Genomic DNA, 72,089 nt, shown 5'->3' with positions numbered 1-72,089 from the left:
GGTGGGACCGATTTTGGTAATGAGCTAACCAGAGGGTTTGCATTGTAATCTCGGTAGTACCGATTGCTCAAACTCGGTGAGACCGATTTTGGTAATGGACATACACAGAGAGATTACAATCCCATCTCGGTGAGACCGAGATCCCTATCGGTGAAACCGATTTGCTAGGGTTTGTGGCAATGGCTATGACATTTGAAACTCGATGGCGCCGAATAAATAGAATCGGTGGGGCCGAGTTTGACTTTTGGTTTAGGTCATATGTGGATGTGGGAAGGTAGTTGAGGGTTTTGGAGCATATCACTAAGCACTTTGAGCAAGCAAGCCATTAAGCAACACCTCATCCCCTCTTGATAGTATTGGCTTTTCCTATAGTCTCAATGTGATCTTGGATCACTAAAATAGAAAATGTAGAGTCTTGATCTTGAAGCTTGAGCCAATCCTTTGTCCTTAGCATCTTGAAGGGGTTCCACATCCTCTAGTCCATGCCACTCCATAGTTGAACTTATCTGAAACATACTAGGTAAAAGTGTTAGTCCAACAAGAGATATGTTGACATTAATTACCAAAACCACCCGGGGAGCACTTGTGCTTTCAATCTCCCCCTTTTTGGTAATTGATGACAACATACATCAAAGCTTTAGATAAAGATATAGAGAATAGCAAGTAAAGCTTTGGAAAGACATGTAACATGCATAGGCTCCCCCTACATGTATGCAATCATGTGAATATTGAATATAGGAGGATGTGAATGCGTAAACATGACAGAGTAAGCAATGTGTTACATGTATCTTGGCTATATGCATTAGAGCAAATGATGTGAATGTGAGAAATGTACCTTCATGCTCATGAGTCCTTCTTGCAAACAGTATGTACATCAGCAAGAATTTCTCATTCACATGACTGTGATGCATATACTTACCTTGTGGTCTTGAGTTGGCTTAGGATGGGATGAACCTGCGCAAACAAGGTTAAATAACACAGATACACCTACTGACTAGAGCAAGCAAGAGAAACCACAAAAGAACCAAGACTGGGATGACATGTAGAGTGAGTACTAAGTACCACATTGGATATAGACATGTCCCCAAAGGTAAAGATATGCAATTAAATCAGAGATTTCCTTCCCTTAGATGTCTTGCTCCCCCTGAATCTGCATGGGATATTGGGAGAAGATAGGGAACAGAAAATCAGAGCAACAAAAAAGAAACAACAGAGCTTGAGCTAAAGCAAGCAACCAAACATGTCTTTCCCCTCTTAAAGACATGTGACATCTCTCCTCTTGAACACCAAGCATCTAAGGTCTTTGATGATATTACTTTCTCCTAGTTGAGAAACTCTCTCCCCCTGAGTATTCTCTCTTTCTCCCCCTATAGGAAGGATTAAGCTTTGATGTGATCTCTCTCTCCCCCTTTGACATCAATTTCCAAGAAGGGCTCTTCTGGACATGTGATACAAATGGGTTGGTCCTTGAGTCACAGAGCAAAGCAGCATGTCTAATATGATGCTGGTAGAGGACAAGAATCATTGAGTGGAGCTGGAGCAAACAGAAATCAGGAATAAGTGGCAAGTTGGTTTTCCTGTGGTGGAATCGGTGACTCTGAGTTGTGTGCTTCGGTTGCACCGAAAGATTTCGGTTGGGCCGAAGAGAACAAACCGGTGTGACCGAGCTCATTAGAGTGAAACCACTTGTCACCTCAGCTCACTAGATAAGTAAGATCTGACAAGGATATGCAAGGAATTTACTGAAAGATTTGCAATGAATTGGATGCAAAAAATGCAGAACAAAAAGGAAAGAAAAGAAACTAAAAGTTCTATATGAAGTTAGAGAACTTGATCCAGAGATGGTCGGCGACAAAGTCACCTATGTTAGAGTATATTGACTTAGGAGTCAAGTGAGAGCACTTGATCATAGGTCATACTCATCGTTTAAGTTCAAAATGGGGTTACCATTTTTCGTTTAAGCCTTTTGATGTATTCACATCTTGTCGAGTTTCTTTGACTCATGACTTGGAGTAAAGCTTCTCTAAGATGGAATAACATACCTTGGGTGGTGGTGTTGATCTTGCACATGTAGTTGAACTTGTGTGGGTTGCTCAAGATTGATGTAGTTCATCAAGAGTTGGGAGCACCACTTGGAGTTTGAGTTCATCTACCTACATGGTTTAGCTTTGCAAGGAAGAGCACTTGTGTATCCAAAATGACAATCATGAGACTCAACATAGAATTTGCCAAAGGATATGTTTGAATGGTTTCGTGCTTCCTTGTCTTCAACCACCATTGTGTAGAGACTTGGTGATGTATAGATTGCTCAAGATGTGAGTTAGTTGCAATCTCATAGATTTAGATTCAACCAAGTACCTACACGGGTTAGATAACATGCAAGGTACAAATATATCCAAGACATATGAATAGCATTATAAGAGAAATATCGAGGATTAGTCATAGGCTCATGCCCCGCATGTATCAAATGGAGTTCCTACTCCAAGTTTGAAGCATCAATGATGTTCAATTCACCTCTCAACCTGCAAAACACTTTCTCATCAAGTGGTTTAGTGAATATATCCGCCAATTGCTTATCGGTGCGAACATGCTTAAGGTTAATGTCCCCTTTTGCAACATGATCTAGAATGAAATGATGACGAACTTCAATATGCTTAGTTCGAGAATGTTGCACGGGATTGTGAGCAAACTTAATAGCACTTTCATTGTCACATAGCAATGGAACATGTTTCACATATATCCCATAATCTTTAAGAGTTTGGGTCATCCAAAGTAATTGAGCACAACATGAACCAGCGGCAATGTATTCCGCTTCGGTGGTGGATAAGGATACCAAGTTTTGTTTCTTGGAAGACCAAGACACAAGAGATCTACCAAGGAATTGACAAGTACCCGAAGTGGATTTTCTATCAACCTTGTCTCCGGCATAGTCCGAATCGGAGTAGCCAACAAGATCAAAAGAGGACCTCTTAGGATACCAAATGCCAAAATTTGGTGTATGGATTAGGTATCTCACCATCCTTTTCACAGCCTTAAGATGACACACTTTAGGAGCAGCTTGATATCGTGCACACATGCACACACTTAGCATAATATCAGGACGAGAGGCACATAGATATAACAATGAACCAATCATGGAGCGATAAACCTTTTGATCAACCGGTTCACCATCTTTGGTCAAATCAAGATGTCCACTAGTAGGCATGGGTGTAGTCATACCTTTGCATTCTTGCATATTGAACTTCTTGAATAAGTCCTTGGTGTACTTCGTTTGAGAGACAAATGTACCTTCCTTAGTTTGCTTGATTTGCAAACCGAGAAAGAATTTGAGTTCACTCATCATAGACATCTCAAACTTCTCCGACATTAGCTTTCCAAACTTCTCACTAAAATGAGGGTTAGTTGAACTAAATATGATATCATCAACATAAATTTGGCACACAAATAGTTCTCCATTAACCCTTTTAGTAAAAAGAGTAGAATCAATTTTACCAATTTCAAAGCATTTTTCAATAAGGAACTTGGTCAAGCATTTATACCATGCTCTAGGAGCTTGTTTAAGACCATAAAGGGCTTTGTGAAGTTCGTAAACATGATTAGGTTTCTTAGGATTGACGAAGCCGGGAGGTTGCTTAACATAAACTTCCTCCTCGATTTTGCCATTTAGAAAAGCACTTTTAATGTCCATTTGGTACAAGGTGATATCATGGTGATTAGCATAAGTAAGTAAGATGCGAATAGACTCAAGTCTAGCAACGGGAGCATATGTCTCACCATAGTCCATACCTTCAACTTGTGTGTAGCCTTGGGCGACGAGACGTGCTTTGTTGTGAACCACTTGTCCATCTTCATCTTGCTTGTTGCGAAATACCCACTCGGTACCAATGATGTTGTGGTTGTTGTCGGGCTTCTCGACCAATGCCCACACTTGATTTCTCTCAAAGTTGTGTAGCTCTTCATGCATAGCGTTTATCCAGTCCGGATCCTCCAATGCTTCTTCAACCTTCATAGGTTCAATGCTAGAGATGAATGAGTAATGTTCACAAAAGTTAGCTAAACGAGTTTTAGAGCGCGTGATTCTCCCGGTTTGGATATCATTGTAGATTTGCTCGACGGGATGATTGAGGGAGTCCTGGATTAGGGGGTGTCCGGATGGCCGGACTATACCTTCAGCCAGACTCCTGGACTATGAGGATACAAGATTGAAGACTTCGTCCCGTGTCCAGAAGGGACTTTCCTTGGCGTGGAAGACAAGCTTGGCGATACGGATATACAGATCTCCTACCATTGTAACCGACTCTATGTAACCCTAACCCTCTCCGGTGTCTATATAAACCGGGGGGTTTTAGTCTGTAGGACAACATACAAAACAATCATACAATAGGCTAGCTTCTAGGGTTTAGCCTCTCTGATCTCGTGGTAGATCTACTCTTGTACTACCCATATTATCAATATTAATCAAGTAGGACGTAGGGTTTTACCTCCATCGAGAGGGCCCGAACCTGGGTAAAACTTCGTGTCCCTTGCCTCCTATTACCATCCGGCCTAGACGCACAGTTTGGGACCCCCTACCCGAGATTCGCCGGTTTTGACACCGACATTGGTGCTTTCATTGAGAGTTCCTCTGTGTTGTCGTCAGGCTTGATGGCTCCTACCATCATCGATAGTGATGCGGTCCAGGGTGAAACTTGTCTCCCCGGACAGATCTCTGTCTTCGGCGGCTTTGCACTGCGGGCTAATTTGCTTGGCCATCTGGAGCAGATCGAAAGCTACGCCCCTGGTCGTCAGGTCAGGTTTGAAAGTTTAAACTACACGGCTGACATCCTCGGGGACTTGATCTTCGACGGAGTCGAGCCACTGCCGAGCACGCCGCACTATTACGACAGGCATGATCTAGCTCTGCCGCCGAACAGTGTCCTGGAGGCCGCACGCGCATCGGCTTCGACCCTTAATTCAGAGCCAACTGCGCCGATCGAGGATGGGTGGTTGGACGCCGCCTCGGGGGCTGCGATCCCAACGGCGATCGAGCTGAACACCAGCCCCGCACTCTGCGAGACTCGTGACTCCAAGGAGCCAGACTCCTCTCCGGACTCCGAACCCTCCGCGCCCCTGCCGATCGAATCCGGTTGGGTGCCGATCATGGAGTTTACTGCCGCGGACATCTTTCAGCACTCGCCTTTCAGCGATATCCTGAAGACACTAAAGTCTCTCTCTTTATTAGGAAAGCCCTGGCAGGACCACGGTCAGCAAGGTTGGGATACGGACGATGAAGAAATTCAAAGCCCACCCACCACCCACTTTGTAGCCACTGTCGACGATTTAACCGACATGCTCGACTTCGACTCCGAAGACATCGACGGTATGGACGACGATGCGGGAGGCGAAGAAGAACCACCGCCCACAGGGCGCTGGACGCCCAGCTCATCATATGACGTATACATGGTGGACGCACCAAAAGATGACGATGAGGAGCGGAAGGACGCACCGAAGGCTTGTTCCCTCGAGAAGCAGTCAAAGCGGCAACGCAAGCGCCGCCCCAAATCCCGCCTCGACAGAAATAACGATCACACAGACCCAGCGCTGGAGCAGGGCGAACTGCTGCCGGACAACGACAATCCGGATAATCAAACCGAACAAACAAATTCTATCAAGGATAATAGTCCGGACGACATAATGCCGGATAGGCACTCGGAGCAGCAGAATGCCCGTAAAAGGCTTGTTGCCACCGCGAGGAGTCTTAAAAAGCAGAAGCAAACGCTCAAGGCTGCGCAAGACACACTCCAAGTCAGATGGAGTAAAATACTCAACACAACAGCGAGGTACGTCGACAATCGCCCCTCCAAGAGCTACCCAAAGCGGAAGCTGCTACCTGAATTTGATGAGGAGGCTTCAGACCCCCCACAACCAAATATCAAAGCATCCACCTGGCCGGATAGACGACCCCTCTACCAACACAGAGCGGCATACAACGCCACTCACAATACAACACGCGACCCATGCGAGGGCTCGCACCCAAAGGACGGCGCAACAAGATCCATCTATGGACCACGCAAGCGCGCCCCAGCATACAATGCAACACAACAAACATCCGAACAACACGGTACACCCAGCTACAGGAGTGCCGCACACCCCCTATGTTTCACCGATGAGGTGCTGGACCATGAATTTCCAGAGGGATTCAAACCCATAAACATAGAGGCATACAATGGAACAACAGACCCTGGGGTCTGGATTGAGGACTACATCCTTCATATCCATATGGCTCGAGGAGATGATCTCCACGCCATCAAGTACTTACCCCTCAAGCTCAAAGGGCCAGCTCGTCACTGGCTTAACGGCCTCCCCGAAAGCTCCATTGGAAGTTGGGATGAGCTCGAAGACGCCTTTCGGGAAAATTTTCAAGGGACTTATGTCCGACCTCCGGATGCGGACGATTTGAGTCATATAACTCAACAGCCCGGAGAGTCAGCCCGAAAGCTTTGGAACAGGTTTCTTACTAAAAAGAACCAGATTGTCGACTGTCCGGACGCCGAAGCCTTGGCAGCTTTTAAGCATAGCATCCGTGACGAATGGCTCGCCAGACACCTCGGCCAAAATAAGCCGAGAATGATGGCCGCATTAACAAACCTCATGACCCGCTTTTGCGTGGGTGAGGACAGCTGGCTAGCCAGATGCAGCACCAGCGACCCTAGTACATCTGAAGTTAGAGATGGAAATGGAAAATCATGGCGTAACAGCAATAACAAACGCCGGAATAAAGAAGACAACATGAAGAGCACGACAGTAAACGCCGGATTCAAAAGCTCTCGGCCAGGTCAGCAAAAGCCGCCCTCTAAAGGCACCAGAGATGAACTGTCCAGCCTCAAAAAAATTCTGGACCAAGTATGTCAGATCCATAGTACCCCTGGTAAACCTGCTAATCATACCCATAGAGAATGTTGGGTCTTCAAGCAGTCCGGCAAGCTCAACGCCGTACACAAGGAGGAGGATACACCAAGTGAAGACGAGGACGAGCCTCCCAAGCAAGACACTGGGGAACAAAAGAAATTTCCACCAGAAGTCAAAACAGTAAACGTGTTACACGTGATCAAGGGAAAAAAGAACGTGGCACTCCCAGGAAAATATACCCAAGTGCCTGTCACCGCGAAGTCCTGCCACTAGACGTCTCAACCGATCACTTTCGACCATCGCGATTACTCAGCAAGTATCCAACGCGCAGGACGGGCTGCCCTGGTATTAGACCCAGTAATTAGCGGATATCACTTCACACGAGTCTTGATGGACGGTGGCAGCAATCTAAACCTAATATATCAGGATACAATCCGCGGGATGGGGTTAGACCCAACAAAAATTCGCCATAGCAATACTACCTTTAAAGGAGTAACGCCAGGCCCAGGGGCTCGTTGTACGGGCTCCCTCCTACTACAAGTTATATTCGGCTCCCCCGATAACTTCCGTCGCGAGCATTTAACCTTCCACATCGCTCCGTTCCAAAGTTGCTATCAAGCACTGCTCGGACGCGAAGCTTTCGCTCGCTTTAATGCAATACCACACTACGCCTCCCTCACACTCAAGATGCCCGGTCCATGTGGCATCATTTCAGTGAACGGAAATATCAAGCGATCTCTGCGCGCCGAAGAGAGTGCGGCTGCCTTGGCAGCCGCACACTAAAGGCGCCCGGACCAGCAAAAGCATCCAATAGGTCGTCAAGACCTCAGACACAACTACTCAAGTCCGGCGCCGCTATCTATACCAAATAAATGGTCACACCCCTATTTGTCAATACAAGGGGCTCAACGCATGCAGACAAGTGGCAATTTCTTCTCATCTTGAATTATACATGGTTTCTTTAAAAACTATCTTTTTGCACGACAACTTTTTCACCTAAATTCCTCTCTTTTACAGACGATCGTCGTGCTACACTCGTCCAGGATACGGCACAATGGAGACACAGGCGCAGACGTGCAGCAAGGACCCGCTCCAAGGATTCTTTTTAGATTAAGACCCTGCGTAAACCTTTTTTACTGTCTCTTGTTGATACATATCCACCGTTGAGAAGGATGCTAACGTCTTGGCATGTGGCCACGCCAGAACAATGCATGTACCTGGACACAAGGGGCTTCTTACAAAGGCCATTATTTAGGCCCGGTTTATACCAGAAAGACCGAATACCTTAGGGAGTGTTCGGCGTCGCGAGTTTGGCCCTATATGCATCAGCTCTGAATCATTGTCTTTGGTCAAATGTTGGGTTTGCCCGACTCCTGTGTTTTGGTGCCTTACGTCCTGCTTTACCGGCTAAGGTAGCACCAGGAGAACTACTGCGATTGTGCCCTGGTTCATCCGGACGAGCACCTCAGTAGAGAAAGCCGAAAACTGACTGTCATGATATAGCGTGAGACTAGTCAACCACTCGATGACCTGTTGGAATGTTAGAATTCCTCCGCCTTAACGAAGGGCCGTTTTTCGGCCAGGCATGTACGCACCCCGGGATCGGGAGAGTGCGGAGCCACCAGGGGCTATCTAGTAGACCCACTGTCAAACTCCTATGGCTAAGTGAAAGTGCTAAAGCATTATAGTCCGGTTGCCTCACTCGCTCCGCTATCACCTCCTTAATAGGACCAAGACATTGGGTTAAGTGTGAACGCATGTTTTTTGCGAGCACCTCCGCATTATATGCATGGGGGTTGAAGCCGACGGCTGCAATCTTTCAGGTTATACACATGTATACATAAACGGCCGCCCAGGAGGCATCATATTACTTTCAGGCAAAAGTATAAAAATAGCCTTATAAAAATTTATAAAAGCATTTCGCTTACAATGAGATTACATATCATTCAAACATAATAATTTTTGAGCACTGGGTCTCTATCAAACGAGCACCCTCAAGAACTTCTTCAAAGTAGTGCTCAGCAGCCATTCGACCTATGGCCGAATCCCGCACTGCAACAGTGGTAGCATCCATCTCCGCCCAGTATGCTTTAACACGGGCAAAGGCCATCCATGAGCCCTCTATGCACGCCGACCTCTTCATCGCATTAATGCTCGGCACCACGTCAAGGAACCGCTGCACCAAGCTGAAATAGCTGTTCGGTTTTGGCCTTTCCGGCCATAGCTGATCCACAACAGACCTCATGGCGAGTCCGGACAACTTATTCAGTTCGTCCCATTCGGCTAATTGGTCATTCAATGACAGCGGACGCTCGGGAGAATGGAATTGTGTCCAAAACAGCTGGTCCACTTCATGGTCCATCTGACCCTGGAAGTACTTGACCGCATCGGCAACGCTCGCCACCAAATCCATATACACATCCTCCGAACTCCACAGCCGATCCAAAGGAGCATACCGTGGATCTCCGAACTTCCTCCGCAACATAAAGGATTTCCCAGCTACAATATCCCCGGCTTCCCGCAGCCCCTCCTTCTTCGCCCTCATAGCAGAGCGGATGTCTTTTCTCGTCGCAGCAGCCTTCTCAAGGTCCGATGCCTTCGCTGGGTTTTCCTTTTCAAGAACCCGGCAACGGTCGGCGGCGGCTTTTAATTCTATGGCCATCTTGGCCATCTTATCTCGGCTCTCGCCATGCGCGGCCTTCTCGGCTTTCAACTCTTCGTCCGCCTTCAAAGCAGCCGCATTACCACACCTCGCTTGTTCCTTGGCTCGGGCAAGTTCTGCCCGCAAGGCTTCTACAGTGGCAGCTCCATCTGCAGTCACAACATATTAAAGATACTGGCACCATGCTGCTCTTACTATGTGGCGTTTACCAGATAAGGACACTTACCTTGTGCCTCGTCAAGCCTTTTGTTAACAAGCTCGATGTCGGCGTCTGCCGCATCCAACTGCCGTTTTAAATGGGCAAACTCGCTAGTCCGGCTAGCCACCAGAGCTTCCATCACCTGCACATAGAGGCAATATGGTTATTACCTGGGAATATGATCCTCTGTTTGTCGTCGTTTCTAACGACAACCAGAGTCTCAGGGGCTACTATGTAACGCCCCGAGACCGATGTGCCAGGTGTCCGTCAGTTATTCGCGGTCGTTGTCAGGTCTTTTTCTTGCGTGTTGCATCTTATCATGTCATCATGTGCATTGCATCATCATGTTTTCAAAACTTGCATCAGTCCCGGTCTCCTCGTTCCGTCCGTTGTCCGTTTTGAGCCCAGACACACTTGCACGCGCCCGCGGCATGTCCGAAATAGTATTTTATAAGTGGCTGGAAAATGTTCTCAGAATGGGATGAAAGTTGGCGTGCGGTGTTGTTTTGTTCTTAGTAGGCCGCCTGCCAAGTTTCACCGCATTCGGAGTCCGTTTGACGCCCCAACGGATAACTATAGCGGCAGTATAGCCGGTCTTTTCGTTAGACGTTTTCGGTCTCCGGAAACCGTGCCGGGCTGCATCTCTCCTCTTCTCTCTTCTCAGACCTTTGCCTTCTGCACTACCTCTCACCGCCAGGCCCTACCTAACCTCTCTTGTCAGCCCGCGGACCTCCTCCCGCGCGCGTCCGAAATTGTCCCGGACCCGACCCGGACAGTCATCCCTGTTGGATCCGGATCATCCCCAAACGTCTACAAAATGTCTCCGTTTTTCTCTTTGGGCTACCTAACCTATTTTTTCCCGTCCGTCTGATTACGATCGTAGGGGTCCGATAGCCCCTAACCAAAATCCAATGCTATATATATAAACCAATCCCCTAGGCAGCAACCCTAAATTCTAGCCCTCTTGTCCCATCGCGCCGCCACCTACCTTTCTTCCTCGGGATCCCCTCATTTTCCCCGATCCAATCCCACCAGCCAGATCCAGCCACCTCCCGACCCACCAACTCATCGCCACCCTCAGCCGCCTCCGGATCGAGAGCAGGAGCTCTTCCCGAGTGAGAGTGCTCGCTCCAGCCGGCGACCACGAGCCGCAGCTCGCCGGAGCAGCACCAGGCCAGTCCTGCGCCCCTCTCCTTCATCTCACTCCTCTATTCATCTCCCTCTCTCCCGGAGCTCCCAAATCCCCTCCTCTGCTTCTTATCGCAGGAACGAACAGCGCCGCCGCCCATGGAACTCCTCGCCATGGCCATGGAGCCCCAAGTCCCGCTGCCCTGGATCGCGTCTCCGGCAACCACGCTCCCTCAGCCGCCTCCCTTGCTCCAGCTCCGCCACCCAAGATGCGCCGTCGCCTGCCGCAGTCTCTGTCGTCGTCGTCTTCGAGGGTTCCTGACGAGGACGGCGCCCTCCTGTCCGTCTCGAGCGCGAAGTCCCTCGCCCGCACCTAGTTCTGTCGTTGTTGCTCTTCCGCAAACCGCCACCGCGCCAAGTCCCTCGCCTCGCCGCCGTTTGCCACGCTCGCTGGAGCTCTGCTCCCAGCCGCCAGCGCCCCTGTTTAGTGCGAGCAGAACGAGCGCCTGCATCGATCGGTCCAGCCGCGCGTTGACTCCCGCGTGGGTCGGATTCCTCTCCGCTGCATCGTCGCTTGGACCTCCTCTGCTCCGGCCCAGCGCGCCGCTAGAGCAGGCCAAGTCCCAGCTCCCTCTTCGCCCCAGCCACGCACAGGCCTCAAGGCCCAATGTGAGCAGCACCCTGGCTTTTCCTCTATTGGGCTAGCCGGATTCGGCCCGATATCTGTTTTTTTTTCAGTTCTGCGATTTAGTTATTATTCCAGAGAAGACCTGTTTTGCAGAAAACCCCCCAAGAAACATGCATATAATATCTCACAAATGGTGCATCACATGTAAAAACTTAATATATGAAACTTGCTTAGTTTTTCATCTAGTTTAATTATATGCAACTTTCATCCAGGTTTACAATGTCTAAAATGATGTTTGTTTAAATTTGCTCCTATGCCATGCTAAAATGATTTATTTCATAACTAAATAACTGTAACTCCGATTTTAACAAACTTTATATGTAATTGGGGTAGAAAAATGCCTAGTTTAACATGGTGGGTTCATTTTGCATGCTTAACAACTCTAAAATTATGTTTGGGGCAGAACAGTACCAAACCTAAAATATGCTCATGAGGATTTTTTCTAGACTTGTTGCTTGTTGTTCCGGCCTCATTTAAACTTGCCTAGATTAGGTAGTTTCATCTTGTGACACCTCTTGCCATGCTAACAACATTTAATCTTGTTGGGTACATAAACGAGATCGAACTAAATAAGTCACGTGGTGTTTCGTCAATATGCAACGGAGTTGCATATTGAGCTCCACTTAACTTGTAGTATTGTTTGTTGCACTTTGCCATGCCATGCCTCATTAAACCGGACATGCATCATACTTGGTTGTGCATCATGCCATGTCTATGTGTTGGTTGTTTACTATGTTGTGTGTTTGTTTTCCGGTGTTTTCTTCTTCGGGTTGGTTCCGTTAACGTCGCGTTTGTGAGGATCTGTTCGTCTACGTCCGTTTGTCTTCTTCATGGACTCGTTCTTCTTCCTTGCGGGATTTCAGGCAAGATGACCATACCCTCGAAATCACTTCTATCTTTGCTTGCTTAGTTGCTCGCTCTTTTGCTATGCCTATGCTGCGATACCTACCACTTGCTTATCATGCCTCCCATATTGTTGAACCAAGCCTCTAACCCACCTTGTCCTAGCAACCGCTGATTGGCTATGTTACCACTTTGCTCAGCCCCTCTTATAGCGTTGTTAGTTGCAGGTGAAGATTGAAGTTTGTTCCTTGTTGGAACATGGAGATGTTGTTCCTTGTTGGAACATGTTTACTTGTTGGGATATCACTATATATCTTATTTAATTAATGCATCTATATACTTGGTAAAGGGTGGAAGGCTCGGCCTTATGCCTGGTGTTTTGTTCCACTCTTGCCGCCCTAGTTTCCGTCATATCGGTGTTATGTTCCCGGATTTTGCGTTCCTTACGCGGTTGGGCTATAATGGGAACCCCTTGATAGTTCGCCTTAAGTAAAGCTCTTCCAGCAATGCCCAACATTGGTTTTACCATTCGCCACCTAGCCTTTTTTCCCTTGGGTTTCGCGGACTCAAGAGTCATCATTATTTTAAACCCCCCGGGCCAGTGCTCCTCTGAGTGTTGGTCCAACCTGTCAGCTGCCGGTGACCACCAGGGGCAACTCTGGGCTGGCCTACCCGTACCTAAGACAATCTGAGTGTGCCCTGAGAAAGAGATATGTGCAGCTCCTATCGGGATTTGTCGGCACATTCGGGCAGTGTTGCTGGTTTAGTTTTACCCTGTCGAAATGTCTTGTTGTACCAGGATACCGAGTCTGATCGGAACGTCTCGGGAGGAGGTCTATTCCTTCGTTGACTGTGAGAGCTTGTCATGGGCTAAGTTGGGACACCCCTGCAGGGATTTGAACTTTCGAAAGCTGTGCCCGCGGTTATGGGCAGATGGGAATTTGTTAATGTCCGGTTGTAGATAACTTGAACCTTAACTTAATTAAAATGAGTCAACTGCGTGTGTAACCGTGATGGTCTCTTTCCGGCGGTGTCCGGGAAGTGAACACGGTGTTGGAGTTATGCTTGACGTAGGTTGTTTAGGATCACTTCTTGATCATACTTTCTCGAACGTGCTTTGCCTTCTCTTCTCGCTCTCATTTGCGTATGTTAGCCACCATATATGCTAGTCGCTTGCTGCAGCTCCACCTCATACCTTTTACCCTACCTATAAGCTTAAATAGTCTTGATCACGAGGGTGCGAGATTGCTGAGTCCCTGTGGCTCACAGATACTTCCAAAACCAGCTTGCAGGTGCCGATGAGACCGTGCCGATGACGCAACCCAGCTCAGGAGGAGCTCGATGAAGACCTTGTCCTTTGTGTTGTTTCGTTCTAGTTGATCAGTAGTGGAGCCCAGTTGGGGTCGATCGGGGACCTTTGTCGCATTTGGGGTTCTTCTTTTATTTTGGCTCCGTAGTCGGGCCTTGATTGTATTTGTATGATTTAATGCTTTATTCATGTAATTGTGTGAAGTGGCGATTGTAAGCCAACTATGTATCTTTTCCCCTATCGTATTACATGGATTGTTTGCGAAGATTACCTCACTTGCGACATTGCTTTCAATGCGGTTATGCCTCTAAGTCGTGCTTCGACACGTGGGAGATATAGCCGCATCGAGGGCGTTTACATACTATCTACACAAGGCACACCTAGCATGTGCAGGACTATCATACATTATTTTACGTACCTCAAAGCCTGTCAGTAGACTCATAAAAGCTTCATGCAATCCGCTTTCGGCGGACGAGATTCTCTCCATTACCGTATTCATCAGCATACGGTGTTCATCTGAGATGGCCGCTCGCTCCACCAACTCCCTCAGAACATCCGATCGCACACCAGACGGTGTCGGACTCTTTTGTCTGCTCTCTTCGGGAGCGGGACACTGGGAGCTTCGGGGGTCAATGGGATTATCTTCTGGCCTCACCGGACTCGGAGAGGCCCTCCGCGATGACACTTCGGGGTTGCCCGCTTCCGAGCGGAGGAGTCCGGAGGAGGCGTTTCGCTCTCCATCATCTCTGGAAGAAGATCCCCCGAAGACGAGCTCATTTGAGAGGGGCTAAGGCCCGAACTGCAAAGATATATGCGGTGGTTATTTTCTCAAAAGAAAGAGATGGCATACCTGTACTATTAAAGTATTTCGGGTCACTTACGACTCGCTGGAGAATTGATCCCCCCGCGGACTTTGTGCGGCAAAAGCACCCCCCAAGGTAGGACCCTCTGTGGGGGACTTCTTCTCCCGTTTGGAAGCTTCGGCTTCCGAATCCCCGGGCGTAGTCCTTTTCCTCCTCCGGCCGTCTTCCTTCATGGAGACGCTCGCTCCCTCGGTTAGAATGGGCAGCGTTGGGGGCCCGCGTCCGCCCGTATTATCCTCCCTAGTATCTTCCTTCAAGGGCTCCGGGCAAGGTGCGACCTGGAGCATCTTTTCCAATACCGGATTGTGCAAACCCTCAGGGAGGGGGGCCGAACACCGAATCAACTTCGCCTTTGTCAGCCAGTCCTGGTCGAAAAGCAAACTCTCAGAAATGACTTCGTAACAAATCAGAGATAGTATGTTCGGCCGGAAGATTCCTTACCTATTCGGCGGCGCGGTTACTGCTTAGGCCCACGTCCTCGGTGATTTCCGGACACTCTACGTGAGGTCCGAAGAATGACTTGTACATCTCCTCGTGCGTCAGGCCGAGGAAATTTTGAATGACACGCCGACCCTCGGGATTGAACTCCCACAAACGAAGGGGCCGGCGTTTGCAAGGCTAGACTTGACGAACCAGCATAACTTGTATTACCGCAACCAAACTAAAATCTCCATTGAAGAGATCTCGAATGCGGCTTTGCAGTATAGGCACGTCCTTGGCTAGACCCCAGCTCAGACCTCTGCTGATCCATGACATTAGTTGTGGTGGAGGGCCCGAGCGGAAAACTGGGGCGGCCGCCCACTTGGCACTTCTAGGAGCCGTGATGTAGAGCCACTCCTGTTGCCACAATTCAGACACCTCTGGAATGGAACCTTTGGGCCATGGAGCTCCCTCCATCTTGCATATTGAGGCACCCCCACACGCTGCATGTTGCCCCTCGATTATCTTCGGCTTCACTTCAAAGGTCTTGAGCCATAGGCCAAAGTGAGGGGTAACCTGGAGGAAGGCCTCACACATGACAATAAATGTCGTGATATGAAGAAAGGAGTCCGGAGCTAGATCATGGAAATCTAGCCCTTAATAAAACATCAAACCCCTGACGAAAGGATCCAGAGCAAGGCCTAGACCTCGGAGGAAGTGGGAGACGAACACGACGTTCTCGTTGGGTTTGGGGGAGGGGACGGCCTGCCCTCGGGCAGGCAGCCGATGCAAAACCTCGGCGGTCAGATATCTGGCCTCCCTCAACTTTTTGATGTCTTCTTCCGTGACGGAGGAAGGCATTCATCGGCCTTGAAGGCTAGATCTGGACATGATTGAAGGTTCGGAGCACCTGACCTGAACCTTGGGTGTTTGAGCTTGAGGTGGGGGAAGGATTCGATTGAGCACGGGAGGAAAAAAGTAAAAACCTTGTCCCTTTATAAAGAGGGTGAATATCAAGCGTCCTCTCCGTGGCCGTTTGGACTTGCCTATAGTCTAGGAGTCCTAGAAGCGGTTGGGTTACCCACGCCCGTATTGATGAGAATCCCGGAATAAGGGGACACAATCTCTGCTTTAACAAGATGTGCCAAGGAAACCGCCTCGCATGACGCGCTGAGGTGGGATAATAAAACGATTCGAATAAAGGCTTGGCCGTGGTGTGTCACACTACGGAGTACGTCAGCATATTAGATTTGTGTAAATATTATTCTCTCTATGGCAATATGTGGAAACTTATTTTGCAGAGCCGGACACTATCTTTGTGTTCAAAATCTTCTATGAAGTACTTGGAGGAGGAACCCGCCTTGCAATGCCGAAGACAATCTGCGCGCCGGACTCATCGTCATTGAAGCCTGGTTCAGGGGCTACTGAGGGAGTCCTGGATTAGGGGGTGTCCGGATGGCCGGACTATACCTTCAGCCGGACTCCTGGACTATGAAGATACAATATTGAAGACTTCGTCCCGTGTCCGGAAGGGACTTTCCTTGGCGTGGAAGACAAGCTTGGCGATACGGATATACAGATCTCCTACCATTGTAACCGACTCTATGTAACCCTAACCCTCTCCGGTTTCTATATAAACCGGGGGGTTTTAGTCCATAGGACAACATACAAAACAATCATACCATAGGCTAGCTTCTAGGGTTTAGCCTCTCTGATCTCGTGGTAGATCTACTCTTGTACTACCCATATCATCAATATTAATCAAGCAGGACGTAGGGTTTTACCTCCATCGAGAGGGCCCGAACCTGGGTAAAACTTCGTGTCCCTTGCCTCCTGTTACCATACGGCCTAGACGCACAGTTCGGGACCCCCTACCCGAGATCCGCCGGTTTTGACACCGACATGATCCTTAGCAATTCTTGCTCGAACTCGTGAAAGCTTTTGCTTGGGTCGAGGTGGAACATCCTCTTCATCTTGTGCTTCTTCTTGGCCTTCTTCATTGTTGACGTTGTCATTCTCTTGTCGTGGTGGAGAAGGAGGTTGTTGATGTTCATCTTGGTGCGCTTCCTCGTTTTCTTCATCTTGGCGTATCCCACTTGTGGATGCTTCTGTATCAACTCTTGGTTCACCTTGTCATGAGCTAGAAGCTTCCACTTGGACGGACGAGGTACTCTCATTCACTTCCGTTGGACGAATCTTGCCAATGGACAAGTCTTGAATTGCTTCCGAAGGGTCTTTGTCTCCTACATCAATTGGCAATTGCTCTACTTGCGAGCCGTTAGATTCATCAAACTTCACATCTACCGTCTCTTCAACCTTTCGGGTGAAATTGTTGTAGACACGGTAAGTGTGAGAGTTTGAGCCATAACCAAGTAGGAAACCTTCATGAGATTTAGGAGCAAATTTACAATGACGATGCTTATCAAGAATGTAGCACTTTGAGCCGAATACTCGAAAGTATCCAAGTTGGGGTTTGTTACCGGTGAGGAGCTCGTATGCCGTCTTGCCGAGTAGCTTGTGAAGATACAAGCGATTTGTTGCATGACAAGCTGTCTCAACCGCTTCCGCCCAAAAGTGCTTTGGCGTTTTGTACTCATCAAGCATCGTTCTTGCCATCTCGATAAGAGTCCGGTTCTTCCTTTCAACAAATCCATTTTGTTGAGGTGTGTACGTAGCCGAGAACTCGTGTGAAATCCCTTCTTCGTCAAGAAAGGTGTCCACATTTGCGTTCTTAAACTCCGTTCCGTTGTCGCTCCGAACCTTCTTGATCTTCACGTCAAACTGATTTTGGGCCTTCCTAGCAAAGTTTTTGAAGATCTTTTGGACCTACGATTTGTCATCAAGAAAGAACACCCACGTAAATATTGAAAAATCATCAACTATGACTAGACCAAATGAATTACCACCGAGACTCTTGTAGGCATTTGGACCAAAGAGATCCATGTGAAGTAGCTCGAGTGGTCTTCTTGTGGTCATGATGTTCTTCGCGCGGTGACTTCCTCCAACTTGTTTCCCTGCTTGACAAGCACTACAAAGTCTATCCTTGTCAAATATGACATCTTTTATTCCAAGGATATGATCACCTTTAATAAGCTTATCAAGATTTCGCATACCAACATGGCCTAGTCTTCTATGCCACAACCAGCATTTAGAAGATTTGGTAATTAAGCAAGTTCTAGGTTGAGCCTTTTTAGTGAAATCAACAATGTAAAGATCTCCTCTACGTATACCGGTAAAGACCATTTTATGATTGTCTCTACGAAACACTTGGCAATCTACTTCAGTAAATAAGACATTGAAACCGAAATCCGCAAGTCTAGAAACTGAAAGTAAATTGTATCCAAGGGATTCAACGAGCATGACATTTTGTATGGAGCTATCATGTGAGATGGCCACCTTACCAAGGCCAACCACCTTACCCTTTGAATTATCACCAAAAGTGACATATTTTCGAGGGCCGTTGTTTTCAGCAAGCTCACGGAACATATCTTTATCTCCGGTCATATGATCAGTACATCCACTATCAAGGACCCATTCCTTTCCTCCAGCCATGTAGCCGCGAAGATTTGCCATAGGACCAAAATGTCTCATCGCATCATCAAGATCATAGTCACTATCATCATCATCATCATCATCATCATCATCATCCTCATACGAGTATTCATGTTCAACATCATATTGTGATTGATCAATTCCTAGAGAGGTGTAACATCCCAAATTTTCAATTTGGAATGTTATACACTAGATCATCATGCATAACATATTTTCTTGCATCTTGGCCAATCCTAGAAATTTCACGCAACTCAAGGACCTCCGGAGAGAGTTGGAGATTTCGTTATTTTCATATTTGAGAGTTTCTCAAATTTTGAAAAGAGGATCGTTTGATTTATTTGTTTTATCTTCAATAAATTTTCCGGTGTCAAAATATGAGAGAGGGAATAATATGACTTTCCCAAAATTTAGGAAAATGAAGATTTAATAAATAGATCAATTTTTGTTTGCCGGAGTTTTATTTGCATTTTATTTGGATAGGGAAAAATGCGCGTTTTCGAAAATTGCATTTTAGGTCCGGAGAAAAGTTCATTTTGTTCGGCTCATTTTTAGGAGTCGGGGAAAAATTACTTTAGATTTTTCGGAGTTCGTTTAGATCTCTTTTTGTTTTTTTCTCTGCGCGCTGAACCGTTTATAAAAAAAACTGGACCAAGGCCGGCCAGGCCAAGGCCCAGCCAGGCCGAAGGCCACCGCGCGCCTAGCGCCAGGCGCCAAGGAGCCGGCGCCGCCGCCTCTTGCTCTACGAATCCTTTTAGGATTCTAGGGTAGCCTTGCCCCTTTTTCCTTTGTTTCGTTATTCCTAGTCCTACTCCGTTTATTCTTTCCTATTCCTAGTCTAATTCCTTGCCCTCTACCCCAAGTAAACCCCTCCCTTCCCCAATATAAATACCCAAGCACCCCCCCCCCTCTAAACATCAAATCAAAGCCCCTCTCCTCCACACCGCACCTTGCCACCCCACGCCGCGCCGCCGCACCACCTCACCCGCGCGCCGCCCTAAGCCACCGCCTCACCCGCGCCGCCGCCGCACCTTGCCGCCGCCGCCCCACGCCCACGCCGCCGGAGCCCCTCACCGGAGACCTCGCTGAGGTTGCCCCGCGTCTCTTTTTCTCGGATCGTTTTCTTCTAATCGTTCCGATTCTTTTCTTCTCTAAACCGTTCCGGTTTTCTAGATCGGTTTTTCTTCTCCGAAACCCTAGATCGGATTCGTTTTCTTCTCCGATTTAGTTGCCTTTGGACCGTTCGCCGGACCGTTCGTCTTAACGAACGTGATCACCGGATTCTTCTAGGTTAACGAACGCCCGTTCGTTTAACCGTTCTTCTTTTTCTTTTCGTCGGATTTATTCCGCGATCGCGATCTTAGATCCGATCTTCTTTCTAGTCTTTCTTTTCGCTCGTTTATCGGAATCAGGTGATTCAAGCGCCTGGAGTTTCGTCTCGAAACCGCCGTTCCGTCTAATCAACTTGAACAAGCTTTTGCCCCGATAAAAATTTGACCTAGTTTCAACTTGCTAGAACTGAGTTGTTTTCTTCCGCCGTTTGTTTTCCGTTTCTTTGTTCGGTTCGTTCTTTCTTTGCAACCGGAGTTCTTAAATTGAACTTTCTGGTTCGTTCTCTTGTTCGAGTTTTACCTGTGCATTAGATGAGTACTTATTGTGTGCTTGTTTGTCTGCGATAGATTACCCGGATTGCGCCGCTTGTTACTTCGAAACCCTAGGACTTGCGGATCATCAGCAAGGCAAGTAACACTTTGATCATACCTTTTCTACAACCCATGTTTTATTTCATGAGTATACCGTTATGTCATTTGGATTGACTAACGCACCTGCCTATTTTATGAACCTGATGAACAAGGTATTTATGGAGTTTTTGGATAAGTTCGTCGTAGTGTTCATTGATGACATCCTGATTTATTCAAAGAATGAAGAGGAACATAAGGAACATTTGCGTTTGGTTTTGGAGAAACTAAGGGAACATCAGTTATATGCCAAATTTAGCAAATGTGAGTTTTGGTTGAAGGAAGTAGGATTCCTCGGACACGTTATATCCGGAGAAGGTATAGCAGTTGACCCCACAAAGGTTGAGACCGTAACCGAATGGGAAGCACCAACAACAGTTGGAGAGATCCGGAGTTTTCTTGGACTCGCAGGATACTACCGGAGATTCATTGAGAATTTTTCAAAGATTGCGAAGCCTATGACAGAGTTGTTGAAGAAGGATACTAAGTTCAAATGGACTGAGGAGTGTGAGGCTAGTTTTCAGGAGTTGAAGAAACGATTGGTTACCTCACCAGTGTTGATATTGCCAGATCAGACCAAGGATTATGAGGTGTATTGCGACGCTTCACGTCGAGGACTTGGAGCAGTGCTTATGCAGGAAGGAAGAGTTGTTTCGTATGCTTCACGACAACTGAAGCCTCATGAGTTGAATTATGCCATGCATGATTTGGAGTTAGCAGCCGTAGTGCATGCATTGAAGACGTGGAGACATTTCCTCATTGGAAATCATTGTGAGGTGTACACGGATCATAAGAGTTTGAAGTACATTTTCACGCAGAAGGAGTTGAACCTCAGACAAAGGAGATGGTTGGAGCTCATCAAGGATTATGACATGAGATTGCATTACCATCCCGGAAAGGCTAATGTAGTAGCTGACTATTGAGCCGTAAGAGCCATGTCAACACGATAATGACGGGGAAAATACCCAACGAGTTAGCAGAAAACCTTCGTGAGCTATGTTTGGAAATAGTTCCGAGAGGCTATATAGCCGCATTGGAGATTCAATCAACATTGATGGATAAGATCAGAGAAGCTCAGAAATCTGACAAAGAGATTGCTGCTATAAAGGAGAAACTTAGCAAAGGAAAAGCAAAGGGATTTCGTGAGGATGAGCATGATACCCTATGGTTTGAGGACCGTGTTTATGTGCCCAATGACCCGGAGATCAGGAAGTTGATTTTGCAGGAGGCACATGATTCACCATATTCGATTCACCCAGGGAATACCAAGATGTATTTGGATTTGAAGGAAACATTCTGGTGGACCGGAATGAAGAAGGATATTGCAGCATATGTGGCAGTTTGTGACGTATGTCAGAGAGTAAAGGCAGAGCATCAGAAGCCGGCAGGATTGTTACAACCATTGCCGATACCCGAATGGAAGTGGGATAAGATAGGCATGGATTTTATCACAGGACTACCCAAGACGAAAGCAGGGTATGACTCGATATGGGTAGTAGTTGATCATTTGACGAAGGTAGCACATTTCATTCCAGTTAAGACCACTTACACCAGTGCTAAGTTGGCAAAGATATACATGACTAGGATCATTTGTTTGCATGGAGTCCCGAGGAGTATCGTATCAGATACCAGTTTCGTTCCATGACAACAGTTACGAAGTTGGAGACCGACAATTCTTTGGACCAGATTTGATTAAGGAGTCTGAACAGAAAGTTAAGTTGATTCGCGATAGGCTCAAGGTAGCCCAGTCCAGGCAGAAGAGCTACGCAGATTCTAAATGCAAGGAGATAGTTTACAAAACCGGAGACAGAGTTTATCTTCGAGTATCCCCACTTCGAGGAGTTAAGCGCTTTGGAGTTAAGGGAAAATTAGCACCGCGTTTCGTTGGACCGTTTAAGATCTTGAAACGTATGGGAGAAGTCGCGTATAAGTTGGAATTACCAGAGGGACTGTCAGGAGTTCATGATGTATTCCATGTTTCTCAGCTGAAGAGATGTCACGCCGAGATGGCGGAGGTACCGCTAAGAGATACCGTGCCGCTTGAAGCGATTCAGTTGAAGGACGACTTAACATATGAGGAGAAGCCAGTCAAGATTCTCGATTATGCCAGCAGAGTTACCCGCAGCAAGGTTATCAAGTTTTGCAAAGTTCAGTGGAACCACCATTCAGAGGATGAAGCCACCTGGGAGAGAGAAGAAGATTTGCTCAAAGACCACCCTCACCTATTTTCTAGCCAACCCGAATCTCGAGGGCGAGATTCATCTTAAGGGGGGGTAGGTTTGTAACATCCCAAATTTTCAATTTGGAATGTTATACACTAGATCATCATGCATAACATATTTTCTTGCATCTTGGCCGATCCTAGAAATTTCACGCAACTCAAGGACCTCCGGAGAGAGTTGGAGATTTCGTTATTTTCATATTTGAGAGTTTCTCAAATTTTGAAAAGAGGATCGTTTGATTTATTTGTTTTATCTTCAATAAATTTTCCGGTGTCAAAATATGAGAGAGGGAATAATATGACTTTCCCAAAATTTAGGAAAATGAAGATTTAATAAATAGATCAATTTTTGTTTGCCGGAGTTTTATTTGCATTTTATTTGGATAGGGAAAAATGCGCGTTTTCGAAAATTGCATTTTAGGTCCGGAGAAAAGTTCATTTTGTTCGGGCTCATTTTTAGGAGTCGGGGAAAATTTACTTTAGATTTTTCGGAGTTCGTTTAGATCTCTTTTTGTTTTTTTCTCTGCACGCTGAACCGTTTATAAAAAAAAACTGGACCAAGGCCGGCCAGGCCAAGGCCCAGCCGGGCCGAAGGCCACCGCGCCCCAGGCCACCGCGCGCCAAGCGCCAGGCGCCAGGGAGCCGGCGCCGCCGCCTCTTGCTCTACGAATCCTTTTAGGATTCTAGGGTAGCCTTGCCCCTTTTTCCTTTGTTTCGTTATTCCTAGTCCTACTCCGTTTATTCTTTCCTATTCCTAGTCTAATTCCTTGCCCTCTACCCCAAGTAAACCCCTCCCTCCCCAATATAAATACCCAAGGACCCCCCCCTCTAAACATCAAATCAAAGCCCCTCTCCTCCACACCGCACCTTGCCACCCCACGCCGCGCCGCCGCACCACCTCACCCGCGCGCCGCCCTAAGCCACCGCCTCACCCGCGCCGCCGCCGCACCTTGCCGCTGCTGCCCCACGCCCACACCGCCGGAGCCCCTCACCGGAGACCTCGCCGAGGTTGCCCCGCGTCTCTTTTTCTCGGATCGTTTTCTTCTAATCGTTCCGATTCTTTTCTTCTCTAAACCGTTCCGGTTTTCTAGATCGGTTTTTCGTTCGGTTTTTCTTCTCCGAAACCCTAGATCGGATTCATTTTCTTCTCCGATTTAGTTGCCTTTGGACCGTTCGCCGGACCGTTTGTCTTAACGAATGTGATCACCGGATTGTTCTAGGTCAACGAACGCCCGTTCGTTTAACCGTTCTTCTTTTTCTTTTCGTCGGATTTATTCCGCGATCGCGATCTTAGATCCGATCTTCTTTCTAGTCTTTCTTTTCGCTCGTTTATCGGAATCAGGTGATTCAAGCGCCTGGAGTTTCGTCTCGAAACCGCCGTTCTGTCTAATCAACTTGAACAAGCTTTTGACCCGATAAAAATTTGACCTAGTTTCAACTTGCTAGAACCGAGTTGTTTTCTTCCGCCGTTTGTTTTCTGTTTCTTTGTTCGGTTCGTTCTTTCTTTGCAACCGGAGTTCTTAAATTGAACTTTCTGGTTCGTTCTCTTGTTCGAGTTTTACCTGTGCATTAGATGAGTACTTATTGTGTGCTTGTTTGTCTGCGATAGATTACCCGGATTGCGCCGCTTGTTACTTCGAAACCCTAGGACTCGCGGATCATCAGCAAGGCAAGTAACACTTTGATCATACCTTTTCTACAACCCATGTTTTATTGCATTAGATCAATCCTCACACATTGCATGATTAGGATCTAATTAAATTGTGGGATGGGAAGTAGATGAGGTAGTACCTATTACCTGTATTATCATGAATCCTTTGGGAGTTACTTCTACGTTTGCTTATTATTATGCCATGCTATGCTAGTAGACGTGGATTGGGTGAGTGATATCCATTACAGATGTGAGTTGATAATATTAAAAGGTTTATCTAAGGTGGCAACTTAAACACACATCTGGGTGGATTGAGGCACCTGATGTCTATCAGGACTTGCCTGCTTTTTTGGACCGCCACCCAGGCTCAAAGGGATCATAAGATCTTTCATGCTAGAAACTTCCGTGTGCAGCCACAAGCCATTATGGGCTCTGGCATAGTTGACTAAGTTGTGCGAACTCTTACGGGGTGGACTAGCAGATGTAGGGGTTGTAGGTGGTACGGTCTACCCCACATGTAAGGTGCTAGCGCTTCTGAAAGACTGTGTCTCGGTCATCCGTCTTCTCAAACACCATGTAGTGCGAGAAACCAAACGGAGGCGATCGAGTCTTGTGGGGAAAAGTGCGCAAACCTTTGCAGAGTGTACAAACTAATCATGATTAGCCGTGTCCCCGGTTATGGACAACTTGAGTATCTAGTACTTGAATATCATTGTGAATCTCAACATGTTACTTCTAATTAATGTTGTTGGGTTTTAATTATTTTTAATTGGGATTGAGAATGCTGTCAACCATTCTCAATGTTTCACAACCACCATGATAGTTAAATAAATTTATTCCTTTGCAGTAGGGAAAAATTGGCTTTACGCAAAACTGTAACCATAGAGCTTTCCACCAGCCATATATGCATATAGTATAGCTGTTTCATTCCATTACTCTCTATGTGTTACATTGCCAGCATATTCCATGTGCTGACCCATTTTCGGGCTGCAACGTTAATGTTGCAGACTTTTCAGACGACGATTGAGGTGCGTTTAGGTCGTGGCCCTATACTCAGTGATGCCGCTGGAGTTGATGGACCCATTTATCTTCCGAGTCTTCCGCTGTTATTTTTTTATATGGCCTTAAGCCATATTCAGTGTAATAAGTTCTTTTTGAGCCATCGATGTAATAAGTGTGTGATTGCAACTCTGCTATAAAACCTCGATGTACTGTGTGGTGTCAGCATTACTGATCCAGGGATGACACCGTAGCACAGTAGACGTGATCCATTCGGGTCAGGTCGCTACAGACATGGTATCAGAGCACACGCTGACTGTAGGACACTACCACTAAGTTAAAGCCATAGATCACTATTCTCTCCTCATTTTCTAACTCCTCATCTTTTCTAGTCTATTAGGATGACGAACGTGAAGATTAAGTACGCTCAACCGGATGAGGGCACACCATTTGGATTTCACCTGAAGGAAGTCACCAAGTACCTGAACATTGGATTACCAAGCTTCACGGGAACCTTCAACGCCACTCTGCCTGAAGAGGAGCGCTGGAAGATTCAAGCTCATGTTCCGGGAAGGACATTCGCGCCAATCACGAAACCCATAGATAGTGTTTTCAATGCACCAACCTGGAGTCTGGGAAGGAGCATGGCATCCCATATCACCATAGGACGCATTGGAGAAGTTTATCAAGAAGACCTCAAGGACACTATCTACCAGATTTGCGGACGCCGAGATGAACAATGGGAGTTAGTCAGCACCAAGAAGGATAGATCCATTGCAGCATTCATCCAGGAGTTAAACCAGCACATTCGACGCCACGAGAACCAGATGTGCAATGATATGATGGAGTTGAAGAATGCGAAGGCAAGGATCATCGAGCTAGAAGGAGAACTGAAGTCTACACGCAAGGACTACATGGACGAGATCGTAGCTCTAGCAAGGCACAATAACGATCTTAAGCAGGAGATTGAAGAACTCAAGAGGAAGTTAGCATCCCAGGAGGAAGACGAGTACGTCGCATGTCCGGACAACTACATCATCATCGACGACACCGATTCAGATCCAAGTGAACCCGACTTTGAAGATGAAGCTAGAGCAGATATCATGGAGTCTTCCACTGGTTCAAATTTCTAGATGACCGCCAGATAGTAGTAGTATTTCCCCCATGTAAAACATTATAGTCGAGCACTTTTGCGATAGATAGACCGTTTGTAAGCCCTTGTTTGATTGATTGAAGTGATTTTGTGTGCATTTGCCTCATGTGCATATGGGTAGTGTTTTCCCTTTAGACCCCTCTATTCTTAATTCTCGCCTTTTCTAAACCCTCAGATGCCTCCAAGACGTGACAATGGATTTCCACCGGAGCTCACTCAGTTGATCCAGCAGCAGAATCAATTGATGCAGATGTTAGTTCAGAACCAACAGAACAACAACAACAACCCACCACCACCACCACCTGTTGACCACTTAGCCCGTTTTCTTAGGCTGAATCCGCCGGTGTTTTCTAGTAGCACCGAGCCGATAGTAGCAGACGATTGGATCCACAAGATAGGAAGGGAGTTGACCACTGCAGGATGCACGGATGGTGAGAAAGTGAAGTTTGCCGCTCACCAGCTTGACGGACCCGCGACAGCATGGTGGGAGAATTTCACAGCCACTTACCCAGTTGACACTGTCACATGGGATCAGTTTCAGCAAGCTTTCCGCACTGCCCATGTTTCAGCAGGAGCTATGGCCATAAAGAAGCGTGAGTTTCGCAACTTACGCCAAGGAGGAAGGACTATGGGCCAGTATGTGGAGGAGTTTAGTAAGCTAGCCCGTTATGCCCCAGATGACGTTGCTACGGATGCAGCTAAGCAGGAGAAGTTTCTGGAAGGACTGAATGATGAACTAAGCAAGCAGTTGATGGTAGCGAGTTTCAACAACTACCAGGAGTTGGTAGATCGTGCCATCCTGATTGAAGGGAAGCAACAGCAGATTGAGAACCGTAAGAGGAAGTATGGACAGGCGAAGTATAACTCTGGAGCCCAGCAGAAGCCCCGTTTTACCCCTAAACCGGGATTTAAGTTTCAGCACACCCATGGAGGAGGTAGTTCGCACAACCATAATGGCCACAAGAATGGTAATGGGAATGGAGGAAGCAACGGCCAGAACCGGACCACCCCATCGACCCCTACCAAGAGAGATCTGAGTAATGTCACTTGTTTCAAGTGTTCGCAGACCGGACATTATGCCAATGAATGTCCTGAAGGCCAGAATGGAAATGGCAATGGAAGCTCTGGGAAGAAGCCGAACCCTTTCAATAGGGGACAGGTGAACCACGTTAATGTGGAGGAGGTCGAGGATCAGCCCGATGCGGTAATCGGTAAGTTTTTGGTTAAGTCATTTACTGCACTCGTTCTTTTTGACACTGGTGCATCGCATTCATACATATCAAGGGGATTTGTGGATAAGTATAACCTGCCAACCCAAGCCCTTAGGTCACCCATGTTAGTAAGCTCACCAGGAGCAGAGTTTATGGCTACACGATGGTGTGATCGGTTACCATTAAGGATTGGTAACTATGTGTTTCCCTCAGACCTAATAGTATTGGAATCTCAAGGATTGGATGTGATATTAGGCATGGATTGGTTATCAAAGTATGAAGGGAATATTGAGTGTGCTAGTAAGTCAATTTTGCTTACTACACCAGAAGGGAGAAGGATCAAGTATGTATCCCGGCATGTACCAAAAAGGACACAAGTGAATTGCCTAACAGGAGTTGTGCAAGAAGAAGTACCAGTGGTAAAGGATTTTCCTGATGTATTTCCTGAGGAATTGCCAGGCATGCCACCGGATAGAGACATTGAGTTTTTGATTGAGTTATTGCCAGGCACAGGCCCAATATCGAAGCGACCATATAGCATGCCAGCAAAGGATTTGGTGGAAATTAAGAATCAGATTAAGGAGTTATTGGATAAAGGTTACATTCGCCCAAGTTCTTCACCCTGGGGATCACCCGTACTTCTAGTGGAAAAGAAGGATGGATCATTAAGGATGGTTGTAGATTATCGGGGATTGAATGAAGTAACCATCAAGAACAAGTACCCACTGCCGATGATTAATGATCTGTTTGATCGATTGCAAGGAGCTAAAGTGTTTTCCAAGATTGATTTGCGATCAGGGTACCATCAGTTGAAGATTCGAGAGCAGGACATACCTAAGACAGCATTTACCACGAGATACGGATTGTATGAGTATACCGTTATGTCATTTGGATTGACTAACGCACCTGCCTATTTTATGAACCTGATGAACAAGGTATTTATGGAGTTTTTGGATAAGTTCGTCATAGTGTTCATTGATGACATCCTGATTTATTCAAAGAATGAAGAGGAACATAAGGAACATTTGCGTTTGGTTTTGGAGAAACTAAGGGAACATCAGTTATATGCCAAATTTAGCAAATGTGAGTTTTGGTTGAAGGAAGTAGGATTCCTCGGACACGTTATATCCGGAGAAGGTATAGCAGTTGACCCCACAAAGGTTGAGACCGTAACCGAATGGGAAGCACCAACAACAGTTGGAGAGATCCGGAGTTTTCTTGGACTCGCAGGATACTACCGGAGATTCATTGAGAATTTTTCAAAGATTGCGAAGCCTATGACGGAGTTGTTGAAGAAGGATACTAAGTTCAAATGGACTGAGGAGTGTGAGGCTAGTTTTCAGGAGTTGAAGAAACGATTGGTTACCTCACCAGTGTTGATATTGCCAGATCAGACCAAGGATTATGAGGTGTATTGCGACGCTTCACGTCGAGGACTTGGAGCAGTGCTTATGCAGGAGGGAAGAGTTGTTTCGTATGCTTCACGACAACTGAAGCCTCATGAGTTGAATTATGCCACGCATGATTTGGAGTTAGCAGCCGTAGTGCATGCATTGAAGACGTGGAGACATTTCCTCATTGGAAATCATTGTGAGGTGTACACGGATCATAAGAGTTTGAAGTACATTTTCACGCAGAAGGAGTTGAACCTCAGACAAAGGAGATGGTTGGAGCTCATCAAGGATTATGACATGAGATTGCATTACCATCCCGGAAAGGCTAATGTAGTAGCTGACTATTGAGCCGTAAGAGCCATGTCAACACGATAATGACGGGGAAAATACCCAAGGAGTTAGCAGAAAACCTTCGTGAGCTATGTTTGGAAATAGTTCCGAGAGGCTATATAGCCGCATTGGAGATTCAATCAACATTGATGGATAAGATCAGAGAAGCTCAGAAATCTGACAAAGAGATTGCTGCTATAAAGGAGAAACTTAGCAAAGGAAAAGCAAAGGGATTTCGTGAGGATGAGCACGATACCCTATGGTTTGAGGACCGTGTTTATGTGCCCAATGACCTGGAGATCAGGAAGTTGATTTTGCAGGAGGCACATGATTCACCATATTCGATTCACCCAGGGAATACCAAGATGTATTTGGATTTGAAGGAAACATTCTGGTGGACCGGAATGAAGAAGGATATTGCAGCATATGTGGCAGTTTGTGACGTATGTCAGAGAGTAAAGGCAGAGCATCAGAAGCCGGCAGGATTGTTACAACCATTGCCGATACCCGAATGGAAGTGGGATAAGATAGGCATGGATTTTATCACAGGACTACCCAGGACGAAAGCAGGGTATGACTCGATATGGGTAGTAGTTGATCGTTTGACGAAGGTAGCACATTTCATTCCAGTTAAGACCACTTACACCAGTGCTAAGTTGGCAAAGATATACATGACTAGGATCATTTGTTTGCATGGAGTCCCGAGGAGTATCGTATCAGATACCAGTTTCGTTCCATGACAACAGTTACAAAGTTGGAGACCGACAATTCTTTGGACCAGATTTGATTAAGGAGTCTGAACAGAAAGTTAAGTTGATTCGCGATAGGCTCAAGGTAGCCCAGTCCAAGCAGAAGAGCTACGCAGATTCTAAATGCAAGGAGATAGTTTACAAAACCGGAGACAGAGTTTATCTTCGAGTATCGCCACTTCGAGGAGTTAAGCGCTTTGGAGTTAAGGGAAAATTAGCACCGCGTTTCGTTGGACCGTTTAAGATCTTGAAACGTATGGGAGAAGTCGCGTATAAGTTGGAATTACCAGAGGGACTGTCAGGAGTTCATGATGTATTCCATGTTTCTCAGCTGAAGAGATGTCACGCCGAGATGGCGGAGGTACCGCTAAGAGATACCGTGCCGCTTGAAGCGATTCAGTTGAAGGACGACTTAACATATGGGGAGAAGCCAGTCAAGATTCTCGATTATGCCAGCAGAGTTACCCGCAGCAAGGTTATCAAGTTTTGCAAAGTTCAGTGGAACCACCATTCAGAGGATGAAGCCACCTGGGAGAGAGAAGAAGATTTGCTCAAAGACCACCCTCACCTATTTTCTAGCCAACCCGAATCTCGAGGGCGAGATTCATCTTAAGGGGGGTAGGTTTGTAACATCCCAAATTTTCAATTTGGAATGTTATACACTAGATCATCATGCATAACATATTTTCTTGCATCTTGGCCGATCCTAGAAATTTCACGCAACTCAAGGACCTCCGGAGAGAGTTGGAGATTTCGTTATTTTCATATTTGAGAGTTTCTCAAATTTTGAAAAGAGGATCGTTTGATTTATTTGTTTTATCTTCAATAAATTTTCCGGTGTCAAAATATGAGAGAGGGAATAATATGACTTTCCCAAAATTTAGGAAAATGAAGATTTAATAAATAGATCAATTTTTGTTTGCCGGAGTTTTATTTGCATTTTATTTGGATAGGGAAAAATGCGCGTTTTCGAAAATTGCATTTTAGGTCCGGAGAAAAGTTCATTTTGTTCGGCTCATTTTTAGGAGTCGGGGAAAATTTACTTTAGATTTTTCGGAGTTCGTTTAGATCTCTTTTTGTTTTTTTCTCTGCACGCTGAACCGTTTATAAAAAAAAACTGGACCAAGGCCGGCCAGGCCAAGGCCCAGCCGGGCCGAAGGCCACCGCGCCCCAGGCCACCGCGCGCCTAGCGCCAGGCGCCAGGGAGCCGGCGCCGCCGCCTCTTGCTCTACGAATCCTTTTAGGATTCTAGGGTAGCCTTGCCCCTTTTTCCTTTGTTTCGTTATTCCTAGTCCTACTCCGTTTATTCTTTCCTATTCCTAGTCTAATTCCTTGCCCTCTACCCCAAGTAAACCCCTCCCTCCCCAATATAAATACCCAAGGACCCCCCCCCTCTAAACATCAAATCAAAGCCCCTCTCCTCCACACCGCACCTTGCCACCCCACGCCGCGCCGCCGCACCACCTCACCCGCGCGCCGCCCTAAGCCACCGCCTCACCCGCGCCGCCGCCGCACCTTGCCGCCGCCGCCCCACGCCCACACCGCCGGAGCCCCTCACCGGAGACCTCGCCGAGGTTGCCCCGCGTCTCTTTTTCTCGGATCGTTTTCTTCTAATCGTTCCGATTCTTTTCTTCTCTAAACCGTTCCGGTTTTCTAGATCGGTTTTTCGTTCAGTTTTTCTTCTCCGAAACCCTAGATCGGATTCATTTTCTTCTCCGATTTAGTTGCCTTTGGACCGTTCGCCGGACCGTTTGTCTTAACGAACGTGATCACCGGATTGTTCTAGGCCAACGAACGCCCGTTCGTTTAACCGTTCTTCTTTTTCTTTTCGTCGGATTTATTCCGCGATCGCGATCTTAGATCCGATCTTCTTTCTAGTCTTTCTTTTCGCTCGTTTATCGGAATCAGGTGATTCAAGCGCCTGGAGTTTCGTCTCGAAACCGCCGTTCTGTCTAATCAACTTGAACAAGCTTTTGACCCGATAAAAATTTGACCTAGTTTCAACTTGCTAGAACCGAGTTGTTTTCTTCCGCCGTTTGTTTTCCGTTTCTTTGTTCGGTTCGTTCTTTCTTTGCAACTGGAGTTCTTAAATTGAACTTTCTGGTTCGTTCTCTTGTTCGAGTTTTACCTGTACATTAGATGAGTACTTATTGTGTGCTTGTTTGTCTGCGATAGATTACCCGGATTGCGCCGCTTGTTACTTCGAAACCCTAGGACTCGCGGATCATCAGCAAGGCAAGTAACACTTTGATCATACCTTTTCTACAACCCATGTTTTATTGCATTAGATCAATCCTCACACATTGCATGATTAGGATCTAATTAAATTGTGGGATGGGAAGTAGATGAGGTAGTACCTATTACCTGTATTATCATGAATCCTTTGGGAGTTACTTCTACGTTTGCTTATTATTATGCCATGCTATGCTAGTAGACGTGGATTGGGTGAGTGATATCCATTACAGATGTGAGTTGATAATTTTAAAAGGTTTATCTAAGGTGGCAACTTAAACACACATCTGGGTGGATTGAGGCACCTGATGTCTATCAGGACTTGCCTATTTTTTTGGACCGCCACCCAGGCTCAAAGGGATCATAAGATCTTTCATGCTAGAAACTTCCGTGTGCAGCCACAAGCCATTATGGGCTCTGGCATAGTTGACTAAGTTGTGCGAACTCTTACGGGGTGGACTAGCAGATGTAGGGGTTGTAGGTGGTACGGTCTACCCCACATGTAAGGTGCTAGCGCTTCTGAAAGACTGTGTCTCGGTCATCCGTCTTCTCAAACACCATGTAGTGCGAGAAACCAAACGGAGGCGATCGAGTCTTGTGGGGAAAAGTGCGCAAACCTTTGCAGAGTGTACAAACTAATCATGATTAGCCGTGTCCCCGGTTATGGACAACTTGAGTATCTAGTACTTGAATATCATTGTGAATCTCAACATGTTACTTCTAATTAATGTTGTTGGGTTTTAATTATTTTTAATTGGGATTGAGAATGCTGTCAACCATTCTCAATGTTTCACAACCACCATGATAGTTAAATAAATTTATTCCTTTGCAGTAGGGAAAAATTGGCTTTACGCAAAACTGTAACCATAGAGCTTTCCACCAGCCATATATGCATATAGTATAGCTGTTTCATTCCATTACTCTCTATGTGTTACATTGCCAGCATATTCCATGTGCTGACCCGTTTTCGGGCTGCAACGTTAATGTTGCAGACTTTTCAGACGACGATTGAGGTGTGTTTAGGTCGTGGCCCTATACTCAGTGATGCCGCTGGAGTTGATGGACCCATTTATCTTCCGAGTCTTCCGCTGTTATTTTTTTATATGGCCTTAAGCCATATTCAGTGTAATAAGTTCTTTTTGAGCCATCGATGTAATAAGTGTGTGATTGCAACTCTGCTATAAAACCTCGATGTACTGTGTGGTGTCAGCATTACTGATCCAGGGATGACACCGTAGCACAGTAGACGTGATCCATTCGGGTCAGGTCGCTAAAGAGGGCAATTCATTAGATAAATGATCATTTCTATAGTTATCTTTATGAATTCTAATAGCTCTGGAAATGATATTGCTAATGATTCCAACTTCTCCTTTGGCACTCGTAAGATTAGTAAGCTCAATTAAGCAGTCACCAAATTTGGGATCATTGGAACTCATCTTAATCAAAGCAATAGACTTATGGAGGATTTCATCTAGATCTTTCAAGGAGTAATTAGGAAAGAGTTCCTCAAGAAATTTCCATATGGTGTAGGCACACTTAAGAGTCGGCAAACATCCAATCAAGTTTCTAGGCAAGCCTCTAGTGATAAGATTAACAGTTCTAAGATTGCGAATCATGTCAATATCTTCATCTAGGGTAGGGTGCAAAGGATCAACATGAGGTGCACAAGGGCTAGTAATGTACTTGTTCAAATGATATTCATTGAAAATCTCAAGCATTTCATTTTTTCACTCATGAAAATACTCTCCATCAAGAATAGGCACTCTATGTCTAAGACTCCCCAAAGTAGACACATCCATCTTCCCCCATTGGTGTTTAAACCAAGGCAATAGAGACCAAAGCTCTGATACCAATTGAAAGGATCAAGAAGAGGTGTCTAGAGGGGGGGTGATTAGACACTAAGTGCCAAAAGTTGCAGTTTTTAATATTCGTAAGTTTAAGTGGAGTTTAAGCACAAGTTTAACAAACACAATACATATCAAGCAAGCATGCAATGAGTATATGAGCAGGGGAAAGTAAAGCATGCAACTTGCAAGAATGTAAAGAGAAGGGTTTGGAGTATTCAAACGCGATTGGAGACACGGATGTTTTTGTCGTGGTTCCGATAGGTGGTGCTATCGTACATCCACGTTGATGGAGACTTCAACCCACGGAGGGTAACGGTTGCACGAGTCCACGGAGGGCTCCACCCACGAAGGGTCCACGAAGAAGCAACCTTGTCTATTCCATCACGGTCGTCGCCCACGAAGGACTTGCCTCACTAGCGGTAGATCTTCACGAAGTAGGCGATCTCCTTGCCCTTACAAACTCCTTGGTTCAACTCCACAATCTTGTTGGAGGCTCCCAAGTGACACCTAGCCAATCTAGGAGACACCACTCTCCAAGAAGTAACAAATGGTGTGTTGATGATGAACTCCTTGCTCTTGTGCTTCAAATGATAGTCTCCCCAACACTCAACTCTCTCTCACAGGATTTGGATTTGGTGGAAAGAAGATTTGAGTGGAAAGCAACTTGGGGAAGGCTAGAGATCAATATTCATATGGTTGGAATGGAATATCTTGACCTCAACACAAGTGTAGGTGGTTCTCTCTTAGAAAATGTGTATTGGAAGTGTAGGTATGTTCTGATGGCTCTCTCCATGAATGAAGAGTGGATGGAGGGGTATATATAGCCTCCACACAAAATCTAACTGTTACACACAATTTGCCAAACTCGGTGGGACCGAATGATTAAAATCAGTCGGACCAATTCAGCAAACCTAGTGACCGTTAGGATTTTCGGTGGGACTGAGATGCAACTCGGTAGGACCGATATGGTTAGGGTTAGGGCATAACGTAATCTCGGTGTGACCAATTACACAAACTCGGTGGGACCGATTTTGGTAATAAGCTAACCAAAGAGTTGGTCAGGCAAACTCGGTGAGACCGATTACACAAACTCGGTGGGACCGATTTTGGTAATGAGCTAACCAGAGGGTTTGCATTGTAATCTCGGTAGTACCGTTTGCTCAAACTCGGTGAGACCGATTTTGGTAATGGACATACACAGAGAGATTACAATCCCATCTCAGTGAGACCGAGATCCCTATCGGTGAAACCGATTTGCTAGGGTTTGTGGCAATGGCTATGACATTTGAAACTCGGTGGCGCCGGATAAATAGAATCGGTGGGGCCGAGTTTGACTTTTGGTTTAGGTCATATGTGGATGTGGGAAGGTAGTTGAGGGTTTTGGAGCATATCACTAAGCACTTTGAGCAAGCAAGCCATTAAGCAACACCTCATCCCCTCTTGATAGTATTGGCTTTTCCTATAGACTCAATGTGATCTTGGATCACTAAAATAGAAAATGTAGAGTCTTGATCTTGAAGCTTGAGCCAATCCTGAAGCATCTTGAAGGGGTTCACATCCTGTAGTCCATGGCACTCCATTGTTGAACTTATCTGAAACATACTAGGTAAAAGTGTTAGTCCAATAAGAGATATGTTGACATTAATTACCAAAACCACCCAGGGAGCACTTGTGCTTTCACATTCCGAGATATATTGCCATGCAACTTTCCACCATTCCGTTTATCATGACACATCCATCATTGTCATATTGCTTAGCATGATCATGTAGTTGACATAGTATTTGTGGCAAAGCCACCATTCATAATTGTTTCATACATGTCACTCTTGATTCATTGCATATACCGGTACACCGCCAGAGGCATTCATATAGAGTCATCTTTGTTCTAGTATCGAGTTGTAATCATTGAGTTATAAATAAATAGAAGTGTGATGATCATCATTTTCTAGAGCATTGTCCCAAGTGAGGAATAACAAATAAGGGAGGGAAAGGCCATAAAAAAAGAGAAGGCCCAAAAAAAGAAAAAAGAGAAAGGCCATAAAAAAGAGAAGGCCCAAAAAAATAAAAAAATGAAAATGAGAGAAAAAGAGAGAATGGACAATGCTACTATCCTTTGCCACACTTGTGCTTCAAAGTAGCACCATGATATTCATGATAGAGAGTCTCTTGTTTTGTCACTTTCATATACTAGTGGGAAATTTTCATTATAGAACTTGGCTTGTATATTCCAACAATGGGCCTCCTCAAGTGCCCTAGGTCTTCGTGAGCAAGCAAGTTGGATGCACACCAACTTAGTTTCTTTTGTTGAGCTTTCATACAATTATAGCTCTAGTGCATCCGTTGCATGGCAATCCCTACTCCTTGCATTAACATCAATCGATGGGCATCTCCATAGCTCATTGATTAGCCTCGTTGATGTGAGACTTTCTCCTTTTTTTCTTCTCCACCTACCCCCATCATCATATTCTATTCCACCCACAGTGCTATGTCCATGGCTCGCGCTCATGTATTGCGTGAAGGTTTATGAGTTTGAGATTACTAAAGTATGAAACAATTGCTTGGCTTGTCATCGGGTTGTGCGTGATGAGAGCATTCTTGTGTGACGAAAATGGAGCATGACTAAACTATATGATTTTGTAGGGATGAGCTTTCTTTGGCCATGTTATTTTGAGAAGACATAATTGCTTAGTTAGTATGCTTGAAGTATTATCATTTTTATGTCAATATTAACTTTTGTCTTGGATCTTTCGGATCTGAATATTCATGCCACAATTAAGAAGAATTACATTGAAATTATGCCAAGTAGCACTCCGCATCAAAAATTCTGTTTTTATCATTTACATACTCAAGGACGAGTAGGAATTAAGCTTGGGGATGCTGATACGTCTCCAACGTGTCTATAGTTTTTGATTGCTCCATGCTATATTATCTACTGTTTTGGATGTTTATGGGCTTTATTATACACTTTTATATCATTTTGGGACTAACCTATTAACCCAGAGCCCAGTGCCAGTTTCTGTTTTTACCTTGTTTTAGGGTTTCGAAGAAAAGGAAAACCAAACGGAGTCCAATTGACCTGAAACTTCACGGAACCCATTTTTGAAAGGAAAGAAGCCCAGAAGACTTGAAGTGCACGTAAGGGAAGCTTTGAGGAGGCCACGAGGTAGGGGGCGCGCCCACCCCCCTGGGCCCCTCGTGGGCCCCTCGTGGCCCCCCTGACGTACTTCTTCCGCCTATATATATCTCCATATACCCTAAAAACATCCTAGAGCACAATAGATCGGGAGTTCCGCCGCCAGAAGCCTCCGTAGCCACCGAAAGCCAATCTAGACCCGTTCCGGCACCCTGCCGGAGGGGGCAATCCCTCTCCGGTGGCCATCTTCATCATCCCGGTGCTCTCCATGACGAGGAGGGAGTAGTTCTCCTTGGGGCTGAGGGTATGTACCAGTAGCTATGTGTTTGATCTCTCTCTCTCTCTCTCGTGTTCTTGAGGTGATACGATCTTGATGTATCACGAGCTTTGCTATTATAGCTGGATCCTATGATGTTTTCTCCCCCCCCCCCTCTACTCTCTTGTAATGGATTGAGTTTTCCCTTTGAAGTTATCTTATCGGATTGAGTCTTTAAAGATTTGAGAACACTTGATGTATGTCTTGTCGTGCGTATCTGTGGTGACAATGGGATACCACGTGATTCACTTGATGTATGTTTTGGTGATCAACTTGAGGGTTCCGCCCATCAACCTATGCATAGGGGTTGGCACACGTTTTCGTCGTGATTCTCTAGTAGAAACTTTGGGGCACTCTTTGAGGTTCTATGTGTTGGTTGAATAGATGAATCTGTGATTGTGTGATGCATATCGTATAATCATACCCACGGATACTTGAGGTGACATTGGAGTATCTAGGTGATATTAGGGTTTTGATTGATTTGTGTCTTAAGGTGTTATTCTAGTACGAACTCTAGGGCTGTTTGTGACACTTATAGGAATAGCCCAACGGATTGATTGGAAAGAATAACTTTGAGGTGGTTTCGTACCCTACCATAATCTCTTCGTTCGTTCTCCGCTATTATTGACTTTGGAGTGATTCTTTGTTGCATGTTGAGGGATAGTTATGTGATCCAATTATGCTATTATTGTTGAGGGAACTTGCACTAGCGAAAGTATGAACCCTAGGCCTTGTTTCAACGCATTGCAATACCGTTCACGCTCACTTTTATCATTAGTTACCTTGTTGTTTTTATATTTTCAGATTACAAAAACTATTATCTACCATCCATATACAACTTGTATCACCATCTCTTCGCCGAACTAGTGCACCTATACAATTTACCATTGTATTGGGTGTGTTGGGGACACAAGAGACTCTTTGTTATTTGGTTGCAGGGTTGCTTGAGAGAGACCATCTTCATCCTACGCCTCCTACGGATTGATAAACCTTAGGTCATCCACTTGAGGGAAATTTGCTACTGTCCTACAAACATCTGCACTTGGAGGCCCAACAACGTCTACAAGAAGAAGGTTGTGTAGTAGACATCAGTGGTGGTGGTCACCGTCACGGGAGTGCGTCCTACGGTGGATCTAGCGGTTGTTGCGGCGGCCCTGCACACCGAGTTTGGGATTGGTCCGGCGGACATGTCGATTCGGCCTATCTTCCCAGAGGATTTTCTGGTCATTTGCAAGTAAGATTTCATCAGGAAACTCATGGGGGACCGAGGGCTGCTTCCTCTGCGAGTTTCGAGATCACCCTCAGGCCATGGCTCCGGCAAGCCCAGGCGACGGGCGTGCACGTCCCTTTCCTGGTGCCCCTGCAGCTGGTCGGGGTGCCGGCGCATGCGTGGAGCAGGTGGACTGCGGTCTTGGTTTGGTGGAGCGCGTTGCGGAGCGCACGGCGAGCCGCTTCGACATGTTGGGATTCTAAGTTTGGCTCCAGACGATGGACCCGGCGATGATTTCGGCAAGTCATCGACTCTACATCGATGAGCCTCGTTCGGGGCATGGTGGAGGCGTCTCGGATGTGCCAACGGCGCTATGGTACCCAGTCTCGATCTCGATGGTGGCGCCGCCCGTGAGGCTCGACCCCGCCGATGTTGTTGGCCCCCCGCCCCCGCCTCCTCCGCCCCTCTCCACCGTCCAAGGAGGATAGCCCGCATGGCGGCAGCCCTGCACGTGATCTTGGTGGAGCCCGACGACGCCATGTTCGGCACGAAGCCCGTGCTGGCTCCATCGCCTCCTCCGCCGGGTCGGCGCCACCGGGGCATGGCTCGGGCCGGTCGGGGCCGGCGGCGGCTCAGCTGCTCTCGTGCCAAGGGGTGGGCCAGCCTTCCAGCTGCTTGTCTGTCGTCACCTCTGCGGCTGACGTGGGTGATACGACTGTTGGGCAAAGCAAGGCAGACCGCTTTTTGACCGGACCATCCATCGGGCCCTGTGCGGATCAGGCTTCGGGCGCGCAGGCTCTGGAGAGCTCTTGGTCATGTGGCAGACCAATGAGAAGCCGCGTCGTGAGGACAGGCATGGATACAAATGGTGGGTCCCCTAGGTCAATCACACGGCCACGCTAGGGCTTGGAGGGAGCTCAGGTGCAGAGAGATCAGCCGCTGATGGTGGGGTCTATCACTTTGTCGCCGCCTGGGGGCGGATGCTCTGGCCCCGCAGACCCCAGCTGGCAGTATGCACCTCCTGCCGCCCAACCAGGACCAGATCATGCCATCGATGGGCACGGATGGCGATGAGGATCTTGGGACTTTGGTGGCAAGCGGCCCAACTTCAGATTGGGCGAACGGTTGTCTCCTGCTGGTTTCCACGGGGACATGATCACGATCAGCCTCTCGGGCCAGTACGAGGGTGCCACTTGCCATGCGCGCGCTGGTCCCCAGCCATGCACTCCATGCAACTCATGTAGCTCACTGTACGTGTTACGTAAAGAACTGCCCACGGCTCTGTCGCCGATTCTGTCAAGGCTGCCTAGCAGAGGGCCACCGGCTGCGACAAAGCGTCCGCGCAGGAGGAGGGAGCCAACTTCAAACCCCCGCAGAAGCATGCGACTGGCAAGAGGCGTGGGTAGAGGGTCTGAGGCCATGAAGCAACAAGGGGTGCTGATCCGTAAACTGTGCATTGCGAATGAGGGAGACGCCATCTCTGACGAGGCGCTGCAGGCGTATGTTCAGCTCTTCGATCAGCCATTGACGGACACACACATCAAGGCCATCTTGGCGCTATTTGGATGGGAGCCCTCGGTGCTACCTTTGTTTGAGGACGGAGACGTGGTGGTGAGCGGGCATTAACTGCCTTGCTGTAGACGCACTGGTAGGCTGCAATCATGATGGTTGTTCCCCTGAAAACTTTGGTGTGGAATGTCTGGGGCCTCAATAGCCCTGCTCGTAGGTCGGCCATTGCCTAGGTGGTTGATAACCCACAAGTATAGGGGATCGCAACAGCTTTCGAGGGTAGAGTATTCAACCCAAATTTATTGATTCGACACAAGGGGAGCCAAAGAATATTCTCAAGTATTAGCAGCTGAGTTGTCAATTCAACCACACCTGGAAACTTAGTATCTGCATCAAAGTATTTAGTAGCAAAGTAATATGATAGTGGTGGTAGTAGCAACAAAAGTAAAGACAGCAAAAGTAATGTTTTTGGTATTTTGTAGTGATTGTAACAGTAGCAGCGGAAAAGTAAATAAGCATAAACCAGTATATGGAAAACTCGTAGGCACCGGATCAGTGATGGATAATTATGCCAGATGCGGTTCATCATGTATCAGTCATAACCTAGGGTGACATGGAACTAGCTCCAATTCATCAATGTAATGTAGGCATGTATTCCGTATATAGCCATACGTGCTTATGGAAAAGAACTTGCATGACATCTTTTGTCCTACCCTCCCGTGGCAGCGGGGTCCTATTGGAAACTTAGGGATATTAAGGCCTCCTTTTAATAGAGAACCAGAACAAAGCATTAGCACATAGTGAATACATGAACTCCTCAAACTACGGTCATCATCGGTAAGTATCCCGATTATTTGCACTTCGGGGTTAATGGATCATAACACATAATAGGTGACTATAGACTTGCAAGATAGGATCAAGAACTCACATATATTCATGGAAACATAATAGGTTCAGATCTGAAATCATGGCACTCGGGCCCTAGTGACAAGCATTATGCATAGCAAAGTCATAGCAACATCAATCTCGGAACATAATGGATACTAGGGATCAAACCCTAACAAAACTAACTTGATTACATGATAAATCTCATCCAACCCATCACCGTCCAGCAAGCCTACGATGGAATTACTCACGCACGGCGGTGAGCATCATGAAATTGGTGATATAGGATGGTTGATGATGATGACGGCGACGAATCCCCCTCTCCAGAGCCCTGAACGGACTCCAGATCACCCTCTCGAGAGGTTTTAGGGCTTGGCGGCGGCTGCGTATCGTAAAATGTGATGATTTCTTCTCTCCTATTTTTCTCTCTCTGAAAGTGAATATATAGAGTTGGAGTTGGCGTCGGAGGGTTTCCAGGGGGCCCATGAGGTAGGGGGCGCGCCCTAGGGGGGGCACCTCCCACCCTCGTGAGAAGGGTGTGGGCCCCCTGGTCTTCATCTTTGGCGAGGATTTTTTATTGTTTTTTCTAAGACCGCTCGTGGAGTTTCAGGTCATTCTGAGAATATTTGTTTTCTGCACATAAAACAACACCATGGCAATTCTGCTGAAAATAGCGTCAGTCCGGGTTAGTTCCATTCAAATCATACAAGTTAGAGTCCAAAACAAGGGCAAAAGTGTTTGGAAAAGTAGATACGACGGAGACGTATCAACTCCCCCAAGCTTAAACCCTTGCTTGTCCTCAAGCAATTCAGTTGACAAACTGAAAGAAAGAAAAACTTTTACAAACTCTGTTTGCTCTTGTTGTTGTAACTATGTCAAGCCAGCATTCAAGTTTTCAGCATAGATCATAACTAACCACATTTGCAATAATTCTCAGGTCTCATAATTACTCATATTAATAGCATAATCAACTAGCAAGTCATAATAATAAATCTCGGATGACAACACTTTCTCAAAACAATCATAATATGACATAACAAGATGGTATCTCGCTAGCCCTTTCTGAGACCGCAAAACATAAATGTAGAGCACCTTTAAAGATCAAGGACTGACTAGACATTGTAATTCATGGTAAAAGAGATCCAATCATAGTCATACCCAATATAAATTAACAATGATGAATGCAAATGACAGCTGTGCTCTCCAGCTAGTGCTTTTTAATAAGAGGGTGATGACTCAACATAAAAGTAAATGGATAGTCCCTTCGCAGAGGGAAGCAGGGATTTGTAGAGGTGCCAGATCTTGGTTTGCAATAGAGATAAATTGTATTTTGAGCGGTATACTTTCATTGTCAACATAACAACTAAGAGATGGCGATATCTTCCATGCTAAACACATTATAGGCGGTTCCCAAACAGAATGGTAAAGTTTATACTCCCCCTCCACCAACAAACATCAATCCATGGCTTGCTCGAAACAACGAGTGCCTCCAACATACATCAGGACCCAGGGGGAGTTTTGTTTGCAGTTAATTTTGATTTAGTTTGCATAAAGCATGAGACTGGGCATCCCGGTGACCAGCCATTTTCTCGTGAGCGAGGAGCGGAGTCCACTCCTCTTGAGAATAACCCGCCTAATAAGGAAGATAAGGACAGCCTTGGTTGATACATGAGCTATTCGAGCATACAAAACAGAATGTTTATTTGAAGGTTTTAGAATTTGGCACATACAAATTTACTTGGAACGGCAGGTAGATACCGCATATAGGAAGGTATAGTGGACTCATATGGAATAACTTTGGGCTTTAAGGGATTGGATGCACAAGCAGTATTCCCGCTTAGTACAGGTGAAGGCTAGCAAAAGACTGGGAAGCGACCAACTAGAGAGCGACAACAGCCATGTACATGCATTAAAATTAATAAACATTGGATGCAAGCATGGGTAGGATATAATCCACCATGAACATAAATATTGTGAAGGCTATGTTGATTTGTTTCAACTACATGCGTGAACATGTGCCAAGTCAAGTCACTTAAATCATTCAAAGGAGGATACCACCTCATCATACCACATCATAACCATCTCAATAGCATGTTGGCACACAAGGTAAATCATTATAACTCATAGCTAATCAAGCATGGCACAAGCAACTACGATCTCTAATTGTCATTGCAAACATGTTTATTCATAATAAGCTGAATCAAGAACGCGGGACTCATCATATTTACAAAAACAAAAGAGGTCGAGTTCATACCAGCTTTTCTCATCTCAGTCAGTCCATCATATATCATCATAATTGCCTTTCACTTGCACGACCGAATGGTGTGAATAATAATAAGAGTGTACGTGCATTGGACTAAGCTGGAATCTGCGAGCATTCAATAAACAGGAGAAGACAAGGCAATATGGGCTCTTTGGTTAATTCAACAATAATGCATATAAGAGCCACTTCAACAATTTAATTATGGTCTTCTCCTACTGACCCCCAAAGAAAAGAAATAAAACTATTTACACGGGAAAGCTCCCAACAAGCAAAAGAAGAACGAGAAATATTTTTGGGTTTTCTTTTTAATTATTACTACTACAGCAGAAAAATAAACTACTACTAATTTTTTTGTTTTTCTTAAGGTTTAACAAACACACAAGAAGAAAGTAGGAAAAAGAAAATAAACTAGCATGGATAATACAATGAAAAAGTATGAGCACCGACATCTAGCAATGAGTGCGTGTGAACATAAATGTAATGTCGGTGAGGAATACGTACTCCCCAAAGCTTAGGCTTTTAGCCTAAGTTGGTCTATGGCCACGGCTGGCCTGGCTGATATCCATAATAATAGTTGGGGTCATACTGCGATGAGGAAGAGGAAGGCTCATATTGTTGTGCAGCAGTTATCGCCTGCTGAGCTGCAGCGTGGAGTCGAGCTGCCTCCGCTCTCCTCTCGTACTCTTCTGCCTCCTCTCTGGTAATACATATCTTCTTTTTGCCTGTGAATCAAAGAAGGCAGGAGCAGGGAGAGTAATACGGAAAACACGTCGTTTATCAAAAATTAAACGATATAAGAGAGGTGATTCAGACCTCTCGACAAACTGGTGCGAAGCCATAGAGTTATAATCTAAATATGCAGGAGGCAACTCCGTATCACCCTCACGAATGTCTATTTCAAGAAAATGAGCTAAGCGGGTTGCATAAATTCCTCCAAAGAAATCTCCATTATGTCTATTATGATGCAACCTACGAGCTACAATGGCTCCCATATGATAAGATTGGTCTCCTAACACAGCACTCCTAAGAATGCTAAGATCAGGGACACACATGTGACATGCTTCATCCTTAGCATTTATGCATCTACCGATGAAGAGAGCAAAATAATGTATAGCAGGAAAGTGAATGCTCCCTATGGTAGCCTGTGTTATATCTCTAGATTCCCCCACAGTTATACTAGCAAGAAAGTTTCTAAATTCAGATTTAGGGGGATCCCTAACACTACCCCATGATGGAAGTTTGCAAGTAGAAGTGAAATCCTCTAAGTGCATGGTATAAGATTTGTCATAGAGATCAAACATGACTGAAGGAGAATTACGCGAAGATGAATACTCAAACCTCCTCACAAATGAACTTGTGAGATCATGATACTGGGGGCATTTTTTAGCCTCGAAATCCTCAAGACCAGCATTGCGCAAATATGCCTTGAATTCTTCTTTAATTCCCGCACGGTCCATAAAATTTTCCGACGGCCATTCGCAAGGCCATACTGGAGCGTCTCTGGGTGGATCCTCGTCAGCATCGCGCATAGCAATCCTGGGTCCTTGCTTCTTAGAGGAACCACCTTGGAACATCTTCCTAAGCATATTGTTTTTCTCTGAAAAATTCTGAAATTTTTAGTAACTTCAAAATAAAAGTGAACCAAACTCAATAATATTGATAGAAACTACTCCTACAAGTGCCTATGGCCTATATCATGCATCAAAACTACTTTGAACCATATAAATTTGACATGCAAGCTCAAGAACATGGTCACCTAAGCAGCAAAAATTTGCAATGAATAAAGCACTAGAACAAAAACTAATTGGACCAATGGAGGAGTCACATACCAAGGAACAATCTCCCCAAGCAGTTTTGTGAGAGGTGCTTTCAGCAAGGAGATCGAAAATCACAGCAAAAGTGGCTGGAACTTGTGCTTGAGTTGGTTTTTCGGGTTTGTGTGAGACAGAGGAAGAAGATGGGTGCTGGGATAAGTGGAGGAGGGCCACCATGGGCCCACGAGGCAGGGGGCGCGCCCTATAGGGGGGGGCACCACCCTCGTGGCCAGGTGGCAGCTCCTCCCGTGGCAATTTTTGCACAGTAAATCCTCAAATATTCCTGAAAAAATCATATTAAATTGGCATGGCATTCTGAGGACTTTTATTTTCAGGATATTTTTATATTGCACGGATAAGTCAGGAAACAGACAGAAAAATACTATTTTTACTTTATTTCTACTAAATAACAGAAAATATAGAGAGGGTACAGAAGGTTTGTGCTTCTAGTTTCATCCAGCTCATGCTCATCAAAAAGAATCCACTAAGAAGGTTGATCAAGTCTTGTTAACAAACTCATTTCGATAATCATGAAACCGAAGAAATTTTGAATAACAATAAGTTACCTCAACAGGGATATGCACATCCCCTATAATAAGTATATCATATTTCTTCTTGACAGTAGGAAGAGGAAATTCAAAACCTCCAAATATTATCGATGGAATTTTTCCAATGGAGTTGATACTATGAACTTGAGGTTGTTTCCTCGGAAAGTGTACCGTATGCTCATTACCATTAACATGAAAAGTGACATTGCCTTTGTTGCAATCAATAATAGCCCCTGCAGTATTAAGAAAAGGTCTTCCAAGAATAATAGACATACTATCATCCTCGGGAATATCAAGTATAACAAAGTCCGTTAAAACAGTAACGTTTGCAACCACAACAGGCACATCCTCACAAATACCAATAGGTATAGTAGTTGATTTATTAGCCATTTGCAAAGATATTTCGGTAGGTGTCAGCTTATTCAAGTCAAGTCTATGATATAAAGAGAGAGGCATAACACTAACACCGGCTCCAAGATCACATAAAGCAGTTTTAATATAATTTCTTTTAAGGAGCAAGGTATAGTAGGTACTCCGGGATCTCCAAGTTTCTTTGGTATTCCACCCTTAAAAGTATAATTAGCAAGCATGGTGGAAATCTCAGCTTCCGGTATCTTTCTTTTATTAGCAATGATATCCTTCATATATTTAGCATAAGGATTTGTTTTGAGCACATCAGTTAATCGCATACGCAAAAATATAGGCCTAATCATTTCAGCAAAGCGCTCAAAATCCTCATCATCCTTTTTCTTGGATGGTTTTGGAGGAAAAGGCATGGGTTTCTGAACCCAAGGTTCCCTTTCTTTACCATGTTTCCTAGCAACAAAGTCTCTTTTATCATAACGTTGATTCTTTGATTGTGGGTTATCAAGATCAACAGCAGGTTCAATTTCTACATCATTGTCATTACTAGGTTGAGCATTATCATGAACATCATCATTAATTTTTTTTATTAGGTTCATGTTCATTACTAGATTGTGTTTCAGCATCAGACATAGATATATCATTTGGATTATCAGGTGGTTCAGCAATAGGTTCACTAGAAGTTTGCACAGTTCTATCATTTTTCTTTTTCTTCTTTTTAGAAGAACTAGGAACATCAATATTATTTCTTTGAGAATCTTGCTCGATTCTCTTAGGGTGGCCTTCAGGATACAAAGGTTCCTGAGTCATTCTACCAGTTCTAGTAGCCACTCTAACAGCATAATCATTTTTCTTACTATTCATTTCATCAAGCACTTCTTTTTGAGATTTAAGCACTTGTTCTACTTGAGTGGTAACCATAGAGGCATGTTTGCTAACAAGTTTAAGTTCATCTTTAATATCAGCCATGTAATCACCCAAGCGTCTAATCATATAAGCATTTTCTTTTAGTTGTCTACCAAAATACGCATTGAAGTCGTCTTGCTTATACATAAAGTTATCAAACTCATCCAAGCACTGACTAGCAATTTTAGTAGGAGGAACTTCAGTTTTATCATATCTATAGAGAGAATTTACCTTTACTACCTGTGTCGGGATATCGGGATCAGGAGGTTCTTCAGTAAATAAAGAATTGAGATCATAAGTTTCTTAAACAGGCGGTATATTAAGACCATGTATTTCTTCAATAGGAGGTAAATTCTTAACGTCTTCAGCTTTAATACCTTTCTCTTTCATAGATTTCTTTGCCTCTTGCATATCTTCGGGACTGAGAAATAGAACGCCTCTCTTCTTCAGAGTTGGTTTAGGAATAGACTCAGTAATTGGAGTAGGAGCTGGCTCAGGAGGTGGCTCAGGAGGTGCCCAATTATTAAATAAGATTTTAGCTTGATCCGATGTTCTTTCCCTGAAAAGAGAACCAGCACAACTATCCAGGTAATCTGTGGAAGCATCGGTTAGTCCATTATAAAAGATATCAAGTATTTCAGGTTTCATAAGAGGATGATCAGGCAAAGCATTAAGTAACTTGAGAAGCCTCCCCCAAGCTTGTGGGAGACTCTATTCTTTAATTTCCACAAAGTTGTATATTTCCCTCAAAGTAGCTTGTTTCTTATGAGCAGGGAAATATTTAGCAGAGAAGTAATAAATCATATCCTGGGGACTACTCACACAACCAGGATCAAGAGAATTAAACCATATCTTAGCATCACCCTTTAATGAGAACGGAAATATTTTGAGTATATAAAAGTAACGCGATCTCTCATCATTAGTAAACAGGGCAGCTATATCATTTAACTTACTAAGATGTGCCACAACAGTTTCATATTCATAGCCATAAAACGGATCGATTCAACCAAAGTAATTATATCAAGATCAACAGAGAATTCATAATCCTTATCAGGAACACATATAGGTGAAGTAGCAAAAGCAGGGTCGGGTCTCATTTTATCTCTAAGCGATTCTTTGTTCCATTTAATTAATAACCTCTTAAGCTCATATCTATCTTTGCAAGCAAAAATAGCGGCAGAAGATTCTTTACCAAAAAGATAACCCTCAGGAATAACAGGCATATTTTCATCATCACTATCATCATCGTATTTAGATTCAATAATTTATTTTTCTCTAGCCTTAGCAATTTGTTCATCAAGAAATTCACCAAGGGGCACTGTAGTATCAGACATAGAAGCAGTTTCATCATAAGTATCATGCATAGCAGAAGTGGCATCATCAATAACATGTGACATATCAGAACGAATAGCAGAAGCAGGTGTAGGTGTCGCTAGCTTACTCATAACAGAAGGTGAATCGAGTGCAGAGCTAGATGGCAGTTCCTTACCTCCCCTCGTAGTTGAGGGATAGATCTTGGTTTTTGGATCTCTCAAGTTCTTCATAATGATAAGCAGATATAAATCCCAAGTGACTCAAAGAATAGAGCTATGCTCCCCGGCAACGACGCCAGAAATTAGTCTTGATAACCCACAAGTATAGGGGATCGCAACAACTTTCGAGGGTAGAGTATTCAACCCAAATTTATTGATTCGACACAAGGGGAGCCAAAGAATATTCTCAAGTATTAGCAGCTGAGTTGTCGATTCAACCACACCTGGAAAATTAGTATCTGCAGCAAAGTATTTAGTAGCAAAGTAATATGATAGTGGTGGTAGCAGCAACAAAAGTAAAGACAGCAAAAGTAATGTTTTTGGTATTTTGTAGTGATTGTAATAGTAGCAGCGGAAAAGTAAATAAGCGTAAACCAGTATATGGAAAACTCGTAGGCACCGGATCAGTGATGGATAATTATGCTGGATGCGGTTCATCATGTATCAGTCATAACCTAGGGTGGCACAGAACTAGCTCCAATTCATCAATGTAATGTAGGCATGTATTCCTTATATACCCATACGTGCTTATGGAAAAGAACTTGCATGACATCTTTTGTCCTACCCTCCCGTGGCAGCGGGGTCCTATTGGAAACTTAGGGATATTAAGGCCTCCTTTTAATAGAGAACCGGAACAAAGCATTAGCACATAGTGAATACATGAACTCCTCAAACTACGGTCATCACCGGTAAGTATCCCGATTATTGTCACTTCGGGGTTAACGGATCATAACACATAATAGGTGACTATAGACTTGCAAGATAGGATCAAGAACTCACATATATTCATGGAAACATAATAGGTTCAGATCTGAAATCATGGCACTCAGGCCCTAGTGACAAGCATTAAGCATAGCAAAGTCATAGCAACATCAATCTCAGAACATAATGGATACTAGGGATCAAACCCTAACAAAACTAACTCGATTACATGATAAATCTCATCCAACCCATCACCGTCCAGCAAGCCTATGATGTAATTACTCACACACGGCGGTGAGCATCATGAAATTGGTGATGGAGGATGGTTGATGATGACGACCGCGAAGAATCCCCCTCTCCAGAGTCCCGAACGGACTCCAGATCAGCCCTCCCGAGAGGTTTTAGGGCTTGGCGGCGGCTCCGTATCGTAAAACGCGATGATTTCTTCTCTCATATTTTTTTCTCTCCGAAAGCGAATATATAGAGTTGGAGTTGGCGTCGGAGGGTTTCCAGGGGGCCCACAAGGTAGGGGGTGCGCCCTAGGGGGGGCGCCCCCCACCCTCGTGAGAAGGGTGTGGGCCCCCTGGTCTTCATCTTTGGCGAGGATTTTTTATTGTTTTTTCTAAGACCGCCCGTGGAGTTTCAGGTCATTCCGAGAATATTTGTTTTCTGCACATAAAACAACACCATGGCAATTCTGCTGAGAACAGCGTTTGTCCAGGTTAGTTCCATTCAAATCATACAAGTTAGAGTCCAAAAAAAGGGCAAAAGTGTTTGGAAAAGTAGATACGACGGAGATGTATCAGTGGTCGCGGCGGCCAATCGTGTGTGGTTTTCTTGCAGGAAACCAAGTTGGAAACTGTAACGATGGATGTTGTTAAGCATTGTCTTGGGAATAGATTTGAGCACTTTTATTACTTGCCGGCGAGTGGCACGAGAGGAGGAATCCTCACTGCTTGGGACGCATCGGCGGTGTCCCTATCCCTCCCCCATTACACGAATAACACCCTCAAGGCCCTCGTCAAACCACTTGGTGGCGTGGATGGTGGGGAGTGGTGGTTCGCTGGGGTCTACGGGCCGCAGGCGGATAGTGAGAAGCTTGAGTTCATGCAAGAGATAGTGGACATCCGGGAGCTGCAGGCAGGTCCTTGGCTGATAGCGGACGACTTCAATTTGCTACTTAACCCGGAGGACAAAAGCAACGACAGGATTAACAGGAGGAGGATGACTCGGTTTCAATCTAAGCTCAACATCTTGGAGCTGAAGGAAATGTATCTAAATGGATGGCGATATACCTGGTTAGACGAGAGATCGGAGGCAACCCTGGAAAAGATAGACCATGCATTTTGCACAAACTCATGGGAAGATTTGCACCCATCTAGCCACCTCATGGCCTTGGGCTCGGCAGTTTCTAACCACTGGCCGATGTTGTTGGATCTCAATGCAGACCTGATCATGGGAAGGCGTTTCAAGTTTGAAGCCTTCTGGACTAGGGTTGAGGGGTTTATGGAGGTGGTTAGCGAGACGTGGGGCTCCATTCCCGCGCAAGGCAACCCATATGTGGTTCTGGATGCCAAGCTCCGGGCGACTGCAAAAGCCCTTAAGAAGTGGAGCGATAGGAGAACTGGAAATGTAAAGATGCAAATTGCCATTGCAATGGAGCTGATCCTTAGGTTGGACAAGGCAATGGATAGTCGACCACTCACACAGCCGGAGCATGCATTGCGAAAACTGCTGAAAAAGAAGCTGCTCGGCCTTTGCTCGTTGGAGAGAACCATTGCGCGCCTAAGAGCTCGCATACTCTTCCTCCGCGAGGGAGATGCAAAGAATGGGTTCTTCCATAGTCATGCGCAGCACCGACAGAGGAGGAACATGATCACTTCCTTGGCGCATGGGTCAAGCATCGCTGCGGTGCAGGATGAACTCTCGGCCATGGTGGATGGATATTTTGAGGGGCTCTTGGGTACCCCGCAAGACAGGGAGTGCCCGATCAATCTGGAGTGATTGCAGATGCCAAGGAGAGACCTCTCGCACCTTGAAGCTCCATTTTCGGAGGAGGGAGTTAGAAAGGTGGTCAAGGCTATGCCTTTGGACAAAGCGCCGGGCCCGGATGGCTTCACAGGGCGGTTCTATGCTACTTGCTGGCATATCATCAGAGAGGATATCATGTGGGCATTTGAGCTTTTCCATCGAGGAGATGTGAGGGGTTTGCCTTCGATGAACAAAGCTATAGTTTCTTTGCTCCCCAAGATTGATGGCGCAGTGCAACTTAAGGACTTCCGGCCGGTCAGCCTCATGCATGGCGCAATGATGTGATTGGGGTACGCTATAGAGAGGGCTGGCCCTCCCCTCCTCCACTCCTTTATATACGGGGGAGGGGGCACCCCATAGACACACAAGTTGATTGTTTAGCCGTGTGTGGTGCCCCCCTCCACAGAATTCCACCTCGGTCATATCGTTATAGTGCTTAGGCGAAGCCCTGCGTCGGTAACTTCATCATCACCGTCATCACGCCGTCGTGCTGAAGAAACTCTCCCTCGTCCTCAATTGTATCAAGAGTACGAGGGACGTCACCGAGCTGAACGTGTCGAGATCGCGGAGGTGCCGTGTGTTCGGTACTTGATCGGTTGGATCGCGAAGACGTTCGACTACATCAACCGCGTTTCATAACGCTTCTGCTTTCGGTCTATGAGGGTACGTAGACATACTCTTCCCCTCTCCTTGCTATGCATCACCTAGATGGATCTTGCGTGTGAGTAGGAAATTTTTGAAATTACTGTGTTCCCCAACAGGTACAATGCATGGCTCGACGTCTCCATGCACCGTGAGAGGCCACTGTCATGCTCAAGCTGGATATCACAAAGGCCTTCGACACGGTAAATTGGGCCTTCCTCATTGAAACCTTTGTGCAATGGGTTTTGGCACTAGATGGATCAACTGGGTTTGTGGCCTTTTGGGAAGCTCTTCCATGAGGATTTTGGTGAATGGATTGTCGGGCCGACCCATCTTCAACTGTTGTGGTTTACACCAAGGTGGCCCTCTGTCCCCGATGTTGTTCATTCTGGTCATGGAGCCTTTGCACAGAATGGTTGAGCTCACCTCGTCTAGGGGCATCATGGCGCCGCTTGCGCGGGCAGGACTCAGGGAGCGCATCTCTATGTTCATGGACGATGTCATGCTATTCATAAAGCCCTACCACCTTGATCTTCAAGCCACCTCCTTCATCCTGGACCTCTTCGGCCGTGCGTTTGGGATATGAGTCAATCTCTCTAAGAGCAAGGCGCTTCCAATCTGATGTGACAAGCGAACCATGCTGCGGGTGAGCGCAATGCTTGGGTGCCCGATCGGTTTGTACCCGTGCAAGTATTTGGCCTTCGCCTCACGATCAGAAAATAGACGGCTGCATAGCTTATGAGGATTGTGGATAGTCTGGCGAAGAGGCTCTCGAGATGGCGGGCGGCGAGCATGCCGAAAAGTGGCCGGCTTCTGCTTGTCAAAGTTGTACTCCGTGCCATCCCGATCCACGCAATGATGGCCCTAGACATACCTCAGAAGGTGATCTCGGCAATGACGAAGATCTGTAGAGGCATCTGTTGGGGAACATAGTAATTTCAAAAAAATTCCTACGCACACGCAAGATCATGGTGATGCATAGCAACTAGAGGGGAGAGTGTCGTCCATGTACCCTCGTAGACCGTTAAGCGGAAGTGTTATAACAATGTGGTTGATGTAGTTGTACGTCTTCACGATTGACCGATCCTCAGCACCGAATGTACAGTACCTCCGCGTTCAGCACATGTTCAGCTCAGTGACATCCCGCAAACTCACGATCCAGTAGAGCTCGGGGAAGAGTTTCGTCAGCACGATGGTGTCGTGACGATGTTGATGAAGTTACCGACACAGGGCTTCGCCTAAGCACCACTACGATATAACCGAGGTGGATTATGGTGGAGGGGGCACCGCACACGGCTAAGAGATCAACATATCAATTGTTGTGTCTCCAAGGGGTGCCCCCTCCCCGTATATAAAGGAGGGAGAGGAGGAGGGGGCGGCCAAGGAGGAGGAGGCGCGCCCAAGGGGGGCAATCCTACTCCAAGTAGGATTCCCCCCTCTTTCCTAGTCCTAGTAGGAGAGGGGAAGGAAGGGGAGGAGAAGAAGAAGGAAAGGGGGGCCGGCCCCCTAGTCCAATTCGGTTTGGGCTAGGGGGGCACGCGCCCCTAGCTGGCCGCCTCTCCTCTTCCTCCACTTGGGCCCATAAGGCCCAATAAGCCCCAGGAGGTTCCGGTAACCTCCCGGTTCTTAGGTATTTATCCGATAACCCCCGGAACTCATCCGGTGTCCGAATATAGTCATCCAATACATCGATCTTTACGTCTCGACCATTTCGAGACTCCTCGTCATGTCCGTGATGATATCTGGGACTCCGAACTACCTTCGATACATCAAAACAAAAAAACTCATAATACCGATCATCACAAAATGTTAAGCGTGCGGACCCTACGGGTTCGAGAACTATGTAGACATGACCGAGACACGTCCCCGGTCAATAACCAATAGCAGAACCTGGATGCTCATATTGGTTCCTACATATTCTATGAAGATCTTTATCGGTCAAATCGCAAAACAACATACGTTGTTCCCTTTGTCATCGGTATGTTACTTGCCCGAGATTCGATCATCGGTATCTCAATACCTTGTTCAATATCGTTATCGGCAAGTCTCTTTATTCGTATCGTAATGCATCATCCCGCAACTAACTCATTAGTTGCATTGCTTGCAAGGCTTGTAGTGATGTGCATTACCGAGAGGGCCCAGAGATACCTCTCCGACAATCGATGTGACAAATCCTATTCTTGATCTATGTGAACTCCACGAACACCATCGGAGACACCTGTAGAGCACCTTTATAATCACCTAGTTACGTTGTGACGTTTGGTAGCACACAAAGTGTTCCTCCGGTATTCGGGAGTTGCACAATCTCATAGTCATAGGAACATGTATAAGTCATGAAGAAAGCAATAGCAGTAAACTAAAACGATCAAGTGCTAAGCTAACGAAATGGGTCAAGTCAATCACATCATTCTCCTAATGATGTGATCCCGTTGATCAAATGACAACTCATGTCTATGGCTAGGAAACTCAACGATCTTTGATCAATGAGCTAGTCAAGCTAGAGGGATACTAGTGACACTATGTTTGTCTATGTATTCACACATGTATTATGTTTCCGGTTAATACAATTCTAGCATGAATAATAAACATTTATCATGATATGAGGAAATAAATAATAACTTTATTATTGCCTCTAGGGCATATTTCCTTCAGTCTCCCACTTGCACTAGAGTCAATAATCTAGATTACACAGTAATGATTCTAACACCCATGGAGTCTTGGTGCTGATCATGTTTTGCTCGTGAGAGATGCTTAGTCAATGGGTCTGCAACATTCAGATCCGTATGTATCTTGCAAATCTCTATGTCTCCAATCTGGACTTGATCCCGGATGGAATTGAAGCATCTCTTGATGTGCTTGGTTCTCTTGTGAAATATGGATTCTTTTGCCAAGGCAATTGCACCAGTATTGTCACAAAAGATTTTCATTGGACCCGATGCACTAGGTATGACACCTAGATCGGATATGAACTCCTTCATCCAGACTCCTTCATTTGCTGCTTCCGAAGCAGCTATGTACTCCGCTTCACACGTAGATCCCGCCACGATGCTTTGTTTAGAACTGCTCCAACTGACAGCTCCACCGTTCAATATAAATACATATCTGGTTTGCGATTTAGAATCGTCCGGATCAATGTCAAAGTTTGCATCGACGTAACCATTTACGACGAGATCTTTGTCACCTCCATAAATGAGAAAAATATCCTTAGTCCTCTTTAGGTACTTCAGGATGTTCTTGACTGATGTCAAGTGATCCACTCCTGGATTACTTTGGTACCTCCCTGCTAAACTAATAGCAAGGCACACATCAGGTTTGGTACACAGCATTGCATACATGATAGAGCCTATGGCTGAAGCATAGGGAACACTTTTCATTTTCTCTCTATCTTCTGCAGTGGTAGGGCATTGAGTCTTATTCAACTTCACACCTTGTAACACAGGCAAGAACCCTTTCTTAGCTTGATCCATTTTGAACTTCTTCAAAACTTTATTAAGTTATGTGCTTTGTGAAATTCCAATTAAGCGTCTTGATCTATCTCCATAGATCTTAATGCCCGATATATAAGCAGCTTCTCCGAGGTCTTCCATTGAAAAACTCTTATTCAAGTATCCTTTTATGCTATCCAGAAATTCTATATCATTTCCAATCAACAATATGTCATCCACATATAATATTAGAAATGCTACAGAGCTCCCACTCACTTTCTTGTAAATACAGGCTTCTCCAAAAGTCTGTATAAAACCATATTCTTTGATCACACTATCAAAACGTTTATTCCAGCTCCGAGAGGCTTGCACCAGTCCATAAATGGATCGCTGGAGCTTGCACACTTTGTTAGTACCTTTTGGATCGATAAAACCTTCAGGTTGTATCATATAGAACTCTTCTTCTAGAAAGCCATTCAGGAATGCAGTCTTTACATCCATTTGCCAAATTTCATAATCATAAAATGCGGCAATTGCTAACATGATTTGGACGGACTTAAGCATCGCTACGGGTGAGAAGATCTCATCATAGTCAACTCCTTGAACTTGTCGAAAACCTTTCACGACAAGTCGAGCTTTGTAGAAAGTAACGTTACCGTCAGCGTCAGTCTTCTTCTTGAAGATCCATTCATTCTCGATGGCTTGCCGATCATTGGGCAAGTCAACCAAAGTCCACACTTTGTTCTCATACATGGATCCCATCTCAGATTTCATGGCTTCTAGCCATTTTGCGGAATCTGGGCTCATCATTGCTTCCTCATAGTTCGTAGGTTCGTCATGGTCAAGTAACTTGACCTCCAGAACAGGATTGTCGTACCATTCTGGTGCGGATCTTACTCTAGTTGACCTATGAGGTTCAATAGTAACTTGATCTAAAGTTTCATGATCATCATCATTAGCTTCCTCACTAATTGGTGTAGGTGTCACAGGAACCGGTTTCTGTGATGAACTACTCTCCAATAAGGGAGCAGGTACAGTTACCTCATCAAGTTCTACTTTCCTCCCACTCACTTCTTTCGAGAGAAACTCCTCTAGAAAGTATCCATTATTAGCAATAAATGTCTTGCCCTCGGATCTGTGATAGAAGTGTACCCAACAGTCTCCTTTGGGTATCCTATGAAGACACATTTCTCCAATTTGGGTTCAAGCTTATTAGGTTGAAGCAGCCCCAAACTTTAAGAAACGACAACTTTGGTTTCTTGCCAAACCATAGTTCATAAGGTGTCGTCTCAACGGATTTTGATGGTGCCCTATTTAACGTGAATGCAGCCTTCTCTAAAGCATAACCCCAAAACGATAGTGGTAAATCAGTAAGAGACATCATAGATCACACCATATCTAGTAAAGTACGATTACGATGTTCGGACACACCATTACGCTGTGGTGTTCCGGGTGGCGTGAGTTGCGAAACTATTCCACATTGTTTCAAATGTAGACCAAACTCGTAGCTCAAATATTCTCCCCCACGGTCAGATCGTAGAAACTTTATTTTCTTGTTACGATGATTTTCCACTTCACTCTGAAATTCTTTGAACTTTTAAAATGTTTCAGACTTATGTTTCATTAAGTAGATATACCCATATCTGCTTAAATCATCTATGAAGGTGAGAAAATAATGATACCCACCGCGAGCCTCAATATTCATCAGACCACATACATCAATATGTATGATTTCCAACAAGTCTGTTGCTCGCTCCATTGTTCTGGAGAACGGCGTTTTAGTCATCTTGCCCATGAGGCATGGTTCGCAAGTACCAAGTGATTCATAATCAAGTGATTCCAGAAGTCCATCATTATGGAGTTTCTTCATGCGCTTTACACCAATATGACCCAAACAGCAGTGCCACAAATAAGTTGCACTATCATTATCAACTCTGCATCTTTTCGCTTCAACATTATGAATATGTGTATCACTACTATCGAGATTCAACACAAATAGACCACTCTTCAAGGGTGCATGACCATAAAAGATATTACTCATATAAATAGAACAACCATTATTCTCAGATTTAAATGAATAACCGTCTCGCATCAAACAAGATCCAGATATAATGTTCATGCTTAACGCTGGCACCAAATAACAATTATTCAGGTCTAAAACTAATCCCGAAGGTAGATGTAGAGGTAGCATGCTGACGGCGATCACATCGACTTTGGAACCATTTCCCACGCGCATCGTCACCTCATCCTTAGCCAGTCTTCACTTAATCCGTAGTCCCTGTTTCGAGTTGCAAATATTAGCAACAGAACCAGTATCAAATACCCAGGTGCTACTATGAGCTCTAGTAAGGTACACATCAATAACATGTATATCACATATACCTTTGTTCACCTTGCCATCCTTCTTATCCGCCAAATACTTTGGGCAGTTCCGCTTCCAGTGACCATTCTGTTTGCAGTAGAAGCACTCAGTCTCAGGCTTAGGTCCAGACTTAGGTTTCTTCTCTTGAGCAGCAACTTGTTTGGTGTTCTTCTTGAAGTTCCCTTTCTTCTCCCCTTTACCCCTTTTCTTGAGACTGGTGGTCTTGTTGACCATCAACACTTGATGCTCCTTCTTGATTTCTACCTCAGCAGCATTTAGCATTGCGAAGAGCTCGGGAATCGTCTTATCCATCCCTTGCATATTATAGTTCATCACGAAGCTCTTGTAGCTTGGTGGCAGTGATTGAAGAACTCTGTCAATGACACTATCAACCGGAAGATTAACTCCCAACTGAGTCAAGTGATTATGGTACCCAGACATTCTAAGTATATGTTCACTGACAGAACTATTCTCCTCCATCCTGCAGCTGTATTACTTATTGGAGACTTCATATCTCTCAATCCGGGCATTTGCTTGAAATATTAACTTCACCTCCTGGAGCATCTCATATGCTCCATGACGTTCAAAACATTGTTGAAGTCCTGGTTCTAAGCCGTAAAGCATGGCACACTGAACTGTTGAGTAGTCAGCAGCTTTGCTCTGCCAGACGTTCATAACATCTGGTGTTGCTCCTGCAGCGGGTTTGGCACTCAGCGGTGCTTCTAGGACGTAATTCTTCTGTGCAGCAATAAGGATAATCCTAAAGTTACGGACCCAGTCCGTGTAATTGCTACCATCATCTTTCAACTTTGCTTTCTCAAGGAACACATTAAAATTCAACAAAACAACAGCACGTGTCATCTATCTACAATAACATAGACAAGCAAAAATACTATCAGGTACTAAGTTCATGATAAATTTAAGTTCAATTAATCAAATTACTTAAGAACTCCCACTTAGATAGACATCCCTCTAATCATCTAAGTGATCACGTGATCCATATCAACTAAACCATAACCGATCATCACGTGAAATGGAGTAGTTTTCAATGGTGAACATCACTATGTTGATCATATCTACTATATGATTCACGCTCGACCTTTCGGTCTCAGTGTTCCGAGGCCATATCTGCATATGCTAGGCTCGTCAAGTTTAACCTGAGTATTCTGTGTGTGTACAACTGTCTTACACCTGTTGTAGATGAACGTTGAGCTTATCACACCCGATCATCACGTGGTGTCTCGGCACGACGAGCTTTGGCAACGGTGCATACTCAGGGAGAACACGTTTTACCTTGAAATTTAGTGAGAGATCATCTTATCATGCTACCGTCAAACAAAGCAGAATAAGATGCATAAATGATAAACATCACATGCAATCAATATAAGTGATATGATATGGCCATCATCATCTTGTGCCTTTGATCTCCATCTCCTAAGCACCATCATGATCACTAACGTCACCGGCGCGATAGCTTGATCTCCATCGTAGCATCGTTGTCGTCTCGCCAACTATTGCTTCTATGACTATCGCTACCGCTTAGTGATAAAGTAAAGCAATTAGAGGGCGATTGCATTGCATACAATAAAGCAACAACCATATGGCTCCTGCCAGTTGCCGATAACTCTGTTACAAAACATGATCATCTCATACAATAAATATAGCATCATGTCTTGACCATATCACATCACAACTTGCCCTGCAAAAACAAGTTAGACGTCGTCCTCTACTTTGTTGTTGCAAGTTTTATGTGGCTGCTACGGGCTGGGCAAGAACCGTTCTTACCTACGCATCAAAACCACAACGATAGTTCGTCAAGTTAGTGCTGTTTTAACCTTCTCAAGGACTGGGCGTAGACACACTTGGTTTAACTAAAGTTGGAGAAACTGACACCCGCCAGCCACCTGTGTGCAAAGCACGTCAGTGAAGGAAATATGCCCTAGAGGCAATAATAAAGTTATTATTTATTTCCTTATATCATGATAAATGTTTGTTATTCATGCCAGAATTGTATTAAACGGAAACATAATACATGTGTGAATACATAGACAAATAGAGTGTCACTAGTATGCCTCTACTTGACTAGCTCGTTGATCAAAGATGGTTATGTTTCCTAGCCATGGACATGAGTTGTCATTTGATTAACGGGATCACATCATTAGGAGAATGGTGTGATTAACTTGACCCATTCCATTAGCTTAGCACTTGATCGTTTAGTATGTTGCTATTGCTTTCTTCATGACTTATACATGTTCCTATGACTATGAGATTATGCAACTCCCGTTTACCGGAGTAACACTTTGATACGTCTCCAACGTATCTATAATTTTTGATTGTTCCATGCTATTATAGTATCAACCTTGGATGTTTTATATGCATTTATATGCTATTTTATATGATTTTTGGGACTAACCTATTAACCTAGATCCCAGTGCCACTTTCTGTTTTTTCCTTGTTTTTTAGTGTATGGCAGAAAAGGAAGATCAAACAGAGTCCAATTGACCTGAAACTTCACGAAACTTATTTTTGGACCAGAAGAAGCTCACGGAGTATTGGAGATGCACCAGAAGAGTACCGGGCTGCCCATGAGGGTGGGGGCGCGCCCACCCCCCTGGGCGCGCCCCCCTGCCTCATGGATAGCCTGGAGATCTACCGACGTACTTCTTCCTCCTATATGTATCCATATACCCTAAAAACTTCGGGGAGCAGAATAGATCGGGAGTTCCGCCGCCAGAAGCCTCCGTAGCCACCGAAAACCAATCTAGACCCGTTTCGGCACCCTACCGGAGGGGGGAATCCCTCTCCGGTGGCCATCTTCATCATCCTGACGCTCTCCATGACGAGGAGGGAGTAGTTCTCCCTCGGGGCTGAGGGTATGTACCAGTAGCTATGTGTTTGATCTCTCTCTCTCTCTCTCGTGTTCTTGAGGTGATACAATCTTGATGTATCGCGAGCTTTGCTATTATAGTTAGATCTTATGATGTTTCTCCCCCTCTACTCTCTTGTAATGGATTGAGTTTTCCCTTTGAGGTTATCTTATCGGATTGAGTCTTTATGGATTTGAGAACACTTGATGTATGTCTTGCACGTGCTTATCTGCGGTGACAATGGGATATCATGTGGTCCACTTGATGTATGTTTTGGTGATCAACTTGCGAGTTCCGTGACCTCGTGAACTTATGCATAGGGGTTGGCACACGTTTTCGTCTTGACTCTCCGGTAGAAACTTTGGGGCACTCTTCGAAGTACTTTGTGTTGGTTGAATAGATGAATCTGGGATTGTGTGATGCTTATCGTATAATCATACCCACGGATACTTGAGGTGACATTGGAGTATCTAGGTGACATTAGGGTTTTGGTTGATTTGTATCTTAAGGTGTTATTCTAGTACGAACTCTATGATAGATCGAACAGAAAGAATAGCTTCATGTTATTTTACTACAGACTCTTGAATAGATCGATCAGAAAGGATAACTTTGAGGTGGTTTCGTACCCTACCATCTCTTCGTTTGTTCTCCGCTATTAGTGACTTTGGAGTGACTCTTTGTTGCATGTTGAGGGATAGTTATATGATCCAACTATGTCATTATTGTTGAGAGAACTTGCACTAGTGAAAGTATGAACCCTAGGCCTTATTCCAATGCATTGCAATACCGTTTGTGCTCACTTTTATCATTATTTACCATGCTGTTTTTATATTTTCAGATTACAAAAACCTTTATCTACTATCCATATTACACTTGTATCACCATATCTTCGCCGAACTAGTGCACCTATACAATTTACCATTGTATTGGGTGTGTTGGGAACACAAGAGACTCTTTGTTATTTGGTTGCAGGGTTGTTTGAGAGAGACCATATTCATCCTACGCCTCCCACGGATTGATAAACCTTAGGTCATCCACTTGAGGGAAATTTGCTATTGTCCTACAAACCTCTGCACTTGGAGGCCCAACAACGTCTACAAGAAGAAGGTTGTGTAGTAGACATCAAGCTCTTTTCTGGTGCCGTTGCTGGGGAGGTTAGCGCTTGAAGGTATATCTTTAGATCTTGCAATCGAATCTTTTTGTTTTTTTGTTTTAGCACTAGTTTAGTTTATAAAAAGAAAACTACAAAAAAAATATGGAATTGAGTTTGCCTCATATGCTTCATCTTTTTAATATCTTTCGTGAGTATGATGGAAAGGAAAATTGTACCAAAGTGTTAGAAGAAGAATGCATTAAAATGTTTGGCACTAAATCTTTGAATGATGAGCATGATTGCAATGTTATTAGTATGAACTCCTTGAATATCCATAGTACTAATGATGATTGCACTAGTTATGATGAGAATGTCTCTTATAAGCATGTCGATTTTTGTGGAGTCCATAGAGTTTGCAAGTACATACCAATTAGGGAAGATAGATTTTGCAATAGGCATAAGTACTTACAAACTAAATGGTTGCAAGAAAGGCTAGATGTTTGTGCTGAAAATTTAAATTTTCTTAGTCGTACTTGTGAACTTTGAAGTGAATGTGGTCATTTAACCATCTGATGCAAATTGTTTCATGATCTAATCGTTTCCAAAAATTGTGATGACTTGATTTCCCTTGCACATCATAATGAACTTAGTTTGCTTATGGGTTATGAAGAAATGAAACATATAACTAACTGTCTTCCCGTATTTTCCCGTGATAAACTTCTTGATTTTGATCTAGAGGAAATTTATATGTATTGTGCGGTGAATTGCATTGAAAATCCTTATATTGCCAATTACATAAAGAAAAGAAAACAAATAGAAGATTAAGAGAATACTAATGAAAGGGAAGAGATTTCCCAATATCCTCCTATTATTTCTTATGATGAATTAGGTAATGAGGAGGAGCCTTCTATTCAGCCAATCTCATTAATAAGGAGCTCCAAATAGAGGATTGAACCCACACATGATGTGAAGAATAAAAAGAAAAAATGGAGAAGTAAAGATAAAAAGGTATCCCTCCCAAATGATGTTGCTCCTATTACTCCTTGTGATGATGATAATTGCTATACTATTGGTGTTGTTCATACTATTAATGATGAGAGTGATTATGCTTATGATATGAAAAGGCCCAAGCTTGGGGATGCTACGTTTAATGAAGATGATATTTTTGGTCTCCCAAGTTTTGATATGCAAATTTATAATGATGATAGCATGCCTCCTACTTATGATGATTATATTGATGAAAGTGGGTTTGGAAGAGTGTCAACTTTAGGAAGTAATGATCCCACTATTTTGGAGGATGTTGAATCTTATTATGATAATTATGAAAGTGTATTTGGATAGGTCATGACTTTATTTAGTAATGATCCCACTATCTTGGAAGAGGTTTCAATTGATTATGATGAGAACAAAGTTGCTACCTATGATGATTATTGTGATGATACTTATGCTATAAAAAGTAGTAATGATTATATTTATAAAACTTGTCATGATTATGATTACCCTTTTTCTGAACATTACTCTTTTAATGTGGAAACAATTTATAGTATTCGAGTCTCTTATGATACTCCCACTATTTCGATTGAGAAGAATTTTGCTTATGTAGAGAGTAGTAAATTTTCTATGCTTGTAGATCATGAAAAGAATGCTTTAGGTGTTGGTTATATTGTTGAATTCATTCATGATGCTACTGAAAATTATTATGAGGGAGGAATATATGCTTGTAGGAATTGCAATAATATCAAGTTTCCTCTCTATGTGCTTAAAGTTTTGAAGTTATGCTTGTTTTGCCTTCCTATGCTACTTGATTATTGTTCCTATAAGTTGTTTGCTCACAAAATACCTATGCATAGGAAGTGCGTTAGACTTAAATGTGCTAGTCATATTCTTCTTGATGCTCTCTTTATGTTTCAATTCTTATCTTTTATGTGAGCATCATTGAAATCATCATGCCTAGCTAGGGGCGTTAAACGTTCGCGCTTGTTGGGAGGCAACCCAATTTTATTCTTGTTCCTTGATATTTGCTCCTGTTTAGTAATAAATAATTCATCTAGCCTCTGTTTAGATGTGGTTTTATGTTTTAATTAGTGTTTGTGCCAAGTAGAACCTTTGGGAAGACTTGGGGAAAGTCTTTGCGATCATGCTGTAAAAAACAGAAACTTTAGCGCTCACGAGATTTGCTGCCATCTTTTACTGGAGAGTTATATTTAGTTAATTATTTTTGAAGATGATTAATAGATAAATTCCTCAAGTCCAGAAATTTGTTTTAGAATTTTTGGGGTTCCAGAAGTATACGTTTGATACAGATTACTACAGACTGTTCTGTTTTTTGACAGATTCTGTTTTCTATGTGTTGTTTGCTTATTTTGATGAATCTATGAGTAGTATCGGAGGGTATGAACCATAGATAAGTTGGAATACAGTAGATATTATACCAATATGAATTTAGAATGAGTTCATTACAGTACCTAAGTGGTTATTTATTTTCTTATACTAACGGAGCTTACGAGTTTTCAGTTAAGTTTTGTGTTGTGAAGTTTTCAAGTTTTGGGTAAAGATTCGATGGACTATGGAATAAGGAGTGGAAAGAGCCTAAGATTGGGGATTCCCAAGGCACCCCAAGGTAATATTCAAGTACAACCAAGAGCCTAAGCTTGGGGATGCCCCGGAAGGCATCCCCTCTTTCATCTTCATTCATCGGTAACTTTACTTGGAGCTATATTTTTATTCACCACATGATATGTGTTTTGCTTGGAGCGTCATTTTATTTTATTTTGTTTTGCTAGCTGTATGAATAAAATACCAGGATATGAAATTCTTAAATGTTAGAGAGTCTTCACATAGTTGCATAATTATTAAACTACTCATTGATCTTCACTTATATCTTTCGGAGTAGTTTGTTGTTTGCTCTAGTGCTTCACTTATATCTTTTAGAGCACAATGGTGGTTTTATTTTGAAGAAATAGATGAACTCTCGTGCTTCACTTATATTATTTTGAGAGTCCTAAACAGCATGGCAATTTGCTTTGGTTATGAATTTAGTCCTAATATGATGGGCATCCAAGATGGGTATAATAAAAACTTTCATATAAAGTGCATTGAATACTATGAGAAGTTTGATTCTTTATGATTGTTTTGAGATATGAAGATGGTGATATTAGAGTCATGCTAGTTGAGTAGTTGTGAATTTGAGAAATACTTGTTCTAAAGTTTGTGATTCCCGTAGCATGCACGTATGGTGAACCGTTATGTGATGAAGTCGGAGCATGATTTATTTATTGATTGTCTTCCTTATGAGTGGCGGTCGGGGACGAGCGATGGTCTTTTCCTACCAATCTATCCCCCTAGGAGCATGCGCGTAGTACTTCGTTTTGATAACTAATAGATTTTTGCAATAAGTATGTGAGTTCTTTATGACTAAGGTTGAGTCCATGGATTATACGCACTCTCACCCTTCCACCATTGCTAGCCTCTCTAATACCGCGCACCTTTCGCCGGTATCATACACCCACCATATACCTTCCTCAAAACAGCCACCATACCTACCTATTATGGCATTTCCATAGCCATTCCAAGATATATTGCCATGCAACTTTCCACCGTTCCGTTTATTATGACACGCTTCATCATTGTCATATTGCTTTGCATGATCATGTAGTTGACATTGTATTTGTGGCAAAACCACTGTTCATAGTTCTTTCATACATGTCACTCTTGATTCATTGCACATCCCGGTACACCGCCGGAGGCATTCATATAGAGTCATGTTTTGTTCTAAGAATCGAGTAGTAATTCATGAGTTGTAAGTAAATAAAAGTGTGATGATCATCATTTTTAGAGCATTGTCCCAAGTGAGGAAAGGATGATGGAGATTATGATTCCCCCCCACAAGTCGGGATGAGACTCCGGACTAAAAAAAGGGAGAGGCCATAAAAAAAGGAGAAAAGGCCTAAATAAAAAAACGAGAGAAAAAGAGAGAAGGGACAATGCTACTATCCTTTTACCACACTTGTGCTTCAAAGTAGCACCATGATCTTCATGATAGAGAGTCTCCTATGATATCACTTTCATATACTAGTGGGAATTTTTCTTTATAGAACTTGGCTTGTATATTCCAATGATGGGCTTCCTCAAAATGCCCAAGGTCTTCATGAGCAAGCGAGTTGGATGCACACCCACTTAGTTCCTTTTGTTGAGCTTTCATATGCTTATAGCTCTAGTGCATCCATTGCATGGCAATCCCTACTCACTCACATTGATATCTATTGATGGGCATCTCCAAAGCCCGTTGATACTCCTAGTTGATGTGAGACTATCTTCTCCTTTTTGTCTTCTCCACAACCACCATTCTATTCCACCTATAGTGTTATGTCCATGGCTCACGCTCATGTATTGCGTGAAGATTGAAAAAGTTTGAGAACATCAAAAGTATGAAACAATTGTTTGGCTTGTCATCGGGGTTGTGCATGATTTAAATATTTTGTGTGGTGAAGATAGAGCATAGCCAGACTATATGATTTTGTAGGGATATCTTTCTTTGGCCATGTTATTTTGAGAAGACATGATTGCTTTATTAGTATGCTTGAAGTATTATTATTTTTTATGTCAATATTAAACTTTTTCCTTGAATCTTATGGATCTGAATATTCTTGCCACAATAAAGAGAATTATATGGATAAATATGTTAGGTAGAATTCCACATCAAAAATTCAGTTTTTATCATTTACCTACTCGAGGACGAGCAGGAATTAAGCTTGAGGATGCTGATACGTCTCCAACGTATCTATAATTTTTGATTGTTCCATGCTATTATATTATCAACCTTGGATGTTTTATATGCATTTATATGCTATTTTATATGATTTTTGGGACTAATCTATTAACCTAGAGCCCAGTGCCAGTTTCTATTTTTTCCTTACTTTAGAGTATCGCAGAAAAGGAAAATCAAACGGAGTCCAATTGACCTGAAACTTCACGGAACTTATTTTTGGACCAGAAGAAGCCCACGGAGTATCGGAGATGGACTAGAAGAGTCTCGGGCTGCCCACGAGGGTGGGGGGGTGCGCCCACCCCCCTGGGCGCGCCCCCCTACCTCGTGGACAGCCCGGAGATCCACCGACGTACTTCTTCCTCCTATATATATATATCCAGATACCCTAAAAACTTCGGGGAGCATAATAGATCGGGAGTTTCACCGCCAGAAGCCTCCATAGCCACCGAAAACCAATCTATACCCATTCTGGCACCCTGCCGGAAGGGGAATCCCTCTCCGGTGGCCATCTTCATCATCCCGGCGCTCTCCATGACGAGGAGGGAGTAGTTCTCCCTCGGGGCTAAGGGTATGTACCAGTAGCTATGTGTTTGATCTCTCTCTGTCTCGTGTTCTTAAGGTGATACGATCTTATGTATCGCGAGGTTTGCTATTATAGTGGGATCTTATGATGTTTCTCCCCCTCTACTCTCTTGTAATGGATTGAGTTTTCCCTTTGAAGTTATCTTATCGGATTGAGTCTTTAAGGATTTGAGAGCACTTGATGTATGTCTTGCACGTGCTTATCTATGGTGACAATGGGATATCATGTGATCCACTTGATGTATGTTTTGGTGATCAACTTGCGAGTTCCGTGACCTCGTGAACTTATGCATAGGGGTTGGCACACGTTTTCGTCTTGACTCTCCGGTAGAAACTTTGGGGCACTCTTTGAACTACTTTGTGTTGTTTGAATAGATGAATTTGAGATTGTGTGATGCTTATCGTATAATCATACCCACGGATATGTGAGGTGACATTGGAGTATCTAGGTGACATTAGGGTTTTGGTTGGTTTGTATCTTAAGGTGTTATTCTAGTACGAACTCTATGATAGATCGAAGGGAAAGAATAGCTTCATGTTATTTTACTACAGACTCTTGAATAGATCGATCAGAAAGGATAACTTTGAGGTGGTTTCGTACCCTACCATAATCTCTTCGTTTGTTCTCCGCTATTAGTGACTTTGGAGTGACTCTTTGTTGCATGGTGAGCAGGGCCGGTCCTGAGATTTTGGGGGTCCAGGGCAAGACAAAAATTTCGGGCCCCCTAATATATGTAACCAATTGTACGTTAATGCAACCAATTTTGATACTATTTTCGTTCAATACTTTCTACATATTATTCTAGAAGTTTCTTCTAAAATCCCGTTGGCCATCCGGGACCTAGTGGTGAGGCCATGATTCGTGTCAAGAGATCGGTCATTCTTCTGGAGCGAACCATGTGCACAAACACAAACTCCAAATGTTAGACATCCGTCTATCCTGAGAAACATTCAAATAGCACGGCTACGGAACAACTAAGCAAGCAAAGGACAATAAATATATATAAGATCTAGTCTCTTATAATAATTCTCGATACAAATCCACTTATGATAGGGTAAATATCAATTTATCCAACAAATTTTATAGATGTGTAATATTGCCAAATCATTTAGCAGTGGAAGATATGCATCTTATATGTATGTGAAGGTAAATTACTTAATCAGCAACATAAATAATAGGGAATAGTAGGAGTGATATACCTCTTCTTTTTTGCGGGTACGAATGATATACCTCAAACCAATCGCATCAGCATCCGTGATTAGGCGCTCAGCAACGACGCGATATGTTCGTCAGGATGGAGGCACCCGGCAATATACTCCCAGCACCTAGAAAGTGGATAACGGACACGCTCAATGTTGTCAATTGCCATGGCCTGGTGATGTGCGTGTGAGTCCTCTGTGGCCGCGTCCAGCTACTCGATCTACCGGCGGCCTGCGACTTTGATCTAAAGTTCGGGACTAGGGAACAAATAAAAAAATAACTAAGGGAACCAAGAATAAGGTAGTGGATTAGGGGTGCGATCTCACGTCTCAAGAGTTACGCCGTGATTGTGTGAGTACATCAATGTGGGCCTAGTTTTGTTTATACTTGACTAATTTCGTCTGGGGAGAAGGAAGTAGTGGATTTCTGATTGTGTACTTGCCTATGCTGCTACCTCTTTCCTTTATTTGAGCTATAATTTTGTTTCGGGAAATAATATGGGCCTATGGGCCACCTTCGTACCACATCTGGGAGGGGGGCCCTTGATTTCGGGGGCCCGGGGCGCCCCCCCCCCCTGCCCCCCCATCCGGGCCGGGCATGATGTTGAGGGATAGTTAGATGATCCAATTATGTTATTATTGTTGACAGAAGTTGCACTAGTGAAAGTATGAACCCTAGGCCTTATTCCAATGCAATGCAATACCATTTGTTCTCACTTTTATCATTAGTTACCTTGCTGTTTTTATATTTTCAGATTACAAAAACCATTATCTACTATCCATATTGCACTTGTATCACCATCTCTTCGCCGGACTAGTGCACCTATACAATTTACCATTGTATTGGGTGTGTTGGGGACACAAGAGACTCTTTGTTATTTGGTTGTAGGGTTGTTTGAGAGAGACCATCTTCATCCTACGCCTCCCACGGACTGATAAACCTTAGGTCATCCACTTGAGGGAAATTTGCTACTGTCCTACAAACCTCTGCACTTGGAGGCCCAACAACGTCTACAAAAAGAAGGTTGTGTAGTATACATCACACTTTGTGTGCTACCAAACGTCACAATGTAACTGGGTGATTATAAAGGTGCTCTACAGGTGTCTTCGAAGGTACTTGTTGAGTTGGCGTATTTCGAGATTAGGATTTGTCACTCCGATTGTCGGAGAGGTATCTCTGGGCCCTCATGGTGATGCACATCACTATAAGCCTTGCAAGCAATGTGACTAATGAGTTAGTTGCGGGATAATGCTTTACGGAATGAGTAAAGAGACTTGCCGGTAACGAGATTGAACTAGGTATTGAGATACCGACGATCGAATCTCGGGCAAGTAACATACCGATGACAAAGGGAACAACATATGTTGTTATGCGGTTTGACGGATAAAGATCTTCGTAGAATATGTAGGAGCCAATATGAGCATCCATGTTCCGCTATTGGTTATTGACCGGAGACGTGTCTCGATCATGTCTACATAGTTCTCGAACCCATAGGGTCCGCACGCTTAAAGTTTGGTGACGATTGGTATTATGAGTTCTTGTGTTTTGATGTACCGAAGGTAGTTCGGAGTCCTGGATATGATGAGCAGTCTCGAAATGGTCGATACGTAAAAATCAATATATTGGACAACTATATTTGGACACCGGAAGTGTTCCGAGTGGTTTCAGATAAAAACCGGAGTACCAGGGGGTTACCGGAACCCCCGGGGAGTTAATTGGGCCTCATTGGCCTTAGTGAGAGAAGAGGAGGGGCGGCCAGGGCAGCCGCGCCCCCCCGCTGGTCTGAATTGGACAAGGAGGGGGGCGGCGCCCCCCCTTTTTCCTTATCCTCCTCTCTCCCTTCCTTCCATCTCCTACTCCAACATGGAAAAGGAGGAGTCCTACTCCCGACTCCCCCCTGGCGCGCCCTCCTCCTGGCCGGCCGCCTCCCCCCTTGCTCCTTTATATACGGGGGCAGGGGGCACCCTAGAACACACAAGTTGATTTGTTGATCTATTCTAGCCGTGTGCGGTGCCCCCCTCCACCATATTCCACCTCGGTTATATCGTAGCAGTGCTTAGGCGAAGCCTTGCGCCGGTAGCAACATCATCACCGTCATCACGCCGTCGTGCTGACGGAACTCTCCCGTGAAGCTCTGCTGGATCGGAGTTCGCGGGACGTCATCGAGTTGAATGTGTGCTGAACTCGGAGGTGCCATACGTTCGGTACTTGGATCGGTCGGATCATGAAGACGTACGACTATATCAACCGCGTTGTGCTAACGCTTCCGCTTTCGGTCTACGAGGGTATGTGGACACACTCTCCCCTCTTGTTTCTATGCATCACCATGATCTTGAGTGTGCGTAGGAATTTTTTTGAAATTACTACGTTCCCCAACAGCGATACAAGTCATACTGCTTACCAGCATGTCACACTTTGGTTCAGCGGTATTGTTAGATGAAGCGGCCCGGACCGACATTACGCGTACGCTTACGCGAGACTGGTTCTACCGACGTGCTTAGCACATAGGTGGCTAGCGGGTGTCAGTTTCTCCAACTATGGTTGAACCGAGTGTGGCTATGCCCGGTCCTTGAGAAGGTTTAAACATCACTAACTTGATGAACTATCGATGTGGTTTTGATGTGTAGGTAAGAACGGTTCTTGCTAAGCCCGTAGCAGCCACGTAAAACTTGCAACAACCAAGTAGAGGACGTCTAACTTGTTTTTGCAGGGCATTTTGTTATGTGATATGGTCAAGGCATGATGCTATATTGTATGAGATGATCATGTTTTTTTGTAACCGAGTTATCGGCAACTGGCAGGAGCCATATGGTTGTCGCTTTATTGTATGCAATGCAATCGCCCTATAATTGCTTTACTTTATTACTAAGCGGTAGCGATAGTCGTAGAAGCAATAGTTGGCGAGACGACAACGATGCTACGATGGAAATCAAGGTGTCGCGCCAGTGACAATGGTGATCATGACGGTGCTTCAGAGATGGAGATCACAAGCACAAGATGATGATGGCCATATCATATCACTTATATTGATTGCATGTGATGTTTATCTTTTATGCATCTTATTTTGCTTTGATTGATGGTAGCATTATAAGATGATCTCTCACTAAATTTCAAGATAAAAGTGTTCTCCCTGAGTATGCACCGTTGCCAAAGTTCGTCATGCCGAGACACCACGTGATGATCGGGTGTGATAAGCTCTACATTCATCTACAACGGGTGCAAGCCAGTTTTGCACATGCAGAATACTCAGGTTAAACTTGACGAGCCTAGCATATGCAGATATGGCCTCGGAACACTGAGACCGAAAGGCCGAGCGTGAATCATATAGTAGATATGATCAACATAGTGATGTTCACCATTGAAAACTACTCCATCTCACGTGATGATCGGACTTGGTTAGTTGATTTTGAATCACGTGCTCACTTAGATGATTAGAGGGATGTCTATCTAAGTGGGGGTTCTTAAGTAATATGATTAATTGAACTTAAATTTATCATGAACTTAGTACCTGATAATATTTTGCTTGTCTATGTTGATTGTAGATAGATGGCCCGTGATGTTGCTCCCTTGAATTTTTAATGCCTTCTTTGAGAAAGCAAAGTTGAAAGATGATGGTAGCAATTACACGGACTGGGTCCATAACTTGAGGATTATCCTCATTGCTGCATAGAATAATTACGTCCTGGAAGCACTGTTGGGTGCCAGGCCTGCTGCAGATGTTGCTGATGACGTTAAGAACGTCTGGCAGAGTAAAGCTGGTGACTACTCGATAGTTCAGTGTGCCATGCTTTACGGCTTAGAACCGGTACTTCAATGACGTTTTGAACGTCATGGAGCATACGAGATGTTCCAGGAGTTGAAG

This window comes from Triticum urartu, chromosome 5A (genome assembly GCF_056163025.1).
Source record: "Triticum urartu cultivar PI428250 chromosome 5A, HENAU_Tu73, whole genome shotgun sequence".
NCBI lineage: Eukaryota > Viridiplantae > Streptophyta > Magnoliopsida > Poales > Poaceae > Triticum > Triticum urartu.
The sequence above is the reverse complement of the archived record's forward strand: the minus strand, read 5'-3'. Positions refer to the sequence as shown.